The sequence below is a fragment of the Quercus lobata genome, chromosome 8, assembly GCF_001633185.2.
Source record: "Quercus lobata isolate SW786 chromosome 8, ValleyOak3.0 Primary Assembly, whole genome shotgun sequence".
NCBI classification, from domain to species: domain Eukaryota; kingdom Viridiplantae; phylum Streptophyta; class Magnoliopsida; order Fagales; family Fagaceae; genus Quercus; species Quercus lobata.
Genome location: NC_044911.1, coordinates 13,084,607 through 13,156,695, shown reverse-complemented (window position 1 = coordinate 13,156,695; position 72,089 = coordinate 13,084,607). Strand labels below are relative to the sequence as shown.

Below are 72,089 nucleotides of genomic sequence, written 5' to 3'. Positions count from 1 at the left end.
TCGCAGCTGTTCCTCTAGGGTTTGGTTTTGTCTGGTGAGGCGTTCCACTACTGCTATGAGGGTTTGGACCTGTCTCTCCAGGGCAGTAGGTCGTGGCTCGTCTCCCTAAACGTTGCTGGTGGTTGCCATCAAGCGAGTAAGTGCCATGCAACTCTTTGTCCGGGAAGCGTTTGTATGGCTTTCAAGTCACTGTCTTTCCCACAGACGGCGCCAACTGATGATGCTGAAAAATCACCAGTGGGCTACACAGTCCTTGCACGTTCGAAACAATACCTGCACAATAAACAGAGAAGACCTAACAGAAAGCACCGGCGTAGTATCGGTCAAATACCCTCCGAATGTCAAGTTAGAGTTTCTCACAACTTTAGAGTGCCAGAGCGGGTCAATTAAGCATACCTGTTTTCTGAGGGTCTTTGGGTTTTTATAGTAGTATAGAATCAAACTCCAATGCTTGCGTAACAAGTCTTTTCCATATAGGGAAGATCCTCATTAATGGGCGTATTTTCCAAAATCTTCTTCGCATTAGAATTCTATTCATGTTGGGATTCTATGAGTTAGAGTTAATCATGAGATGCAAGTCGTTTCCATTTAAGATTTCTTGGAGACCACATAATGACCAAGTTAGCGCCACGTGGCCCTTTGGTCCATCCACCACGATCCGTTCATACCGAATCTATCCACTTTCGGCCCACTCATCCTGATCTGTTAAGCCCATCCAAATGGACCCGTCATCTATAAACTTCGATCCATCATCTCATTATTCGTCCTCTTTAGAGTGTTTTAGGCCTCGTGCTTGTCTCATGTGTGATTACAATTAGATAATAATGATCCCATACATCTAACAAATACACTATATTTCTTATAATGTGTGGTTCTTAGAGAATTTAAATCACCCCCTACACAGTTTTAGCCAAATTAACCCAAAAACCTCACTTTTGCTATTTTAATAAACATACACTTACATTAACCTCAATATTTATTTCTCTACTTCATTTAAATATTATTTTTTCCTTTCTCTTATCTCTACCCAAGTTTCATCCAAAAATGCATAGTCACCGCCACTGTACAATTCATCCTAAATTGCCACTCACATAAACCACCCCAAAATGCCACCCACACCCCCAATTGCCACCCACACAAATCATCAAATTGACAAAAGGCTTAACTTTCTTGAGGAGTTAGTGCAAACACAAAAGAAAATCAAATTTTTTGCTCCCATAAACCACCCCAAACAGCCATTGCTTGAATCCATTGAAGGATTCTAAAAGGTAATGCCACTCGCCATTGGGTAAATCCTAGGTTGGAATGATGCTGAGTAGATTCAAATACCAAAGTGCCACTTGCATCACCGTACTGATCGTCAGTCACCATTGCTTAAGGAGGATTCTTGGAAAGCATAGTTGTTGATGAACAATTCTCAATAAGTGTATTAAGGTACTATTCATTTATCAGTACTATACAATGAAATGGTGAATCTGATTTGTGGTTGTTTAGAGGGAGTTTTTGTGTGTTTCTGTGTGGCTCTAATAAGCTGGTAGGTGGTGCTCTAAAAATTATATGGCTATTTTTGGTTTTCAACAAAAAATAATGGCGGAATCACGATTTGCAAATCGCGTGATATCGAAATTGCAATGGGAAATTGCCTTTCCTGAAATGCAAAAATCTACTGATTCAAAAACGCAATCCCACAAATTTCACCTAGCCAAACCTATCCTGATTTCTGCGATTTGATAAATGGGCGTTTAGCTCTCTCAATACACCTAACAAACGGGCTCTATATATGTGACTCACATATTATACGAAAAATGAAATCAAGGGTGTAATAGTTCAACTAGTATCTCTTAGTATGCATTTGGATACACGTCTGCGGTAGACATCTGCGTTTCAAGTTTTTTTTTTTTTTTTTTTTTGGAAAAGCGCATTTCAATGGCTGTTTTCAGTTTTCAGTGAGTCCCATGTACTGTTCATGAGACCCACAAACCTCTTTATTCAGCAACTTTTTCATTAAAAATAGATCCCACGATACTATTCACACATTTAAACTATTCACACATTTAAAAATTATTTTGCTACAGTGTTTTCAGTTTTTAGCAAAATAAACGGTATTCAAACGGACTCTTAGTGTTTTTAGTTAAGTGTTCAAATTGAACTTTCCCAAATGTTGGGACTTTAAAAAATACAAAGAGGCGATGCATACAAGGGATTTATAACATACTTGGACAAAGCCATTATTTTAAAAACCGAACTAGACCGGTCAATTCAACCAATTAAACCAAGAATTGAACCTAAAATCGGTCCGATCAAAACCAAAAAAGGCAAAAATCGATCAAACCAAAAAAATATCCATCAAGGATAGAGTTAAACCAAAAATCGATAATTTTTTTTTGGTTCTTCCATCGGTTCGGTTTTTAAAACCATTGACAAAGCCCACAGTTATAATGCAAAATGATGAGAAAACATTAAAAACAAAAAAAACCCACAATATGGAAGAAGCGCGTGGTGGAAGGAGCGTGGCGTGAGGAAAAAGCTATCCCAAAAGGCAACAAGAGAGCGGATGATTCGTGAAGGAAGTAGAGGGAATTCAATCTTGGCGTGTGGTACGAATACCACGTGGAACCACACTGTTGGCTGAACCGTTCAACAATTCCTTAGTCTAATCAACAATCCCACCTATAAAAGCACCACCTCCAAGTCCCAAATCCTTCACAATACTCACAAAAAATTCTCACAAATCTACACAGCGTAGCCTTTCATTCCCTTTGATTCTTTGAAGAAGCTCTCTCTCTTTCTCAAGGTATTTTCAGATCCTCTTCTTCAGTTTAGATTTATTCTGTTTATCTATGACTTCTAGATAGACAATTATCAAACGTGACTTCATATATAATAGGTGTTTTGTGCGATTTTCTTGAATATTATAGTGATGTTTACATTTGTGCTTGTGGGGTTTGTTTCTATTTGATTTATATGAGATGGTTGAGGATTCAAGAAACTTGTTGTGAATTGGGATTTGTCTGTGGTTTGAGAATTTGTCAAAGTAGGTTTTGGTTTTGACCAATCACGTTTGACAATTCGTTAAGAATTTTCTCTCAATTTTATTTGTTGATTTCTTCTTTGGATTGTTTAGATAATTAGATCTTTGCAATGTTATACTTAAATTTTGCTAAGTTTACTTCGGTGCTACACTCTTTGGGTTTAGGTTTAGGTTTTCACTAATCGTGTTTGACAATTTGTTAAAAGATTTTCTCTAAATTTTATTGATTGATTTCCCTTTTGGATTATTTAGACAATTAGATCTTTGCAGAATTTAGACTTATTTTGCTAAGTTTACTTTGGTGTAGTGAATTGTAAATATATCTAAAGAGATACTTAATTGAATGTTTTAAATTGCAACAGCAGTTCACTCTTGTACATAAGAATCACTCCATTAACCTTTATGAAGCGTTGCCTATTATTCTTCTAGTTCTTGTTTTAATCAATTTTGAATGTATGTATGTGTGATTATTCTTGTCTGACCCAGTTAGGATAACATTAGTTTCTAACTTATATTTTGAATAATTAAACAGATGCAGATCTTTGTTAAGACTCTGACAGGCAAGACCATCACCCTCGAGGTCGAAAGCTCAGACACTATTGATAATGTCAAAGCTAAGATCCAAGACAAGGAGGGTATCCCACCAGATCAGCAGAGGTTGATCTTTGCCGGTAAGCAACTCGAAGATGGTCGCACTTTGGCAGACTATAACATCCAAAAGGAGTCCACACTTCACTTGGTGCTCCGCCTCCGTGGTGGTATGCAAATCTTTGTTAAAACCCTTACTGGGAAGACCATAACTTTGGAAGTTGAAAGCTCAGACACTATAGATAATGTTAAAGCTAAGATCCAAGACAAGGAGGGTATCCCACCAGACCAGCAGAGGTTGATCTTTGCCGGCAAGCAGCTTGAAGATGGTCGCACCCTCGCAGACTACAACATCCAAAAGGAGTCCACCCTCCACCTGGTGCTCCGGCTCAGAGGTGGAATGCAAATTTTTGTTAAGACCTTGACCGGCAAAACCATCACTTTGGAGGTTGAGAGCTCTGATACTATTGATAATGTCAAAGCTAAGATCCAAGACAAAGAGGGTATCCCACCGGACCAACAGAGGCTGATTTTTGCTGGCAAGCAGTTGGAAGATGGAAGAACCTTAGCTGATTACAACATTCAAAAGGAGTCAACCCTGCACTTGGTGCTGCGATTGCGTGGAGGAATGCAAATTTTCGTGAAGACTTTGACTGGGAAAACCATAACCTTGGAGGTTGAAAGCTCGGATACTATTGACAATGTGAAGGCAAAGATACAAGACAAGGAAGGTATCCCACCAGACCAGCAAAGGCTTATATTTGCAGGCAAGCAGCTTGAAGATGGAAGGACTCTTGCAGATTACAATATCCAGAAGGAGTCTACCCTTCATCTGGTGCTTCGCCTTCGTGGTGGAATGCAGATTTTTGTTAAGACCTTGACTGGGAAGACCATAACCCTGGAGGTTGAAAGTTCTGATACAATTGATAATGTGAAAGCAAAGATTCAGGACAAGGAGGGAATTCCTCCAGATCAGCAGAGGCTTATTTTTGCAGGTAAACAGCTAGAAGATGGAAGGACTCTGGCTGATTACAATATCCAAAAGGAGTCTACTCTGCACCTTGTCCTTCGCCTCCGTGGTGGTTTCTAAGCATAGGTTGTGGTTCTGTGGTATACGTGTGCTGCTATTTTCGTGGATCTGGTTTCAGTTTACTTGCCATTGTTTAATGGCTTCTAATTAATATGTTCTGAACTTGCTTTTAATTTACTGTTGTTTGGTTATGTAGTATCCTAAACTCGTTGAATGGCCTTATCCTGGTCATTTTATTAAGTCATTCGAATAAAGTTTCCTCTTTCATTTATGCTTATCTTGTCTTTTTTTGTATGACACACGAAAATAATAATAATATTAGTATTTTAAATCAAGTTTATAATATATTATATAACCAGAGTATACTAATACCTACAAGATGACCTAATCTTTGTAGTAGTAAACTGGAATTATAAGCAACGGACACTAGACACACTTAGGGATAAATATCATTATATATATTTTTTGAGTAAACAGTAATATTTATTAGAACACACACGAAAATAGTAATATTAATGTTTTAAACTAGTTTTATAATTCATTACATTCCATTCTCCCTGTATTGTCTATCTGGTATATTTTTCTTTATTATTGTTGTTGCTGGTAGCCTCTGCATCTGGAAGTATAGCGGCACCTTGAAGTTCGTCTGAGTTTTGTCACGTGTGATTAGCCTAATGCTTTGCTTCATCCTATACATTTACGAATAAGAAATACATATGGTGGATTTTTTGGATGGATAGTAATGCATTGTACTCTTATATATACGGCCTATACTGTATAGGCTAGCCGAAGCACTTGGGCCAGGGGATTAGGATTTGTGGGCATGCTAGGGCTTGCATGTCTATGTATATATAGTTAGGACTTAGGAGCTTAATTTATATAATGGGAAAAAAGGGGAAGAACAAGGCTGATGCGACTTTAGAGTTTAGATTAGAGAGGGGGTACAGTAGCATCATACTGGATGATTTATCAAACAAACGTCTGGTTGAGGCTTTTAGAGAGAGCTTATTGGCCTTTTAAGATTTTAAGAAGCATGAACTTTGAAGCGAACCCAATTCTAGAATTTGCATTTTATTTATGGCTTTTATATAAGAATAAGAAGTGTTAAGTCCATAATATTCTCACAACAAATTTTAGATTGTAAGTTGTTATTAGTTTCAATTTGAAATCACCACTAAAATAAATTTTTTACTCATCAATAACAACTAGTAACAACTTGCAACTTGGAATTTTGTTGTGAAAATATTATGAAAGTGTTGTAGACATAGTACTTGTCCTTTTATATTTTCCTTAAATGGATTTTGTTAATAAATGACTTAAAGCTAGTGGTTAAGATGCATTTAATACTTTATTAAATAATTTTTTTTAATACATACATACATATATCAAAAAAGCAAACACAACCACAAAATTTTTTTTTTTTTTTTTTTAAGCCAATGAATTATTAACATTTGTATTTTATTTTATGAAAATTGTGCATTACAATTCATAATTGAGCATTTATTAATCTTTAATATATGTCCTTAGTGCATTAGTTAACAAGGTCCTTTAAGGTCCTTTATTTATTAGTTCAGTATATTGAGTGATTATAGTGTTTATGAACCAAAGGATTCAGCATCATCATCCCTTTAATCCTCCTCCCTATCCTTGAAATAGGTCAAGATTTTATACTTGTTTTTTTTTAAGAAACCAAACTAGATACCATTAATCAAAACGTAGGAAAATCTACATTATATATATATATATGGAGAGATTTTAGACAGAAATATCTCTCAACTCATAAAGAAAAGAGATGTTCATAAAATAAAATAAAAATAAAAATAAAAAAAGAAGAAAAAAGAAGAAGAAAAAGAAAGAGGCAAGGAAGATGAAATACCAAAGAAGGAGAGTAGATTGGGCTAGGCACGACAAGATGATGCTTCTTGTTGCTTGTGGTAGTGCCGGCATGGCATCACTTTCTAGAGAAAAGGAGTTGCAACTTATGAGACACTCTGTCACAATCTCACTTGCTATTCGACTAGTATTTTAGGGTTTTCCTTTTTGTAAATTTGAAGAGATTTTATAGACTAGAATCTGGTTTTTATTTGTGTGTTTATATTTGTTTATGAAAGGCTTAAACCATGGGTTTATTGATTTTTTTTTTTTTTTTTTTTTGTTGCTTAGTCTATTTGAATTAATTTTTGTAGTTATTATTTGGGCTATTTTTTGGTTTTAGAACTTGTAGGGGCAAGTTTTATTTTGTTGGGTTCAAATTCTAAATAAACCTTAATTATACCAACTATTTTAGAAAAAAAAAAATGATAAAGTGAGGGGGCAATGCCAATGAATAGGTCCATCACTGCGTGCCAGTACTTACTTTTAAAGAAATTACATCTTTAAATGCGCTTGAAATTAGTACTTACTTGTAATAAGGCACTGCTTCAAAGCAACGAGAGCACTACCTAAGTTTTTTTCCCCCCACAATATTGGGACTAATTCATATTTTTAATGTGATAGTGATAGACGTAGCTTCTCAATGTATTTTATTTACTGTATTTGAGGGAAAGTGTTTTTGGGTAAAAGAAAATATGTACGACTCCAAACAATAAGTTAATGAAGCTGAACACCGGAAAGAAATCGCCTTATATAAAAATAAAGGTCAAATGTACAAATGGTCCAAAATTCAATATTGCCCTTTCGTTCACTTCTCTTATAATATATGACAGGGGAGTAGAAAATTAGTCAAACTCCGGTTCGTCCAAAAGTGTCGTCCATAGCCAGTTGAGTAAGTTCGACCAAGAATCACCCCAGAAGAAGTAAAAGTGTTCATGGACAATAATTCTACTCTTAATCAGTGAAGTTTCCCATGGACAATCATCAAGACTCGGCTCGAAGGGGCAAAGGGAGTATAGCCGGATGAGTTACCAGATGTTTTATGGGCTTACAGAACGACAGTAAGAACTCCAACAGGGGAAACTCCTTTTAAACTAGCCTATGGAAGTGAGGCAGTTATACCGGCAGAAGTACACATGACGAGCTACAGGGTGAGGAAGTATCAAGCTGAAGAAAACGAAGAACAGCTCCGTCTTAACCTTGACCTTATGGACGAAGTCAGGATGGATGCAGAACAGAGAACAGTGAGGTACAAAAATCTTATGGCAAGACAATATGATGTCATGGTGAAGCCTAGGCGCTTCAACATCGGAGATCTCGTCCTGAAGAGGGTTACCTTGGCAACAAGAAACCCGGCTTACGGGAAACTTGGGCCAAATTGGGAAGGACCTTATAGGGTTATCAACTGCAAGAGGCAACTATTTGGAAGTTTTGGATGGGCGGAGGCTAGAACACCCTTGGAATGTTGAACACCTAAAGAAATACCATCAATAAGTGCCAACTCTTGACAAAAGTGGCCTTGGATGAGATATCTGGACGAGTAGAAGTAATGTTTATTTACTACTATTATGTGTTTTTAAGTATTTTAATAATCCCTTAGAAAGTACATCAGTGTTTTCATTTTTGTGCTATTCATGGACGAGTTGGTTTGTATTTTTAATTCAATAAGGCACTAGCTCACGAGCATGTGCCATGCCTGTGGATGAATGTTTACATAAGTTTGGATTTTCAAATATATATATGATGTGTTTTCAAGTATATTATGGGAATCCTTTGTATGTTCATTCAAATTGATCCACAAAAAAGAAAGATAAGCATGGATGAATGAAATCCTTGGACGCAAGGATATATCGTCCATAAGCTTTCCTCAAAAGGAAAAATTAAACAAGGTACATCCGTCCAAAGCATGAGACGAGATGAAACCTGAGCTAAAAATAAGGTACATCCGTCCAAAGCATAAGACGAGATGAAACCTAAGTTAAGGGTATATCCGTCTAAAGCTCAAAACGAGATGAAATCCGAGAAGTGTCCGTCCAAGACATGGATGAACAAAGACTTCAAAACTAGCTTAACAATCCATTGCATTGGACGAGAAATCATTGGGAAGTCTAATCAAGGACGACAAAATGATCGTCCATAATTTTGAATGATGAATAAAATCTAATAAAAAAGAAAGTCATTCATAGATGAACTATACATAAGCTGAAAGGAATCAATTTGCTCTATCTTGGTGATGTAATAAAAAATTCACCTTCATACTCAAGACGAGACGAACTGAATTCCTGGGTGGACGAACCACATAGTCTCAAATGATGACTGATGAAAATAAAAATTTCATACATAAAGCTGGAAATGTATGTATTCAAACACAATGGAAGGTGAAAATAGAAGTATTCATTTTTTTCATGAAATTTAAAGAAGGGTGGACGACCCACGTCCAAAAACCCCTTAAGTTGTGAAAATGAAACTGTATATAAAACTCGTCCACAATCTTGGACGAGACAATTGTACTTGTATGAACTGGAATTTAAAAAAAAAAAGAAAAAAAGAAACAAAGCCCAAAACAACGGGCACTTCCAGATAAAAGTAAAACAAATTTTCCAAGGAAATTGCAAATCATTTGGGCAAACTAGCCTTGGGGTCGTCCTGAGTGACTTCAGTATTAGCATCGTCCATTATGTTGACGTCCTCGGAACTCGTCTGCAATAAGGAGCTCTCTGTAGCAAGGGGAAGCTTAAAGGAATTGAAGTCCAAGTCAGGATATGCCTCCTTAGCATCAGCACGGAAGTCTTCATAGCCAGCTGCATAATGGCTGTCTAGACGATTCTTATACTCGTCAGACTTCTTAAAGGCTGCAATGGCTTCTTCACTTGCCTTCTCCAAGGATGAGGCATGATGATTCCTTGGATATCAGTGGGTTGACAAGACTCGAGCGATGATCTTTGGGCTATCTCCTGTAATACAAAGAACACTAAATCAGAGGGGACCGGCCAAAAATCCTCCGATAATGAAGTTAGTTACTTTTGAACTCTCGGTAAAGAAGAAGTATTCTCTCAAAGTGAAAATTGTCTCAATCTCTTACCCTTCATCGAAGAAGCCTTATATAGTGTGTGTGGAACGGTTATCTGTTTAGTAACCGTTCCCAATGTCGAGGAGTCCAGAGAATTGGGGGTAACTTCCATAACCGCTGTGGAAGTTACCTGGGTTGGACGGGCCGGTGAACTCGTCCATCCTTAGTAAAGATGGACGAGACTTCCACGATGAACTCATCCATCTTTAGTGAAAGATGGACGAGACCATCTTGGAAGGCTTGCCCTGCGTAAATGGTGTAGATTCCATGAGGTATTCCTCGTCCATATATGGACGAGGTTCGCCAGAATGCTTGGAACTTTCTCTTCGCCTACTGTAGCTTCTTTCGTTGGACGAGACATATGGACGAGTTATGGACTTGGATGATTTGTGATACCATCAGTTGCCCCCTCGTCCATGTGAGTCGTCCAAAGGGTTGGACGTCCTTGGACGTATATAATACTGGTTAATAATTACTGCACCACGTGTCATTTTTTTATTGGCGACTGATTCCGTCGATTTATTTTTCCGAGGTAGATGCCACGTGTCGCTTTCGAATTGGTTGGGTCGTTTCGAATACCCAGGTCAGCATCCTATAAATAGTGGAATGCCTCCCTTAACCCTCCTCATTCCAGAGATTTTCTTCCTTGACATCCATCGTCTAGAGCCTCGTCTAGGAGTTCCTCTGCGTCTAGAGTCTTCTTCCGTCTAGAGCCAGGTACTCTTCTTCTCCTCGTCTTTAGGTTCTAAGTTTCTTTAGAGATGTCTGTTGCTTCCTCGTCCACTGATAGCCTTAATAAGGCTATAGACGAGTACTGTGAGGATACTAGTGAGAGGTCTAGTTCTAGCAGTGCTAGTGATGATAATGGAGGAAGCACGGACGAGAATTACTCTTCTGGGGCCCCTGGGTTCCTTATTGAGGTCGTCCAAGAACAGCTTAGGAGAGCTTCTGGCTTTCAAGCTGGTTCTCCATCCAATCCTACGGACGAGATAGAAACTGTCTTTAGTTGCGCTGTAGGCGTCCATTCTAAGACGGACGAACAAAGGTTAAGTAGTCTTAAATCCTGGTATCAAATCCCAGACGAGTTTAACCCTAGGCTGCCCGTCCGTGGAGAGTGGTGTTGTGAACCCCCGTTTTGGAATAGGCGTCTATGAATCTTACTTCCTAGGTGGCCTTAGGTTTCCTTTAAATGCCTTCGCTAGAGAGTTATTAGTCAAGTTAGGTTTAGGTGTTTGTCAATTCAATCCTAATGCATGGAGATTAGTTATCTCCATGCAAATTTTGTGGAGGGAAGTTTTTGGTGGGGACCGTCCTCTTACAGTGGACGAGTTCCTTTATTGCTATAAACCTTCTGCCATAAGTCAATCTGAGGGTTTTTATCAGTTTACTGCTAGGGAGAATGATTGTAGGTTGATTAAGTCCCTAGCTTCGTCTGATAGGAAGTGGAAGACGGAGTTCATTTTTGTTTCAGGCTTCTGGGCAGGGAACCCTGTGGACGTTGGCAGGGATCCCTTTCCCCCTTACACTGGGGACCTAGGGAACCTTCGTCCAGAAGGTACGTCCCTTCCCCTTGTTTATTTTTATTCTTTCTTCTATTTGGTACATTTACAATTTCTAACCTTTGTTTGTTCATTGTGTTGTAGCTGCCAAACGTCCGTCCTTGAGCAAATTTCACCGTGATCGTGTCCACAGGGCTCGTCTTCATACAGACAGGAGCTTTTGTTCTCTTGTCACGCTTAGACATCTAGCCAAGTGGGGTTTAGGTCCTGAGCCTTTAGACGAAGCTATCGCCCATGAAGTTACTGTGAGAAAAGGTAAGTTTTTAGCTAAACCTCCTTTTCTTTTTCTTTTTTATGCATACATTCCTGACTTGTTCATCTCGTCTTAGGAATGTCAACAATGAAAGAAAATAAAGGGAAGGAAATTGTAGGAGAGGGGAAACGTCCTGAGGGTCAGGCCCAGGATCGTCCTGAGGGTCAGACACGTCCAACGGCTGGGGACAAAAGGAAGTTCTTGCCAAAGAACATCGACTTGGAAGGGCTCCTCAGTCGTCGAGACAAAAGAGTTAAGCAGGGCTCGTCCAAGGTGGTCAAGTCTAAACCTTCTCAGTCTCAGCCTGCCATCCAGATAGTCGATGTTGACTCGCCCACTCCAGTTGAGTCCACTCCATCCAAGACTCCGCCCAGAACTCCTTTGGCCAAGTCTACCACGCTTGGCTCGTCCCAGCCTTCTACGAACATCGTTGAGAACGAAGATCTGGCTTGGGAACGTTTCCAGATAGCCGTCCAGGACGAGGATATAAACACGTGCTATAACATGGGCTTGAAGGAATTTGAGCATTCAGGCATCCATGACCTCTTTAAGGTATGTCAATATCTCTCGTCCTTGTTCAGTTAGCAACTTTTCCTCACTTAATCATTCTATGTTGTTTTGTCTATCCATAGGCCATGTCAAAGTTTATAGCAGTGTCTAGACAGGCAACGGAGCTGGACAAGACGAGAGTCTTGCTAGAGACAAGGATTCAGCAGGTGAATGCTGACTGTAAAAAATGGGCTGGGGCTGCTGAAAAAGCTAAGGACGAGGTCAAAGAGCGTAACAAGCTGATTGAGGAGCTAAGGACTGATGCATTGGAGAAGGATACGCGCATTGATCACTTGCAAAAGATGAACGATGAATTGAATGCTCGTCTCTCCAAGGCAAAAGAGGACGCTGTGGCTGAGTTCAAGTCGTCCAAAGCGTATACAGACACTTTGGATCACAATTATGCAGCTGGTTTTGAAGATTTCAGAATGGACGCTATTGAGAACTTCCCTGAAGTTGACTTTAGCACAATCAAGCTTAACCTTGCTGCTGCCACAAGCTCTCTTCTCCAGACCGGCTCTGATGACGTCAACGTGGAAGACGACGCCAGTACTCTGCCTCCTCAAAACGAGCCTACTGTGAATGCTCCCCCTTCTTAGGACGAGACTTTTAACCTTAGTGGCCTTTGTTTTCTTTTTTGCTTGGTTTTATACTTGGTCCATTGTTTTTGGACCTTCTTTATGTAACAAGAATACATTATACTCGTCCATGGTTTTAGGACGAGTCTTTTAAGTAAACTATTTCTGCTTTTCAAACTAATCAAGGGTTTTTGGACGTAGGATGTCCACCCTTTGAATGAAGTTTTATTTTCTTTGCATTGACAAATGATATCATTTTTTTTGCATGGACGAATGCTGCTAAACTATTTTAACTCCAGCTTTAGCTCGTCCATGTCGAGAATACATATTTTTCATGTAGTCTAACTTGTCTTAGCAGGTAGTATTTTTAATTAGCTTGATTCGTCTTAAGACTTGCAAACTAATTTTACATACCATCTTACTTATTTTGCCCAACTTTTTCTCTCGTCCAGAGTTTGGATTGTTTCAGTTGGCTCCGCCTCGTCCATGAGTTGGACGAGTGTGGATGTGGTTTTGTCCTTGCTTTATTCAAGAAAATTTAGACGTTACATCTCTGCGTCCAGAGATTTTGTTCGTCTTGGATCTTTCAACCCTCTTGAGGATTGACTTGGACGACAATATCATGGAGAAAATTCACACAACATTTTGTACATAACATAAATATTGTTTACAGACAAGGCATATGCACATTGATGCCTTTTTATTTAATAAATACATACTTCATGACTTCGTCCATAACCATAACACAACTATAATAAGTAATAAGAAGGTAGTTTCAAACTTCACACACAAGCAACACCAAACATAGTAGTATCAAACACAAACAGCATCATACATAGTAGTACGTTAGTAGACAGATAAGACCCAGTCTCGTCCATAGGTTCACTCTTACTGGTAATACCTCCTCAGGTGCTCCACATTCCAAGGATGTTCCAACTTTCTCCTGTCCAGGGCCTCCAGGTAGTAGGATCCTTGCCTTTTACAATTGATAACTCTATAGGGTCCTTCCCAGTTTGGGCCCAACTTCCCATGTGCTGGGTTCTTGGTTGACAAAGAGACCTTTCTCAGGACGAGATCTCCTATATTGAAACGCCTAGGCTTCACCATCGCATCATACTGTCTAGCCATGAGGTTCTTATACTTTGCTGCCTTGTGTTCTGCGTTTGCCCTTACCTCGTCTATTAGATCGAGGTTCAGACGAAGTTGGTCCTCATTATCCTTGTCTTGATACATCATCACCCTGTGATTAGCCATATGTACTTCTGCAGGTATGACTGCATCACTTCCATAGGCTAACTTGAAAGGAGTCTCCCCTGTAGGGGTCCTCACTGTGGTCCTATATGCCCATAAAACTCCTAGTAATTCATCTGGCCATGCTCTCTTTGCCCCCTCAAGCCCAGTCTTGATGATTTTCAACAGGGATCGGTTTGCAACTTCAGCTTGGCCGTTGGCTTGGGGGTGTGCAGGCGAGGAGTAATGGTTCTGAATTCCAAAGTGTAAGCAAAAGTCCTTGAAGAGTGCATTGTCAAATTGTCGTCCGTTGTCAGACACCAATACCTTCGGCACTCCAAATCTGCATACAATGTTCTTCCACACGAAGTTTTACACATTCTGTTGTGTGATATTTACCAACGGTTCTGCTTCCACCCATTTGGTGAAGTAATCGATGCCCACCATTAAAAACTTCATCTGCCTTATTCCCAAAGGGAAGGGACCCAAAATGTCCAGTCCCCATTGTGCGAAAGGCCACGGTGCCACCATTAGGGTGAGGTATTCCGATGGTTGCCTGGGGACGTTGCTAAATCGCTAGCACTGGTCGCAGACCTTAACATATGCTTTAGCATCACCTTGCATGTTCGGCCAGTAATACCCTGCACGGACGACCTTGTGGACAAGTGATCTGGCTCCTGAGTGATTGCCACATGCCCCTTCATGAACCTCTCTTAGTACGTAGTTTACTTCGTCCGGAGCTAAGAATCTAAGGTAAGGTTGAGAGAAACCTCTCTTGTATAGCACTTCATTCATAAGGACGTATCTAGCTAATCTCACCCTCACCTTCCTGGCCTCGTCCTTCTCTTCTGGTAGTTGTCCGTCTTTCAAGTATGATATAATGGGAGTCATCCAATTTTCTCTGTTACCCACCTGTTGTACTTCCGGAACATCTATACTTGGCATATATTGAACTTCATCTGACTTCTCTAATGATTCATCTGCTGAGGCTTCTTTTGCTATAGTATCAGCTTCCACGTTCTCCTCCCTTGGGATTTGAACGAAGTCAGCTTTTTCAAATCTTTTCACAAGGTGCATCACCCTACCAAGGTATTTCTTCATTCGTTCTTCCTTCACTTCATACATCCCATTCACTTGCCCCATGATCAGTTGGGAATCCCTCATGACACATATGGACTTGGCTTCCACAGACTTAGCCAATTCTAGCCCTTTGAGGAGGGCTTTATATTCAACTTCATTGTTAGTCGCTTGGTACTGTAGACGGACTTTATGTTTCAGTTTATCTCCTTCTGGGGATTGCAGGACCACACCAATTCCTCCTGCATGCCGTGTAGACGAACCATCCACGTGGACGATCCATCTCTTACTGTCTTCTGTCTCATTATGACTTGGGGTAAACTCCGCAATAAAATCTGCTAGGGCTTGAGCTTTTATGGCATGCCTTGGTTGATACCTGATATCGAATTCACTGAGCTCCACAGCCCACTGGATTAATCGTCCTGCAGCTTCCAGTCTATTCATTGCCTTCTTGAGCGGATGATCTGTCATAACATTAATGACATGTGCTTGGAAATAATGCCGCAGCTTCCTTGAAGCGGTGATCAGTGCGAAGGCTAATTTCTCCATTTGTGGATACCGTCCTTCCGCTCCTTTCAATGCCTTGCTTGTATAGTACACAGGTCTTTGCACTTTATCTTCTTCTCTTATCAATGCTGAGCTCACGGCATGCGGGGTTACCGCTAAGTATAAATATAATTCCTCTCCCTCCACTGATGGACTCAGCAGCGGTGCCATGGTAAGGTATGCCTTCAAATCTTCGAAAGCTCTCTGACACTCGTCGGTCCATTCGAATGCTTTTTTGAGCATCTTAAAAAATGACAAACATTTATCAGTAGCTTTAGAGACAAACATGTTAAGCGCAGCAACTCGTCCAGTGAGGGATTGGATTTCCTTGGTATTTTGCGGTGGCTTCATGTCCAATATTGCTTGAATTTTATCTGGATTCGCTTCAATTCCCCTATGGGATACCATAAAGCCAAGGAATTTTCCTGATGATACTCCAAAGGCACATTTGCTAGGATTCAGCTTCATGTGATACTGCCTCAATGTGTCAAATGTCTCCTGCAGGTCGTCTAGATGCCTTCCTTCGTCCTGACTTTTCACCAGCATATCATCTACATAGACTTCCACATTTCGCCTAATCTGCGGACGAAACATGTGGTTGACCAACCTCTGATATGTCACCCCTGCGTTCTTTAAACCAAATGGCATCACCTTATAGCAAAATAAGCCTTGACTGGTGACAAAATATGTCTTCTCTTGGTCAGCCTCGTCCATTCTTATCTGATTGTATCCTGAAAAGGCATCTATGAATCTAAGCAATTTGTGGCCTGCAGTTGAGTCTACTAACTGGTCAATGCGCGGTAGCGGATAACTATCCTTGGGGCAAGCCTTATTCAGATCAGTGAAGTCCATGCACATTCTCCACTTGCCATTTGCTTTTTTGACCATTACTACATTGGCCAACCAATCCGGGTAATACACTTCCCGAATAAACTTCGCTACCATCAGCTTTTGGACCTCGTCCTTGATTGCACCATCTTTCTCAGGGGCAAACACCCTCTTCTTTTGTCGCACATGCTTGGAGGAAGGACATACATTCAAACGGTGGGTAATGACGCTAGGGTCTATACCTGGCATATCCTCGTGACTCCACGCAAACACATCGATGTTTTTCTTCAAAAATTGGACGAGGTCCTTTTTAATCTTCTCTTCTAAATCTGCTCCAACCCTGGTACACCTCTCAGGGTTATATTCATCCAAGGAAATATCTTCCAATGCTTCAGTAGGCTCTGCTACAACCTTCTTTTCTTCGATATTCATTGCTTGAACTTGTTCATCCATGGCTAGCATGGCCAAGTAACATTCTCTTGCTGCCAGTTGGTCACCTTGTACCTGTCCTACCCCGTGTTCTGTTGGAAACTTGACTGATAAGTGGTAAGTAGAGGTGACGACTTTCCAACTATTCAAAGTTGGTCTCCCAATTATGGCATTGTAGGAGGATGGACAATCTACCACAAGGAAGTTCACATCCTTGGTGATTTGTCGTGGATATGCCCCCACTACCACGGATAAGGAAATAGTACCCACTGGTTGCACCTTCATCCCACCAAAACCTACTAGGGGGGAGTTCACTGGACGGAGCCGGTCTCGTCCTAATCTCATTTGCTGAAAAGCTGGATAATACAAAATGTCTGCTGAGCTTCCATTGTCCACAAGCACTCTTCTGGCTGTGTAGTTTGCAATTAGTAAGGAGATGACGAGAGCATCATCATGAGGGTGATGAATTCTATCAGCATCCTCGTCCGTGAAAGTGATTGCCCGCTCGTCCATGGACCTTGCTCTCGGTGATCGTCCAGAAAGTTGGACGCTCTGTACTACCTTCAAGTATGCTTTCTTGGACTTGGACGACTGGCCAGTTGAACTTCCTCTGATAATGACTCTTATCTCCTCGAGTGGTGGTCGTGATGATTCTTCCATCTTTCCCTTCTGTTTCTCGTCCCTCTGATCTCGTCCAAGGAAACCCCTCAACTTCCCTTGCCTTATAAGATTTTCAATTTGTTGCTTTAAGTCAAAACACTCGTCTATGTCATGACCATGATCCCTATGGAAGCGACAATACTTGTTCCTGTTGCGCTTGTTAGGATCCCCCTTCATTTTCTCTGGCCATTTCAGGGAAGGATCATTCTTGATTTGCATAAGGACTTGCTTAAGCGGGGTGTTTAAAGGGGTATACTGCTGGTTCCGTACTGAAGGGCCTGGCTTCTTACTTTCTCGGTCTCTTCTTTCCTCCGTCCGTCCCTTCTTTGGACGAGTACCTTGCTCGTGATGGCGACTGGGATTTGCGTCCATTCTCTCAGACCTCTTCCTCTTCTTAGCAATGATTGCATCTTCTGCATTCATGAAATTCTGAGCCGAATGGACGAGTTCGGCCATGGACTGGGGCTCTTTTTCATAGAGTTTGTGTATAAACAGATCTGAATTCACCCCATTATGGAAGGCTGCCAGTAGGAGCTTATCATCTGCTTCATCCACACTGAGAGCTTCTCTGTTGAAACGGGTGATGAATGACCGAAGGCTCTCGTTCTCTCCCTGCTCTATCGTCAACAGACTAGACGAGGAACGCTTGTGTCTTTGTCCCCCAATGAAATTGTTAACAAACAACTTGTTCAACTCTTCAAAAGAACTCACCGAGTTTGGGGGTATTTTGCTAAACCAAACTCGCGCTGAACCCTTTAGGGTGGTAGGGAAGGCTCTACACATTATCTCATCAGGCACCCCTTGAAGATGCATGGTGGTCTTGAAAGTAGCTATGTGATCAAACGAGTCACGTGTTCCATCATATGAATCCAGGGAAGGCAACTTGAACTTTGATAGTAGGGGGTGACCGTTGATGGAAGCCGTAAAGGGAGAATCAGTCATGTGAACCAAATCTTCTATCGGATTCTCCCTTCTCATATTCTCCTTCATTTCCTCCATAACTCTCTTCATTTGGTCCATTTCTTCCTTCAAGTGTGGTACCGTTCGTGAAGCGGTGCCTCTAAACTGACTTCCAACTTCGGTATTCTCTCTTCCGCCATGACACTGTGTTTGTCCTCCTTCACGTTCTTCATGTGTTTGCCTCCTCATATTAATCTCCATTCGTAATTCTTGGTTTTGGCGAGTCAACTCCGCCATAGCGTCTGCCATAGATTGTGCATGTTGGGCAGATGACTGCATGACCAGTGCAGACTGGCGATCGTGATGCGGGTTACTGCTCCCCTGATGCCTTGGGCTAGTAGCCCTTGATCTAGTCCGAACCATCAACCCTTTGTCACGGAGAAGTAAACTGTGAAACAATCTCTTCCCACAGACGGCGCCAACTGATGATTCCTTGGATATCAGTGGGTTGACAAGACTCGAGCGATGATCTTTGGGCTATCTCCTGTAATACAAAGAACACTGAATCAGAGGGGACCGGTGGGGACCGGCCAAAAATCCTCCGATGATGAAGTTAGTTACTTTTGAACTCTCGGTTAGGAAGAAGTATTCTCTCAAAGTGAAAATTGTCTCAATCTCTTACCCTTCATCGAAGAAGCCTTATATAGTGTGTGTGGAACGGTTATCTGTTTAGTAACCGTTCCCAATGTCGAGGAGTCCGGAGAATTGGGGGTAACTTCCATAACCGCTGTGGAAGTTACCTGGGTTGGACGGGCCGGTGAACTCGTCCATCCTTAGTAAAGATGGACGAGACTTCCACGATGAACTCGTCCATCTTTAGTGAAAGATGGACGAGACCATCTTGGAAGGCTTGCCCTGCGTAAATGGTGCAGATTCCATGAGGTATTCCTCGTCCATATATGGACAAGGTTCGCCAGAACGCTTGGAACTTTCTCTTCGCCTACTGTAGCTTCTTTCGTTGGACGAGACATATGGACGAGTTATGGACTTGGATGATTTGTGACACCATCAAGGCAAACTCTGAAACTTGTCCTTCGAGATGGATGATGCGGGTATCCTTCTCTAGGTTGTCAGCTTTAAGCTTTTCCACCTCGTTCTTCAGCTTCGTTTCGCTTCCTTGTAGACGATTAAAATCCTCAATCAACTAATGACCTCCCCCTTCTTGAGCAAAACCTCATTGTTTAGCTCTTTGGCCTTGTCCGTAGCTGTCTTAGCCTCTGTAGCAAGTTCCTTAGCTTGGCAGGTTGCTGTATAAAATTTTGACATAGCCTGCGTTTGGACGAAAGGGAGTTAGACATTCTGTTCAAGATAAAATGTTTACACACAAGGACGAGGGAAAGACTTACCTTGAAAAGGTCATGAATGCCAGAACGTTCAAATTCCTTCACTGACATGTTGTAACATTCGTTAACTTCACGCTTAGTGACGATGCCTTTGAACGTCCTCCATGCATAACTCTCGTCCAGAACCAAACTGGAAGGACGATCAGAGGGCTCGGATGAGCTAGGCTTGCGAGAAGCTTTGGGTGGAGGGGGAGGATCACTTTGGACGGGATGGACTGTTTGGACGGGCTCTACATCCACCAAAGGTTCGTCCAAGTTCAGTGTTGGAGGTACAAACTTGGGGACCTTGGGAAAGGAAGTCTTAGCAGACTTTTGCTTCTTAGGGCCTCGACGACTTGGGAGGTCATCCAAGTCCACAGCACTGGATATTGGTTTAGACTTCCTCTTCCCAGCCTGGACGGAAGCCACTTGGACAGACGGAGGCTCAGCAACATCCTCGTCCCCACTAGTCACTGTCTTCTCCTTGTTTTCCCTCATTGTAGCTATTCTTGCAACGAGGAAAACCAATTAAAAAAAAAAAAGAGAGAAAGGAAAATGAAATGAAGTGGACGATACTTACTTCGACGAGTAGTCTCCTCGTGACTAAGGTTCTCTGCAGTAGGCACTGGACTAAGTCCCCAAGCTGCTAGACAACTGAGAGTAACCAAATAGTGGAAAGTCCTCCCAGGGAAGGCACGAACGACGTCTATCTGGTCCAGATAAAATTTGTCCAAGTGTGGACGAACAACAGCTACATCAATAAAGAGAAAGAGTTAGACGATTGAAAGATAGGAAAAAAGTAAGGAGAAAAGAAATAAAATGGAAATAAAACATACCCTCAGGACGAAGACAACCTAGAGGGCTGGTAAAAGGTGGGAAGGGGGGACGACCCACATCAGTTGGGTCCCCAACCCAATTTCCAGAAATAATAAAAAATTCTTTTTTTCCAAAGCCGGTCAGACGAGCTATGGCCCTTAATTAAACTGTAATAAGAGCCCCTGGACGAGAACTGGTAAAAACTAGCAGATTTCTTTATCTCCGAGGGCTTATAACAGTAAAGGAACTCGTCCACTATTATTGGACGGTTCCCTTCCAATGCCTCACGCCATAACACTTGCATGGCAACTATCGTCCTCCAACCATTGGGGTTGAGCTGGTTAGGTCCAATACCCAACCTTTGGAAGAGGTCTCTACAGAAGGAATTTAGAGGAAACCTAAGGCCAGCTAAAAGGTAAGAAGTATATACCTTTAAACCAGAGGAAGGAGAACAACACCATTCTCCAGCCTTGGGTAGACGAGGGTTAAGCTCTTTAGGAATTTGGTATCTATCTATAAGAGTTTTTAACTTGGCAGCGTCTAAGGTGGATGCTACCTCTGGGGCACAACTATAAATGACGTCTTCTTCGTCCTCTTCCTCGTCTTGAGGAGGGCTAGATGGTTGTCTGGACGAGCTAACCCCAGATCTAGAAGCCATCCTACGTTGTAGTTCCTGGAATTCCTGAAAGGGAATGCCAGGAACCCCAGACGAGTAATGCTCGTCTGAGGAATCACTACAGGATGAGTTATCTACACTATCCTCACTACCCTCACTCCTAGAAGAAACGTCCTGGTACTCATCTATCTCCCTCTCTATACTACTAGACGAAGACATATTTAAGATGAAAACCTAAAAAGAAAGAAGAAATACCTGATAGAACTAAGATGAGGGCTAGATGAGGCTCTTGGACGAGATGGCAGAGGGGAAAATGAGAGGAAAGGAAGGGGCATGAATGAGAATGCACTATTTATAGGCCCCAGCAGCAAGGTCACTGAAGCAACGTACGCCATTCAAAAATTGACACGTGGCGATTCCTTTGGGAAATGGGTTCGACACGACTGGCCAACCAATAGCCTCGCGACACGTGGCTCACAAAAAGTAAAATTTTATTAAAATCGCAACAATATCCTAGACGACCCTTTGAACAAAGGGGCAACTGATAGGGGAGCAGAAAATTAGTCAAACTCCGGTTCGTCCAAAAGTGTCGTCTAGAGCCAGTTGAGTAAGTTCGACCAAGAATCACCCCAGAAGAAGTAAAAGTGTTCATGGACAATAATTCTACTCTTGATTAGTGAAGTCTCCCATGGACGACATGCTCGTCCATGAAGGTTGTCCATGAACAATCATCAGATATTCGTGGACGACCAAATCGTCCTACATCAGACGGACGAATACGCAACACTTAGAACTTTCGACTCTCTATAGCGGTTACTAAACCCACAACTATCTCAACGAATCCATCAAATAAGTTAACTTCCGTTAGCGGTTACAATTTTAGTAGCTGTTGAGGAAGTTAACTCCGGACTCGTTGGCTTCCACAAATCTTGGGGAGGTTATTGGACAAATAACCGTCCCCAGGATCCCTATATAAAGGACCGGTCTGAACCCGACAAAGGTAAGAACTTTTCTGAGACTTGACTCCCGAATACTTGGAATTATATTCCTGAGACTAACTTCTACATCGGAGGAGGTTTGGCCGGTCTTCTCCGGTCTCCTCTTTGACTGTGCTTACTTTTTGTAGGCCTTCAACCGCTTCAGTAGCCCACCAAAGCCAGATCATCCACCTTACTGATTTGGAGCAATATTAATATATATATATATATATATATATATATTTTTTTTTTTTTGACATAAACTTCTCTTATAATGATTCTTAAAACTTGACATTTTTGAATTTCCAAAATAGCGCCGTTTTTTAGACAATGTGGCACAATGTGCCAGAATAAGATAAAAAGAAAGTAAAAGTTATAAATCATAGGCGAAAACCATTAGCTAGCTAGGGAAGGTTCTAGAGGCGTCAAAACTTACTAGTGATAATACCAAGGTATTTATATAATCTCAACATCAATTGTATCCTCAATAGTAAACGCCAACTCAAAACAAAATTGTTATGAAATATTGTAAGATTTTATCATTGATATATATCATTGAGTTTTTCAAAACCTTTTCTAGTTCTACAAAAAGCTTTAAGAAAATGTCTAAAACGAGTTTTTGACAAAGAGCTTTTGGGGTTAATGAACCCTCTCAACCCAATGCCAGACAGGCCCTCACACGAACTGACCCAACAACTTGTTGACGTGGGTTAGGTAGCATCATCCAATGATCCCAAGAGGTAACTGGTTGCGACTTGCGAGGTCGAGAATACCTCATCAAAAAACAAACAAAAGATAAAGAGAATAGTAATACCGCCAAAATAATCCAACGCCAAAACTGACCTCCACGGACCACGGCTTTATGACTCATTGGTCTATCCACAATGACAATACCCAGCCCCTTCCAGAGCGCGTGTCTAAAAACTCATGTCTCAATGTGATGAATTTATTTTTCTTGCTTACTTTATTCAGATTTTCAATAGCAATATGCGGATGAAAAGAGTAACACTCCCTTTGCATTGATCGTGCTAACTATATATATATTTTTGATGATGCAAAATTTATCATCTACGTTTCATAAGAATTTATTTCAGTATTCTAATTTTACTTTTATTCATTTTAATACTCTAAGTTTAAAGTTTATTCAATTAAAGTCTCTCTCGATTTTCATTAATTTTTATTATTTGAAAATATTTTTCAATTATTAATTGAATTTTTTAATTTAGAAAATTTGAATAAAAAAATTAAAATTTTAGACAAATTAATGGCGACATTTAATAAAAGTTTATGGAGAAGCCTTTATTGAATAAACTTGAATTTTAAAGGACTAAAATAAATAAAAGCAAAATTAGAAAACCGATTTGAATTCTATTGAATTTGGAGGGTAAGTTTTGCATTTTAGCCTCTCTCTCTCTCTCTCTCTCTTTCTCTCTCTATATATATATATATATATATATATTTGTTTGAGCATAATTTTAAGATACCCTTGAAATGGGAAAGAGAGATGGGAGAACCTTTTAATTATACAATCTAATTATCTTACTAATGATCTCACTAATATAGGTTATTTTGTAAGGCATTTATTATCATAAAATAAAAAAATGAGATACGCTAATGTGGCAGGTGGTCTAGTGGCTAGGTAATGGGCCAGCACGACTTCAGTCTTGTGTTCGAGTCCCCTTGATCCCCATTAGTGAGCGCTTTGGTGTTCTTTTTCCTTTGTATTTCCCTGGGTGCGTAGGGGTTGCCACTCTCCTCTTCTACATTTTTTTTTTTTTAAGGAATAAAAATGGTATATCACCTTTTTTTTAAGGGATGATACCATTGTATTGCATATCATTTTTTTTTTCCAAGGGGTATATTATATTGGCACATCTAACTTAACAATATTAAATATGCAGTTAAATAATGATTATATATAAATAAATTATATTAAAAGGTTGACAATTCAAATTTTAGGCCCGAATTCCACAAAATTAAAACATAATATGAACATTCATCACTTAAAAGTCTTAAAGGTCTAAAAGAATCAACCTTTAAACCTCCAAGAACTTTAACTTTTGAAACTATATTAGATCAAGTTCTAAAATCCTAAATAACTTCTACATTAAAATCTTTAATTACAAGAATATTTGAAAAACATTCATTCAGATCATTATTCCAAGTCTCAGAGTATTACTATAATAAAGTTCCAAAGCATCTAGAAACTCAAGGAACTCTATTAAAGTGAATATTAGTTTGATTCAAGCACTAAAACCCTAAAGAACTTCTACCTATATGCCTTCAAATACCAAAAAAAAAAAAAAATCAAAATATGCTAAAAATGCAAAGAGCAAATAGTCTCAAAGAAGCACACAATCATAGATTTATCACAATTCTGGGTCAAAGATCTTTCAAACCACTTTCTAGTTTAAGTATAAGATACTTTTTGTTTGAGTTAAGCCTGCATTGACGCAATTCTTGAATTGAAGACATTTTAAAGGTGATTGAAGTAAAGGATTATTATTTAGTAATATAATAAAAATACATAGAATTGTACTTGTTTATTTATCAATACAAATTTGGATTTTTTAAACACTTCCAATTGTTTGATTTTCAAATTTGAAATTTTACGTTTACAAATAATTCTACTTAGATTTCTTAAAATTGTATATAATCATTTTAAAATGAGAGAATTGTATTTTACCACATTATTGATATATTAAAAAAAAGGATATCAAAATGCTCATAGCCAACGTTTGTATGTACAATGAGATAATAACGATCTCATAAAACTAGCATATACTTTATATATGGTCCTCATAACTTTGTGTGACTAATATATTATAACAGAGATAATGCATATGAGTCATTCCTAAGATACCATCTCATGCATTTGGACTCGGTTAAACAAAATGAAACAGTGCCAACTCAAAGCTTAGGTTTTTTTGTTTAAACTTTTTTTAAAAGGTTTTAAGGATCCCATTAAATAATCAAAAGGTCCCAAAATTGTACCCAAAAAAAAAAAAAAAATCTAAAAATTGAAAAATTAGAATTGGCACATATTTTTAAAAAATTATATGTGGGTTTTGCATATTTTCCCCACTTCCAAGAATGCTCCAAAATATTGAGTCAATAGTAACTTTTTTTTAATTTTTTTTTTTATTTTATAGAAAAGAGTCAATAGTAACCTAACACAATTAAAACCCTAATATGTGTGAGAGACCGTGCCCCCGGCCTTTTTTTTTTTTTAATTTTTTTTTTTATGGTGTTGGGCCAAACTCACATGAATGGGTGGAGTTGTATTATTGCCTCTCAAAATGGAGGTTTGAATGGTTATATTTTCCCCTTTAAATTAAGGTTTTTACAATGGAGTTGTCGCTTACTTAATTATTGTAATAAATAAGAAAACCAAAATTGAAAAATTCCTCATTTTATTAATTTGAAATTGAATTTACATTAATTATAGGAAAATTACTTAGCTTTGGTCCTAAATACAATCTAAGATAAAGTACATGGCTTTGTTTTCTAATTACAATCTAGAAATTGAAAATTATAAGGATAAACATTGATCTATCAACCTTTGATTTAAACTTGGAGACTATGTTACAAGGTGGGAAGGTGTTAGGAACCCACCTTACTTGGTCAAACCGGTCTTCTAGACTATGATGACCATCATTCATATCACATCATCCAATATGTTATTAATCAATTTGTATGTTGAATTTCATGTGTGTGCATGTGATAAACCCTAATTCAATTTATTAAGCATTTCATTTGAATTGAAAAATAAATTCTAATGAATGTGTATGGATGGTGATATTCTAAATTCAAGGATTTGAAAGAATTATTAAACAAATATCTTTTTCATATTTTTTATATGGATTTAAGATCAAAACTAGTATTATGTATTAACATGTGATGAACAACCAAGTACATGTGAATAACATATAAGAACAGTCAAACATATTCAAGGGAATTTGAATAATTACTATTATATTTTAATCTTAAATTCTTATCATGGCAACATAAAAAAACAAGTTAGGGAAATGAATTATACCTTTATGTAAGATCCATACGGTAGAGGAGAAGACTCTTGGTGGAGGTCTTAAGGGTGGAGGAAAAGAAGAGTTAAGAGAGGAAGAGTGAGTCTCACTCAATACCTTGAGTTGCAAGAAGACCAAGATATGACAAGACTACTCTACTTTACTAGAACTCAAGAGAAGAGAAGAGAGGGGGGTTTTGTGTGCTTTAAAATATAGAAGGCTTTTGTATGCTTTAGAATAGAGGATGGGAGGTTTATATAGTAGTGTTGGAAAAAATATGAATGAAAGGTCATTTAATGAGGATTAATAAAGAATCATAAACGACCTTATTTTAACCTTTGGGAAAATCGGGTGCATTAAATTTAGAGATTGATGGGAGTGAGGAACAAGCAAAATTCGGTTTTTCTGTAACTACTGTAATAGCCTGTAGAGCCAAATTTTAAAAAATCACATCTTCCTCAATTCTGATTAGAATTGTCTTGTTCTTGTGCTCAAATTGAAGCCCCGAATGTCTAGTTTTTGGGAAAATTAACCTTATTCATAGATTCAAAATATTCTGAGAGATATCAACGAAATGGTGAGCAGAGGTCATTTGATAGAAAATAATTTCAGCATAATTAACATTAATAGGTCCCAAATTAGTTTCCAATTAACATTAATAGGCTCCAATTACTCCCATTTCAGATTTAATTAGTTCCAAATTTACCATAATTAAATGATAATTGCACAAATTACTCATTGAATAATTAATGTTTAACTATCTAATTAATTAAATGTATGCAACCTTACCATAAAATATAGTCATAACCAATCAAATTATGAGACGTCATTAATCTTTTATTGATTATAATTATAACTAATTAGAATCAATTGTTCATAATTACATGTAGTCGGACTCAATTTATGATAATGCATCTCGGCCATTAAAACTTGATTTGATGATAACTTTCAATTTGATGCTTCGATTAGGGCTTATAACCAGTCAATTTGATTGTTATAATATTAAGATCATTTTGGTGAAATGAGATTAATGATCTAATGACCAAAATCAAGATACATATTTCCAAGGTGAAATTATCATTTTACCCACCATTTGATGTTAAATGAGGGTCGTAAAATATGGTGTCAACAATATGTTTCATAAAAAAAAAAAAAATTTAAGTCTGTTATGAATGTAGCAAATAATTATTGACAACTAATTTTTTTAACAAATTAAAAAAAAATATGAATAAAATATAAATTAGCAATTTTGAATCTCAAAATTTACTAAAAATAGAGGAAAAGGAAAAAAAAAATCACAAATATGGAAGAAGCGCGTGGTTAAAGGAGCGTGGCGTGAGGAAAACCTGTCCCCAAAAAGCAACAAACAGTTCATCAATCTTTATCTACTACCTCAGGTCACCAGAAATCAGAGGGCGGAGGATTCGAGAAGGAAGTCAATCTTGGCATGTAAATAGGACTACCACGTGGCACAGTGCTGATGGTTGAACCGTTCAACAATTCCTTAATGTAATAGGCAATCCCATCTATAAAAGCAGCCCCACCCCCCATCCCTTTAACACAACCCAACACAAACTTAATAGAAATTCTCACAAATCCACACAGCGTAGCCTCTCGTTCAAACCTTTCGAACAAGCTCAGATCTTTCGAAAGCCTCTCTCTCTCTCAATCTCAAGGTATTTTCAGATCCTCTCTCTCTCTCTCGATCTTTTATCTATTGAAATTACTAGCTAAAACTTTTAGGGTTGGATCTATTAGAATTGATTTGTTATTTGTGATATGTGATTTATTGATAGCTGTTTGATCTGTTGGAATTTTTGTTTGGTCTCTCTCCTAAATTTTAAAAGAAGAATTTCTTTTGACTTCTAGATAGAGAAAAAAGTATGAATTTTTATTAGCTTGAGAAAAATTGTCAAACATTAGCCTTGTGGGTCAATATGAAATTGATTTTTGCCTTTATTGATTTTGATTTATATGAACGGTGTTTTTTTTTTTTTTTTTTTTTGTGGGGAATTGAGAAGTTGTGCAATTTTTATGTAGTTGTGAATTGGGTTTTGTCTGTGGTTTGTGTTAGATGACGAAGATATTGTAAAAGATTTGGTCTTGGCTAATCATAACAAATACTATCCTCTGAATATTATACGTAGTTGCTGTTTACATCAACCTTGATGAGTTATCAAATTGATTATTCCTCAAGTTCTTGTTTCAATTTTGAATGGAATGTATGTGGGGTTGTTCCTGTCTGAACCCAGTTAATATAACATTTGTTTGTAATTTTGAATGAAACAGATGCAGATCTTTGTTAAGACACTCACTGGCAAGACCATCACCCTTGAGGTGGAAAGCTCAGACACCATTGACAATGTCAAAGCTAAGATCCAAGACAAGGAGGGTATCCCACCAGACCAGCAGAGGTTGATCTTTGCCGGAAAGCAGCTCGAAGATGGTCGCACCCTTGCAGACTACAACATCCAAAAGGAATCCACCCTCCACCTGGTGCTCCGGCTCCGAGGTGGAATGCAAATTTTTGTGAAGACCTTGACTGGCAAAACAATTACTTTGGAAGTTGAGAGCTCTGACACCATTGATAACGTCAAAGCCAAAATTCAAGACAAGGAGGGTATCCCACCAGACCAGCAGAGGTTGATCTTTGCCGGTAAACAACTCGAAGATGGTCGCACACTTGCCGACTACAACATACAAAAGGAATCCACCCTTCACCTGGTGCTCCGGCTTCGAGGTGGAATGCAAATTTTTGTGAAGACCTTGACCGGTAAAACCATTACTTTGGAAGTTGAGAGCTCTGACACCATCGATAATGTCAAAGCCAAAATTCAAGACAAGGAGGGCATCCCACCAGACCAGCAGAGGTTGATCTTTGCCGGCAAGCAGCTTGAAGATGGTCGGACCCTAGCCGACTACAATATCCAAAAGGAATCCACCCTCCACCTGGTGCTCCGGCTTAGAGGTGGAATGCAAATTTTTGTTAAGACCTTGACTGGCAAAACAATTACTTTGGAGGTTGAGAGTTCAGATACTATCGATAATGTTAAAGCTAAGATCCAAGACAAGGAGGGTATCCCACCGGACCAACAGAGGCTGATTTTTGCTGGCAAGCAGTTGGAAGATGGAAGGACCTTAGCTGATTACAATATTCAAAAGGAGTCAACCCTGCACTTGGTGCTGCGTTTGCGTGGTGGAATGCAGATATTTGTGAAGACTTTGACCGGAAAAACCATAACCTTGGAGGTTGAAAGCTCAGACACTATTGACAATGTCAAGGCTAAGATACAGGACAAGGAAGGTATCCCACCAGACCAACAAAGGCTTATCTTTGCAGGAAAGCAACTTGAAGATGGAAGGACTCTTGCAGATTACAATATCCAGAAGGAGTCTACCCTTCATCTGGTGCTGCGCCTTCGTGGTGGAATGCAGATTTTTGTTAAGACCTTGACAGGGAAGACCATTACTTTGGAGGTTGAGAGTTCTGATACAATTGATAATGTGAAAGCAAAGATTCAGGACAAGGAGGGAATTCCCCCAGACCAGCAGAGGCTTATTTTTGCAGGCAAACAGCTTGAAGAGGGAAGGACTCTGGCTGATTACAATATCCAAAAGGAGTCTACTCTGCACCTTGTCCTTCGCCTCCGTGGTGGTTTCTAAGCTTGGATGGTTGTGATTTTGTGTTCGAGTCCATTGCCTTGAGTATTTCAATGTTGGTGCTTTTTGGTTTTTGTCTATCTGTTATCAGTTTACTTGCCATTGTATAATGGCTCCTAATATGTTCTAAACTTGCTTTAATTTAGTGTTGTTTGGTTATGGTCGTGGTATCTTAAAACTCGTTGAATGGCCTTATATTGGTCATTTTATTAAGTAATTTGAATAAAGTTTCTTCTTTCGTGTATGATTATCCTGTCTATCTGGTATATTATTCTTTACATTTTGGTTTTGCTGGTTTAGACTTTAGAGCAGTTAGTTGATGGTAGCCCTTGCATTTGGAAATATAGAGGCCCCTAGAATTTCATCTTAGTTTGTCGTGTGTGATTAGCCCGTTGCTTGTGTAGAGCACTGAACTCTCTTTTCTCTGTTATGCTGCTTCATATTTACGAATAAGAAATACTAGTTTGTCTGCATAGATGTTTGGAAGAGATCATTTGGTTGATTATTTGGATGGGAATGGACTGTTATAAAATGTAGGTTGCCATGGAATTTTGATCCGCGCATTCCATTCTATGCTTGTAGTAAGATGGTGTTTGGTTATGGTGTGGAGTTTGCAAGGCTAGTCCAAGCACTCATCTGTTATTGAATGATAAGAGTTATGAACCATCCAAAGGGAACAGTATGCTCTCTCGAATGCTTCTGCCCCCCCTTGAAATTCTGATACGCGTTGTGCCGATGGTCTATAGTTGGTTACTCTCTTAGTAGCCACATGAAAGATGGGATAATGGAAGTGTTTTCGAGCCCTTTTGCGTGTTCTATAAAGTCCTACATAATCCATTGGTGTTTTCAAAGGTTTATTAGCAATTCCTGATCTCCTTTTTTAAGTGTATATGCAGCATCCCATGATGTGGATATGGCCAATTGAAATTTCGAAAAAGTTGTCTTGATAAAAATAATTTCGAAAAAGTTGTCAGTGCTTTCTAGTTGCTAGCATTTTTCACTCCTATATATCATATAACTCTACTGGAGTAAACTTGAAAATGCGCTGCTTTAATTTAGAAAGCAAAACCACACCCAGATGGTATTTCACAGTGCTGGGTTTCCAAGCCACACATCTCAGGCAACTCCCTAACCCTCTGCAATATCTCTCTCATCCCTTGGCCTTGCAATTGTCCCTGTTGCATTTGCTCCTTGAACACTTCAACTACCCCTTCACATTGGCATTTGTCATCCAATTGCCTCAGCTGCTCGCAGCATAGCAGAGCTGCTTGCTGCTGCTCTTCCTTTTCATCACATCCTCTTCGCAAGCTTAGGTACCCTTCGCTTGCACGCTTTAAGTATTGCACACACTGGTTGAGGTCCTGCCTTTGGACTTGCTCACAGCATGTCGACCTCACCGGAGCTCGCATGTCTGCATCCCTGTATCCATCGACCTCAATGTTGGCAACGCTGTAGGCACAGGTGTTGGCAACGACTATAAGGAATGTTAAAATAGCTGCTAATAAAGTGAGCTTAGCCATGAGTATACTGCTTAATTGGGTTGTTTTTGGTGACTGGAATTGGTGTTGGTGATGAGGTTTTTGTAGAGGATTTTGGGCTCTGCATGTAAGGTACGTGGTGGAAGGATGGGGTAGCTATGTCTGGTTTAATGGTTGTTTGCTTTTGGTTTGGTTATTGCATGAATGGATTTGTGTGGCATGCTAGGTGGGTTTGCACGGTCTGATCACTGTGCTCATGTTGCCAAGTAGCTAGCTAGTCATGTGTTACGCAAAATTGCAAATGCTTCTGTCAACAAACAATATTATTTGAGAAAACTGAAAAGGGAGTGGGAACTAGTTTTTAGAAAAATAATGCAATTTTGAATTTGTCTGAAACAGTGTCTTTAGATAATTACCCAACTCAAGAGTTTGTTCTCGAATTATAGGCACTTCACTTCTAAGATACATCTAATTCTTCTTTTCTTTTTCTTTTTTTAACCAATAAAAACTCACAACCTACAAACATCAATTTTTAATTTTCTTCTAAAATAATTTCTTCCGAATTGTAATTTCACTATTTTAATTTACAGACATTGAAGAAATTTATGATTTTTCATTTGAATTGGGGCTTTCTAAAAATTATGACTTGTCAGATCAATTCATGACCTTTCAAAGAAAAAAGTCAACTTTTAAGAATGAGTTATCTTTTTTCACAAAATGACTTCCACAAATTAGTACATCTCACTTATTCCAATTTCCAATCAACTAAAAATAACATTCAATCTTGATCATATATATATGCACATATTTTAGTGCTACATGTTTATATATTCTAATTCTCTCTCTCTCTCTCTCTCTCTCTCTCTCTCTCTCTCTCTCTCTCTCTCTCTCTCTCTCTCTCTCTCTCTATATATATATATATATATATATATGTGATATATATATGGGGATAAGAGAATTGGATAAGGGTATTGGGCCATGGACCACACTCAAAGATGCCAAAGCGCCTGAGAACAACCAAGTATTAATAAGGGCAAATAGGTTATGGGGTCGAGAACGAGGACAAATAACAACAAATAGGTGATGTTGTTCGAGGAACCAAACTTCCTCGGAAAATAGAATGGAAGTTTGAAGCCCAACCACCCAACAAATACCGGGCAAAGGGCAACCATGCTTGGAAGGATAAGCTTCAAAGAGATGTGTCAACAGAGAATTGAGAAATTTTTAAGAAGAAGACTGCTACCACCACATTAAATGCATTGCACCTAACCAATTGGCCGCATTAATGTGGAGGTGATACCTGAACAGTAATTTTCAGCCTTACAGCTACCCACAAAGACTTCAAGAAGGTTTTGATGGGACAAGCATCTAGAAGATTAGTTGTTTGATCAACAAGTGGAAGACTAAGATGGGAGAAGGAGTATAAAACTGAAAGGATTCCTTTACATTGAGGAGACATCTGAGAAAAGAAAGAAAAGAGAAAAAGAACTAAATGTAACTAAAAACTCTGGGTATTTGTACAAGTCTGAACTTCATATATATAAGAACATACCATCTTCGGATTTGACGGAGGAGCATTTTTCTCTTCAAATTATACCTCTCAATTACTATAACACTAAACCAATTCACTGTGATTTTTACCAGATTCATTAAGTCTTCATCTATTAAACCCATTCTCTTACAAATCTATTGTTATGGGTTTGTTGGGCCATTGTTCACATCCATTGGGCTTTGGGTCAATTTGGGTCCTTCAATATATATTATATTTATTTATTTTATTTGTGTTTGCGTTACTTTATATATCCAAAGAATGCTTTCTAAACTTTGTATGTGAGACAATAAGGGTCTGTTTGTATTCAGCTTCTGCGTTTGGAGCTGCGTTGCGTTCCTCTTTTTTTTTTTTTTTTTTTTTTTGGTTTTCACGCGTTTTGCGGTTACTGTTCAATGAACAGTAACCACAAATGTTGACTTTCTGCCGTGAACAGTGCATATATGCACTGTTCACGGACCCACAAATTTCATTTTTTATCAATTTTTTCATTAAAAATGGGTCCCACAGCACTATTTACACATTTAAAAATTATTTTGCTACAGTGTTTTCAGTTTTCAGTTTTCAGTTTCAGCAAAATAAGTTCTATCCAAACACACACTAAATATAATTTCTTAAAGTGTGTGGGCTTAATGAATGCTTGACAAGTAATAAACATATTTAACAAGTATTGAAATTGAATGTGGGTGATTCTCAAAAAAAGAAAAAGAAATTGAATGTGGGCAGGCACTAATTTTTTGTAAAATTTCAAATTTCAATGTCCTTCCTACTAGATGACTAGAAATTTTAGATTTTTTTGATAAAGTGTGAATTATTCCAAATGCCATAATTTGGAACCTTAAATAGTTGATTTACTACAAATTTCTTATATTTCTATGCCAAAATGCCAATGCTCTCTAGGAAATGTCCATAAGTTGTTCGGACTAAGAGTTTAGCATTCCTTTATTAAATGGTTTAGGGCCCATATAAATCAAAATCTACTCAATCCAAACAATTTGATAGGAAGAGAAAAACGTAACTCATAGGCTGATTCAATGGGCTTTTAGTTGTAACTTTAATGAGCCATTCAGTCTCGGGTTCTTTTTATAGGATTTGGCTTACCTTTAATATTTTTTTTAAAAGAACAGGTCTTTTTGTTTTAAATATACAATAACAAGTGGTAATGAGTTTTAATCTTTATATTTTATTTAGTTAGTGAATAATGTGGCAGTTTTTATTAAAATAAAAGGAGATTCCTTTTAAAAAAATATTGGAAGTAAACCAAACTTTTTTCTATATACTTCATTGAGCAAAAGAAATAGGAAGTGCTGTTTAACTTGCATGAACTGTAACAGTGGCAAGTGGTCTTAGAAAATTTTATTTTTGATAAATTGATAATGGGAGAGGGGAAGGTGGGGTTTGTAACACAAACATAGAATATCACATAAGGTAATCACTTGAACCCCACAATTGGACTTGATTCTTTTTTAGTCAATAGGGAGGTCTTATTTATTTGAGTAAACTGTTAATTTATACATATAGAACGTTTGTAGAGTACTCTCGTAGGGTACCCAGATACATGAAGTCCCATATGTAACAGTAGTACACAATAAGGAAAAGTTTATCTCTTATATTTGAAAACACAAATTCAAAGGCTACTAACCATAGAGGGGCCACTACACTTCTTTTGAGCTTGACAACATAGAGGGCAGCTTGTCAATGATAGTCGGATTTCTTCCTAAACTCCTTAACCAGCGAGGTCACAGCTTCACACCACTGTGATCATAGATCAAAACACAAAAAGAAAATTCTGAAATCAAGAGTATTCAAATAATGAAACATTAATTTTTGTAGTTTTTGTGTTATACTCATATAAAAATGATTAAAGATCAATAACCATGTCATCAATCAATTATTTAAATTCAAGTTTATTGTAATTTAAAATAATGCATAAAAGATGACTTTATGGATCGAATAGTAAATACATCTGATTGGCATGAAAATTGGCATACATGTTAAAAACATATAGACCATGTAATTCAACGGTTGGATTTTTAAAATATGAATTCAATAACAAATTATTGGATGGTGTAATATTGATTAGAGTTATACTAGGTGTAACTTGAACTCAACCCTATATGTGTGTGTGTGTATATTTTTATTATTAATTGAATGTGAATTTTAACAAATCAACCATTTGATTATATTATTTTCATGCATTCTCCATACTTGTAAAATTTCAAGATGATTAAATATCAATAGTCATGTCATTAATTAATTGTTTAAATTCAAAATTTTAATTTAAAATAATATATAAAAAATGAGTTTATGGATTGAATGATAAATAACAACGGATTGGCATGAATATTAATACGCACGTTAAGAACCTATAGAATATATAATCCAACCGTTAAAATTTTAAAATATGTGTGTATATGATTATATTCAAGAAACTTAACGCCTCTGCAAGTGGTAAAGACTTAAAAAAGACTTTATAACTCTCTAAAGTCTTAAAAAGAATTTTGGAGACTTTACTCTTAAAGTCTCCCCAACGCTAGAAAGAACTTTTCAATATAGAAAAGTTGTTTCTTTAGTATCTAATTTCTTCCCTTGCACAGTGCACACTAACAATAAATAAACTTATAGCTTTTATTTTTTTTTTTTTAAAGGAAAGTGCCATTCAAGGGCCCCAAAATCTTAAAAAAACAATGTTTGTGTGAAGAATTCAGTGGAATAGAAGACATTGAAATCTAATACCTAATATTTGTGTGTGTCAATTATTTTATGCGTGGAGTGTTATAGGTATCTTTGCTGTTTGCCACCAGATGTTTTGGTTTAAATTGATTTATAATGATTAAAAAGAATTTACCATTTTAATTAATTTAAACATTTTGATTAAATTTTGTCCATTATTTTTATTCGAGAAATTATCATTTATCTCCATGTGGTTTGTCTTGGTATCCATATTGCTTTTATGTGGTGAGCATTACAACTTTTTATATATATATATATATATATATATATATATTTTTTTTTGGGAATCATGGTGAGCATTACACATGATTCCATAGTAATATTTTTTTATGAAACTTAATTATGGATACCAAGGTATCATAATTTATCTCCACGTGGTACCATTGGTGTTATGTTCACTATGGAATTGAAACTTTTAAGAATTCGTTAAGCCCATTTTTTTTTTTCAAATTACAATGGGAGAGAGGAGATTTAAACTCTAGATGTCTAGATTGTATATACTAAGAATATGAAGTGCCAACTTACATGACTCTTGACATGTTAAGCTGCCTATAATTTTCTATCCATAGTAATATCCCTATGGAATTGAAAACAATACGTGGGTGAGAAATCATGTTATGCATTCATTGTATTGGAAAAAAATCACTTGGCTACACCTATTTAATTACATTTAGCTACGAAGTAAAACATATATTGAGGGTGGTCATCAACGAGAACAAGTCTATATTAATTAAGGAAATAGAAGTATTTATTATACATATCTTAATGTACACATTTTTACACAATTAAAAAAACAATTGAAATCATTACCTCATACTTCAAAATCGTGATGAGTTGTGTAAAAGTGTGTGCATTAAGGTGTGTGTGCGCAACAATATTTATCCTTAAAGGAAATAACGCCTGAAGGAAGACTTTATAGAAAATGATACCTTTCACTTGCAAAAATTGCAGCTTCTTAGGTTTTGCAGGAACCTATTCCCCTTTAGCACCGTAGTCACATAAACCCAATCCTTCATATCATCAAGAAACCTGAAATAAACATGCCTCCAGGTCCGATTGAAGAAAAGAACTCCACAAACTACCCAAAAACCAATTGCAAATCCAACTCCCATACCCATATAGAAGCTAGAATTTCCATAGTCATCATCATTTTTGCCAACTGGTGTTCCATTCAGAGATACGCAGGTTTTTGGAAAAGGATCACCACAAAGTTGAGGATTGCCAATGTAACTGAGAGCATCAAAACTTTGAAGTTGGGTGCTCAATGGAATTGCTCCAGAGAAATGGTTGTATGACAGATTCAAGTAACTAAGAAAAGACAAATTAGACATACTCGAAGGAATTTCACCAAATAGATGGTTTCTTGAGAGATCAAGTGATTCTAAGGATTTCATGGACCCAATATCCTTTGATATCTTTCCTATCAAATGATTCTGAGACAAGTTTAGAGATTGCAATTTGGCAAGGAGGAATATTTCTGTTGGGATTGATCTAGACAAGTTATTACTTGAAAGATCAATTGCCCTTAAATATTCAAGATTCTTCGTGTATTCTGATTCCCTACCTTTTGTCATCAGCATGAGATTCTCCAAGTATAATCCATAGTCATAGTCTAAACTACCATACTCATCATTGTGCCAATTATCTGATGCAACCATGGCACTGATATTATTCAAGCACTTTGGTATGGACCTTTATAGGCTATTGTTGGAAAAGTCCAATACAATAAGAGAAGAAATTTGGCATATTTGTGGTGGAATATTGCCACTGAATTTTATTGGATCTTAATTGAAGAACCCTTGTCCATTCTCCCATCCAGTTTGGTATATTTCCAGCAAGCTGGTTTACTCCCAAATCAATTAGCTTCAAGTCTTTGCAATTTTTCAATGAATGAGGTATGTCTCCAAATAAGCTAATTGTTGGCCAAGTGCAATGATTGAAGCCTCAATAACGAACCCAGTGAGTTTGGAATTTTCCCAGACAGGATATTGCTCCCCAAGTTTAGGTGAAGCAAAGATTGCCAATGCCTCCAGCAATCAGGAAGGTCTCCAGACAAATTGTTACGTGACAAGTCCATGACTTCCAATTTATTTTCTATATTCACCACACTGCAAATGGAAGGAGAAATAGGCCCTGAAAAAGAGTTGTTGGCAACATTATACATGGTAATATGTGGTGATATAAGTGGCAGCTGACCCCTGAAGTGATTAGAACTCAAATCAATGAAACTAGAGTTGAGCAAAACATTGGATAGGTCCCCACTGATAGCATTGTTAGAGAGTTTAATACACTTCACACAAGCTGCAAAGTTCCAAAACCAATCCGGAGCTGCATCTACAAGTCCTGCCTTCGAAATGTCTATATACTTGAGAGATTTCTGTGTTTGTAACCATGCAGGAAGTTTGGGGCCCAACTTGCAAGAACCGATGCTGATCATTTGAAGCTGGAAAGGAGGAATCCAGTGGGAATTCACATCAATGATGAAAGCATTTGCAGCCATGTCTAAGAGCTTTAATCTTGAAAGCCTAGAGAAATTCACTTCAGATACAACGCCTGACAAATAATTGCTTGCAACAGACGAGGCCATCAAATTTGGAAGTTGCCAAATACTTTCTGGCAGAGTTCCATTCAATTGATTTTTTTCAAGATCTAAAAATGTTAAAGATGATAAGTTTCCTAGAGTTGCAGGAATAGGACCAGAAAATGAGTTATTAGACAGATCAACAAATTCTAGATATATGAGGTTCCCTAATGATTCTGGTAGTAACCCAGTAAACTTGCTTACTGACAAGTCTAAGTGGAGCACGTTACTGAGGTTAAACAACCAATTAGGTAATTCACAACTAAATTTGTTATAGGAAAGGTCAAGGGCTGTCAGAGATGTAAGATTGGCATACCCATAAGATGGACTAATGTTATCAAGTTGACAAGCAGACATGTATTATTGTGAAAGGGAAGGGATCATAGTTATGTATTGAAGCCAATGAGTTTCTCGGTGAAGATTAATTGCACTTAATTTAAGGTATTTTAAGGAAGAAAAATGAGAAACCCATCTAAGATTATCCACATAAAGATCATTATTGCCTGCCAGATCAAGATGATGAAGGCTACATATTTCCAGCATAATTATGTTGAGGTCCTGTGAGATTGACAGTAACCGAAATATTTCTATCTTCAAAATAGTTCCGAATACCATCAAAATTATTCCCGCTCAGGTCCAAATAATTCAGAAATTCTAATTTGAGCAGTGAAAGCTCAATATTACCTTTCAGCCGGACCATTTCACCTGTCCCATTGCATTTTCTTTGTGTCACAATAGTTTTTTTTTTTTTTTCCTCTATTGGGAATTTTAATAGATTGTATAGTTACTATACCCTGAATCAAGTGAACTGGAATAGAGTTCATATTCATGTCTAAGAATGAAAGAAAGAGAGAAAAATATTCAATACGAACATACACGTTAACTATCAAACGCTAACTTATTTTAGTTTAGAGCTAAAGTTTTTGATAGTTGTCCACACATCCGTTTCAAAATGAGGACATACCAATTTGAAGTCATGTAGATCACACACTAGATATGTTGGAAGGCCATATCAAAGGCTTGGGGGTGGGAATTAATGGATCCTATGAATTCCAGTTTGCTGACAAACTCAAAGGTACAGGGAAAAATGGGCTGTCTCGTAAGCTAAAGCATGAAATTGCTAAAAATACAGGAACCTTCTATTCTCATTCTAATGAATAAAACAATATCTGATGTTATAATAAGATGATAAATACTTCTGTTCTCATTCTCGTTCTAATGAATAAAAAATCAGAAGGAAGGAGGGGGGGGGGGGGGGGGGGGACAAGAGCATAAACAAATTCAATGAAGTAGGAAATGAGCAAACAACAAATTCTGTACATAAATTTTTTCTTTTTTATTCTACTGTGTCCATTATACATGGAGTTGTCTTTTTACAATAAAAATTATCTTACCAAAAAAAGCTTAAGCAGGAACTAATACAAATTCAAATAAATATGAACACAAACTATATAGTCCATTGTATTAAACATATACTTGCTTATAGTCCATTTATAATCAATAATTGGATGTATCATGTGCTTTCCAATACATACAGAACATAAACTAGAATAATACTTTCAACTGTTTAGAACATGCAACATTCAAAACTAATTGATTTTGCAACTTGAGTAGACTTATGATCAAACTCATAGTAATCCCAATTATTTCAACTGCAAATCATCTTCCTTTGGCAACCACTCCCAAATTTGAAGCAACAAGCTGCTTAAGTAGTCTTATGACAATACTTATTATGCCCGGTTCTTTTCCTAGTAAGACATAGCACGAACCTATTAGATCCAAAACAATGGAATATCATAAACTCTACAAAACCGAAGTCTCAACAAACAACTATCTATTTTTTGGCCAAGAAAAGTAAGGTAAAGAAAATGTACAAGACGTAGCACGGATCTTATGTTCTAAATATCTTTTTTCATAAGGTTAAGCCTGCAGGTTACCATAATTTCTTCTCTTATCCAAAACAATGGATATTAAAAAATCTATTAATATGATTGGTTGACACAAGAAGACCAAATATCATCTTTGGATTAATCAATCAAATTGTTGTCTTAAAGTCTGAATTCAAAACTTGCACTTATTTTTAGCACTTCAAAATCTAGAAGCACTTTCAAAGACGCTTTTCTGAACATAACCAAAATGAGTTACCTACCCTATTAGCAGTAGCAGAGTAACATCTTGATGACTTTGACATAAGTATAGTCTGTTGTAATGGCAGCTCCGCATTCTTAGTCAAACAGATAGCCAAATAAAGATTTGAAACAGTTAGTTTTACATAAAGAAGTAAATTCCTAATCATAAATGAAAGCTAACAATAAAATTTTAGTACATGCCATAGCAGAGGAGCTTACTTGCTGCCTTATAATTTAACATGTCCCTGCAAGTGTTGAAGTTGAAACTTGAAACTAGGCACTGTAAAAAAGAAAAAAGAAAAAAATGAAATGTATTTTGTTACTATTGAATGGAAAGGAAAATTTGGCAAGCAGAGTATGTTATTTTAGTGTTGATCATCCCATTCATGGATATTCACTAGAACATCACTAATGCAAAAGATCCACAAAACAACATTTCTATGGAATTGCCTCAGAGTTTTAAACTCTCATGAACACTTCAAACAACCTAAAAAGAAAAATGAAACAACAAAACCAAACCTTTAGATTAACAGGACCTTCCCAGATTTTAGCACGTTTAGCATTATATGATTCGGCCTGCCTCGATTGATCTTAAGCATTTTGGTCTCTAAGAGTTGAACCTAAAACACATAAATTTGCTTCAACATTAAATTTAATATTATAACAATAGAATATATGTGTGTATAAATAACAATAATAATACCTATAAAAAAAACAATAATGATGATAATAAAAAAGGCGAAATAAAAAAAATAGCCATAAGAATGACCCCCCCCCCCCCCCCCCCAAAAAAAAAAAAAGATACACACACTTGCACAGCATGTAGAAATCTCAATCACCTCTGTCTTTTAACACGTAAAGGATATGAACCTTGATTGTTCCAAGACCTATCTCAAAAGTTGCAGTATCTTGCACTTTCTATCCAAATATAGAAGTTTGATTAAAAAAAATGACAAAAGAAAAGACGGAAAATGCTAAAACAGTAACCATGGGAGCAATGTGATCAATAAAAAGTGTTGGCCAAATTTTGCCCCTATACATTTAATTGTGTCACTTTTGTCCTTCAACTTTTAAAATAGAGGTCCTTGAACTATTAATTATGTCAATTTCATCCCTCAACTTTCAAAATCAAATCAAATGTATCCTCAAAAGTTGTCTTCATTTGAAAGATGAGGAACAAAATTGATACAATCAAATGTGTCGGGAAGAAATTAAAACAACCAGATTATTAGAGGATCAAAAGAGAAGTTTGGCCAAAAAAGTGTTACTTTAGTGAGAACATTAAAGTTTGACTGCAAGGGAATTCAATTTTGAGTGCAAGCTATTTTCGTAGTTTTTTTAGCAAGGTAGAAAATAAGAAAATGGTCAAGGCCCAATGGGAATAGTAGATAATCGTAAACTTTTTTCTTCAAATGAATGTTTTTTTTTTTTAAAGTAAACAAACTATACTAACAACAAAACACTAGCAGCTAAAAGCTGAAACACCTAAATAGAGCAATCAGCAAACATTTTTTTTTTTGAACCATACTTAAAAATAATTACAACATAAAACTATTCACTAAAATTTTTTCACTCTCTTCACAAACTCAACCTGAGCATTGTTTCTTCCGATCAAAAGCAGGATAGCATCCTCAGACTTGACATTGCCGCTAAATACAACAGCATTTCTTTGAAGCCAAATTTAACAAACTACTGCAGATTAACCAAGTCTGCATATGGTTCTTTTAAAACTTTTACCCTTCAACCTATCCATACCCTACAGAACCACTTATGCAAGCTATATAATTGAGATTTTATTAGACTTTAACTTTCTCTCGTAGACTCTTTGATAAAGGAAACTCAAACAACAATTGATGATTCCTACTCCCAAATTTAATAATCAACTGATAATGACATGTCACCTTGATCATTTTAACAACCTATCTCAAGTGGAAAATTTCTCTAAGAAAAAAGAGAAAGGGATGAATGAATGAATTTATCAATGAAACAAACCATACAATAAGCAAACACTAGCAGAAGACACAAAACACGAAGCTGCACCTAAACTTAAAAAGAATCAAACTTGCAGAGCAAGCATAAAACTAAGAAAGAATTTTTTTCTCTTGAAAAAATCAAACGAGGCCTTTATGCCTCCTCAGACTTGACATTGCCAATGAATACACAAGCATTTCTTTTAAGCAAAAATAGTAACCCACTACAGACCTAGCAAGTTTGCTTATATTGCTTTTAAAACATTTTCCTTCCACTTTTCTTTACCCCACATAACTACTTTCAAAACATTTACCTTGGACTTAATTAGACATCATGACTTGCTCCCATAACCTCTTTGGAAAATGATACTCAAGGCAAAGAACAAGTGCTATCAAGACAGGTCTTGCAGAAGACACAACATGTCACCTTGATAACCCCATTTTAACAAATTGTCTCAAGTGGAAAGTCTATTTCTCAAAGCAAGTCAGCAACTAATGGAATGCTAGGAATACAATATGAATGTTGGATTAATTTCCACAACTTCATTTCAGAACATTTGGTCTTGATTTACTCCCAAGCTGATTTCCTAAAGAATTGCAAAGTTTAGTAGATTAAATAAAGTTTAGCAGCTTCTTCTTAATGTGATTAATCTCACTACATTCTACTCACAACTTGTTTCAAGGCATAGATCTTTTAATACATTAATCACAAGGGAAAATGGGATGCACCTTGAAATCAAACATAGAAGAAAACTAACCTTTTGCAAAACAACTATTGCTAAAAGGGAAAAGGAATGTAAAATAAAAAAAGACAAAATGAAACCAGGAAAGTTTCCACTATAACTGTATATAGTGAAACTATACAGCCAAAAAAAGAGAAGAAGAATACAGTGAGATACTTTATTTATACCTTCACTCCACATTCATATATCAAAACTTGAAGATCGTAAATAAGAGAATAAATCATATCAAGTCTACACCTACAAGTTGACTTACAGCTCACCAAATTTCTATATATAATCTCAAAATCATCTTGAATCTTCAATCAAATTGAATTCACATTTTTTTTGTTTTTTAGTTGAAAAGTGACAATACTCACATTCATCATAGATAGCAAGTGTATAATTAAAAACCAGCATAAATTCCACAACATTGAAATATTAAGAATCGCATTCACCAAAGAATAAAAAAAGGGGCATGAAAAACAAAAGCAAAACTTAAATATATATAAGGATATGGTACCAAACCCAACAATAAAAATAAGAAAGAGAGAATGAGGCCTTACTGTCTACACAGAGGTCTTGAACTATTCAAGAGCACAAAGGTTATTGATATGTTTTGAAACATAAGAGGCATCAACCTTGCATGTTACTGGGCATTTGGTGCTAAAAAAAGCATGAACTCTGCAACCAAAGTAAACAAATCAGATCAATAAAATACAAAAATTATTATAATAACTTTTTTTTGATAAGTAAGAATTATTATAATAACTGAAAACTAGAATGCAAGTGGAAAGGAATCTTGGGCCTACCAATTATTTTAGTAGTGACAACACCAACTAGCTGCATTAAAAAAAATATATATATATAAATAAATAAATCAAATACTTATTTTATAAATAATAATTACAAAGCTCAGCAGCTTGATTTCCCTATGAATGAGCCTTTTCATTTAAAGAGAGAGCAAGAGAGAGAGAGAGATAAGAAAGTGAAAAAGGCACACAAAGATGTAAGTAAAGAAGGAGGATACCTTGGCAAAGAATGGTGTCTTGTGTCATTGGGGACCATGAAAGAAGGGTGATATTCTCCTAATCACCATTATGTGTTGTTTCCATTGTTTGAAAAATGAAGAAGAGAGTGAATGAGAAGCTTCATCCAAATTCTGATGCATGGAAAGAGTTGGAGGAGAGCTTCGTTTTTTTCCACTGGGCTTTGCTGTCTGAATCAGATTCGGAGTATGTTTCTTTTTTGCCATTGGAGTTGGATTCTAGTATGTCCCTAATTTCCTCCAGAGTTAAAAAAATTCCATGATTTGGAAATGAAAAAAGCCGCAACATATGCATTCTACATGGACTCCCAACCATTTTATGAAATCGAAGTCATTTCCACGAATTACAACATTGTACAACATGACTTTGAAATCTTCTTGAAAAAAATCTAGCAAAACTACCTACAAATTTTTTTGACCAGTTAATTTCTTCCACCACGTCTGTAGGCATTATTCTTCAGCCTTCTGAGCATGATATGTTGCTCTAATATGACCATCCTCACAATCCACTTTGGTTTTCCAAACTTAAACATAAGATATCCCATCAATGTTCCAAATATCACTCCACATCCATAACCTATCAATACAGTTTGCCAACCAAACCCATTTTCAGGCTCTAAATTGTCTTCTTTTTGTAAGGTCGATGGTGTTGGTTGCTTTGTCTCATTGTTGCATGTTCTTGACAATGGAAATCCACATAATCCCGAATTTTCCATGTATGAATCATTATCAAATGTATTGAACTGCTTTCCTAAAGGTATACGTCCTGTAAGTTGGTTATGTGATAGATCTAAAACTTCAAGCCACATTAGCTCTACCAATTGCATGGGAATCTTCCCGCTGAGCTTGTTGAAAGAGAGATCTAACCATTCAAGATTGGTCAAATTTCCAAACGATGAAGGAATATAACCTGTAAGGTTATTGTGAGAAAAGTTGAGCCCCTTGAGTGATTTAAGCCTTCCAAGTGTCTTCGGCATCTTCCCTATGAATCCATTGTTTGAAAAATCAATAGTTGTGTACAAGACAGTTTGGATTCTCACCAACTCCATATACGACCCTTTTATCACCACATTCAAAGATTCCTGATAATACATGTCTCTCGTATATTTCAGTCCAACTTTACTTTCATCCACATTTGTCATGGCTTTCAAATATTTGAAATATTTTATTGGCAAAGAACCATTAAACTGATTGTTGGAGATGTCTATGATTCGCAACTTTGGGAAAGGAAATTTGGTTTTAGGATTGCAAAATATACGACCTTTAAATCTATTTGATCTTATGACAAGAACCCGCAATTTGGGAAGACTTTCCAACCAATAAGGGAAGACTCCATTTATCTTATTGTTTCCAAGATCTAGAACTTCCAAGTTCCTACAATTTGCCAAAGATCGTGGCAATTTCCCTTCTAATTGATTGCCATTAAGGTTAATATTCCTAAAAGAATTTCCCTTGGCAAATGTTGTTGGGATGGTACCACGAAGGTTATTCATTCGCAAATCCAACACTGAGAGGAAACTAGAATGTGCCAAACACTTCGGAATCATGCCACTTAAATTGTTATGAGACAAATCTAGAACTTCAAGGGAACTTGCATTACAAATTAAAAGGGGGATTTCTCCAGTTAAACTGTTATTGGAGACAAAGAAATATCGAAGGTTATGAAAATTTATTGTGAGAAATGGTCCTTGAAGCAAGTTGGCCCGAAGATCAACAAATTGTAAGTTCTTCCAAGGAATCTTATCTATACTTGTCAAAAAGTTGTGAGAAAGATCAAGGGAACCTAATGTATCCCTCCCCACATCCCCCAACCATCTAGGAACTTGACCATAAATTCTGTTATTGGAAAGGTCTAAGGATTCTAAATTTGTTGCTGTTCTTAAGAAAATTGGGAATTCACTAATGTTGGAAGAAGACAAGTTCAACTCCAGAAGATTGGGCAAGGTAAAAGTTACATTGTTGATGCTGAGTAAGTTATGTGATAAATCAAGATATTGGAGATTTTTGAGCTTTGAAAACATTTCAAACTCCAACATAGTACTCAATTTATTTGATGAGAGATATAGAATAGTAAGGTTTACAAGTCTAGATATTGACCTAGGTATAGAGCCATGTAGCTTATTATAACCCAAATCAAGATAACTTAACGAATTGGACTTGAATTCACCAATCTCACCAATAAATTCATTATCATTAAGGCTTAACACCTCCAAAGATGGCAAACTGAACAACCAAGATGGCAGTGTTCCATTTAGGGAATTTGAACTTAAATAGAGGTTAATTAGATTCAAACCACTTACATGACTAGGAAGGGGACCAACAAGTTGATTGTTGTCAAGGAATAAAGTTGAGAGATTGGGCAAGTTCAATAGTGACAATGGCAGCAAACCTGTCAAAATATTCACCAATAATTAGAAATTGTTAGTTCATGCGTATGCCAGAAACACCTAAAATTTAAAAGTGGTAATAAAATCTCACCTTTGAAACTATTAGATGACAAATCCAAATAAATAATTTGAGTGAAGTTCCCAAGTGATGCTGGAATTGACCCAATAAGATTGTTGCTTGATAGAATCAGATGAGTAATTTGAGTGAGACTTTCCAAAGATGTTGGAATTGAACCAGTAAAATTGCAATAATAGAGATTCAAATACTTCAAGGATTTTAGACTGCCGATAAAAGCAGGTAATTCTCCTGAAAAACTTGTGTAAGAGTGATCTAAGAACTTCAGGGAACTACTGCTGTTGCAATTAGAGTTTGGAAGAGAACCCTCAAGATTGAAATTAGACCCTAGATCAAGGGTTTGTATACTCGGAAGGCAGAGGATGTTATTTTCGAGCTTTCCCTGCAAGTAGCAGTTATGGAGACTAAGAGTTGTCAAAGAGGAGGATAGATTCATCAAAGAATTAGGCCTAATTGAGGACATATTTGTGTCATCCAGAAGAAGTTCCCTTAACAGAGTTAGGTTATCAACGACTCTTTTCCAGACTGGTGTTTCAATTAATAGCCCATTGTAAGAAAGATCGAGTGAAACAAGCGAAGACAACTGGGAGATTTCATATGGGATTTTGCCCAAAAAACCGGAATGAGAGAGGTTAAGATGAGTCAAAGTCTTAAAGTTGCCAAACTCAGAAGGAATTAGGGAGTAATTGAAGTCATTACCAGCAAGATTCAAGGACCTGAGATGGCGAAGAAGGAAGAGGGAAGTGTTGGAATGAATGGAGCCAGAAAGCCAACTGCAACTAAGGTCAAGACCAATAACATGGCGTGTCGCATTGTCACACTCGACACCATCCCAACTACAGCAGTCCTTATCCTCCTTCCAAGAGGCTGTCTTTGGATACGAATTATCACACATTTCAATATTTGATCTATAATAATTAGAAAATAAAGGAGGTGTATCAAAAGGAGGAGAAGCGGATCCGTCAAGAGACAGAGAGTTACTAAAATGGAGTAGAGCAGAGCATGGTGAGTTTGAAGAGAAGGAAGAAGAAAAAGAGGATGGAAAGAGCAAGGAGAGTAGACAGAAGAAGAAGAAGAGTTGATACTTCAAAGTTAAACCCATTTTGATGAGATGAGATGAGATGATACCCTTCAGCCTTCAAGGAAGCAAAAAGAGTGAATATAGGTGAGTGCGGCGTGTGGGATAGAATGAATATTATGAACATTTATATAGTGCTACCAAGTCAACCCAAGTCTTCTACTTTTCTTTCAGTTTTTTTTTTTTTGAGTTATATGCGAAACTACATGGCTTTATTTATTTATTTTTTTTATTCTTCTTTCAGTTTTTTTATTAGTATTTTTATTTATTTAAGGAAAGATATAACTTTATTGTATATTCACAAATAATATAATATTGCGGATAATAATAACAATAACTTTTGCAAAATAGACAAGGCATCATACCTCTAGTAAAAACAGGATCTATCTAGCTGTGATTTCAACCATTGAGATTGATCAATCGGGTTTTTTATAGAGATGATGCCTCGGCTGCAAATTCCGCCTAGTCATAGATATTCTTCTGAATTGTGCAACCTTTCTCTTTTTTTCGAAATTAAAGTGTGTGTTCTTTTTAATTGTTTAATTAGTTAAATGATACATTACTCAGATCATCTTTTAAATATTTTTCAAATGCTTAGGATGTTCCACCACCAATTAACTCTATTCTTGTAGCCGATTTTGGCTAGTTTTTTGCTTTTTCTTTAAATGCAAGTATCTTCTTCTAAAAAAAATTCCAAAAGTATTATAAATTTTAAAAAAAAAAATTATTGATAGATCTTTACCAATGATACTTAAAAAATAAGACTCCCTTTAGCGTGGAGGTATAAAGGCATGTAATAATGCTACCAACATAAGAAGTAGACATTTTATACATAAATATTACTTAAATAATATTTATTCTTATATTCAAAAAGTAAGATTTTTTTCTTAAATACATAAATACTAAAAAGAGAAGGAAAAATTTTGTGAAAACTTTAGAGCATTTGTTTAAAAAATAAAGTGGACTTAAACATGTAATTGTATTTAGACTTCAGTCTATAAAGTTTGGTTTCACAAGCAACAAATTTTTTTTCTCATCTCTAAAGTCTTTACCTTTTGTAAGTGGGATTCCTTTCAACTATTTGATTAGTTAAACGATATTTGTCTCCTTTGTTGATAGGAAAAGTCATTGCAATATAAGATCAAAAGGTTGTGAATATTTGAATGAGAAAGAAAAAAGATGAGTTGAAATGGGAATGTTAGTTGGTAAGAGATGACAAGTACTTGATGTGAGTAATTATATATGAAAAAAGGGAAACAAAGTTGAGTCAACACATGCAAATAGAGCTTCTTCTTTTTTTCTTTTTTGAGAAGAAGAAAATAGAGAATCTAAAAACTTATAAGTGATTCCTGGAAATGTTACACATTGCAGTAAATTTGTCATACATTTTTTTTAATAAAAGGAAACTTGTCTACATTTTTTTTAATAAAAGGAAATTGAAAAATAAAGGAGAAAAAAAATTAGCAAAAACCAATTTCAAACATGTAGCCTACTAAACCAAAATATTACAACTTGAAAAAAGAATCATAACTTTAATAATATTGCTAAGAGCCTTGTAACTCAAGTGGGTTGAAAGGTCTTTAGGCACAATAGTATGAAAATGAAATTCATGCAAATTTAATAATTATCATTCATGCACAGATTGAAAGGTCTTCTTCCACAAAGTTTCCAAGGTGCAGGTCTTCCACAGGACCACAAGTCTCCCAGATCAATAATCAAACAAAAAGGAATGTAAATCAAGCAATGTAAAAAGAAGCAAAACAAACATAATAGTATAATACATAGATGAAATGTGACGAACGAGAGAGTCTAAAACTTAAAAATTAAAGATCTCAGGAAAATTTACATTTTATTGCTCGTAACACTAATTTTCCTTTGAAACTTTGAACTGAAGAATGTCACCATGTTTCTAATTGGAGCAGGAGTCTTAGGCTCTTTGCAATCAATTCCTTTTTCGTTGGCTTAAATTTTCTTTCCCCTTGAGAGCACGCAAATTGACTTAGTACCTTTGCCTTTTTGACTAGGGGTGACATGTTGTATAAACACGCAATCCTCATTTCACAAAAATCATATAAAAATCACCAAAAATTAGAGTTTTAAATTATAATTAAATTTTTATAAGAAGTCTAGGCATAATTGCAAAAAAATTCCATGCAACTAAGTCACACTCAGGAATATTGGACCCTTTTTCCTTGGTATAAATAGGGAGGGTCCCAATAGGATGAGGGGGCTAATAATTTTCTCTCCAAAACATTTATTGTAGGAACATAAAAGCTTTCCATTGTAGACTTTCACACTTAAAGAACATGACTTGTCAACTAATCAAACTAGAGTTTTTAATACCTACAGCAATTTCACAACATCAAGAACAAACCCCAATGTATATAGTGTCAAATTCTATAGTCTCCAGTTACATCAAATGAGTGTTTAATTTTTCTTGCAAAGTATTGAATAGTAAAACTTCTGGGCCATAGTCTCAACTACAACTCTCAATCATGTTGGACTTGGATGACACCTTTCCACAACGTATCATTATGAGATGAAGAAAAAATTTGGAGTGTACACAACGTTTAGGGTGGATGGGAAGAAATTTCATCCTATTCCAATTGGTTAGGTCAGTAAGGGACCTATTCCAATTTAATGATCCTGGAATTATGTATACAAGTAATAATCAAGGAAACTTCCACCTAAAATAAGTCGGACTTTTGGAAAGAAAGAAAATTGATGTGTAGACAAATCAAGCTAAGGCCAACTAAACTTAATTTCTTATCTTGATTTGTTTCATGTACAAGACTTACCATCAATGCTTGGTGTATAAAAGTTGAAAGCTTGAAAAAATGAAGTCCATCCTCTGAAAGCTTGAGAAAAAATTCATTTAAACCAACACAATATAGAAATTATAAAGGAATCAAAGAAAAATTGTCAAAAATATTATTTAATCTGTGCTTAAATTCTTATAAGGATGTCTACCTTCGTTTCTTTTGGCTAATATGTCTTTACTAAATCAAAATCAAACCAAAAAATACATACAAAAATCACCAAATTAGAGTTTTAAATTATAATTAAAATTTTAAAAGAAATCTAGGCACAATTGCACAAAAATTCCATGTAACTAAGTCATACTCAGGAATATTGGACCCTTTTTCCTTGATATAAATAAGGGGGGTCCCAATGGGATGAGGGGGCTAACAATTTTCTCTCCAAAACATTTATCGTAGGAACATAAAAGTTTTCCATTGTAGACTTTTCACGCTTAAAGAATATGACTTACCAACTAATCAAACTAGAGTTTTTAATATCTACAACAAGTTCACAACATCAAGAACAAACCCTAATGTATACAGTGTCAAATTCCATAATCTCCAATTCCATCAAATGAGTGTTTAATTTTTCTCGCAAAGTATTGAATAGTAAAGCTTCTGGGTCATAGTCTCAACTATAACTTTCAATCATGTTGGACTTAGATGACACCTTTCCACAACGTATCATTATGAGATGCAGAAAAAATTTGGAGTGTATACAACGTTTAGGGTGGATGGGAAGAAATTTCATCCTATTCCAATTGGTTAGGTCAGTAAGGGACCTATTCCAATTTAATGATCTTGGAATTATGTATACAAGTAATAATCAAGGAAACTTCCGCCTAAAATAAGTCAGACTTTTGGCAAGAGAGAAAATTGATGTCTAGACAAATCAAACTAAGGCCGGCCAAAATGGACCATATTCTTAATTTCTTATCTTGATTTGTTCCATGTACAAGACTTACCATCAATGCTTGGTGTATAAAAGTTGAACATCTTATCTGAAGTCCATCCTCTGAAAGCATGAAAAAATGAAGTCTATCCTCTAAAAGCTTGAGAAAAAATTCATTTAAACCAACATAATATAGAAATTATAAAAGAATCAAAGAAAAATTGTCAAAAATATTGAAAATTTAATCTGTGCTTGAATTCTTATGAGGATGAACACAATAGCAATAGCCTTTTTTTATAAAATAAATAAAAATAAAAATAAATCTATGCTTATTTTGTACGTATGATAAAGTCCTATCACAAAGTTTTTTGAGACTCATGCTAATTAGTGATTAGAAGTTATAAATGAATAATCATCAATATATATATATATATATATATTATATAAAAGTAGAAATGTCATGCTAGAGTGCATGAAGTCTTGCCAAATGACGCTCTAATTTTACTTATTTAACATTTTTTTCTTTCATTAAGTTTCTTTTACTGTTACCCAAAAGTTTACATTAACTTATTTTACTGTTATCTCATTACTCTCTCATTAATTGCCTAAGTTTACACCACACTTTTCTCTCTTCTTCAAGTCTTTTAGCATACCCACCATTTTAATTAATATTTTTAAAAAAGCAAAAAAATAATAATTAAGAACTAATAATAATAACTAACCAGATAAGTCCTTAAAGAGAGATAGAGAGACAAAAATGTTGTGGATTGTTAAATAAAACGCATTGTTTCACTACATATTACCAAAATAAAAGACTTGAGACTGACAAAACAATTGAAAGAGAGAGAAAGAGAAATCTAAGGGGGTCACCACCTCTGTCATATTGGCCTCCCACCACCATCAAGACACCGAAACTCCTATGATTTTTTTTTTTTTTTTAAATTAGGGTATTAAATATGATTTAGGTTTGGTTAATTTGGTTGGATAGTTTTTGTTTGGGTATATAAGTAGAGAGAATATTTAGTACACAGTGTAAAACCATATTCTATCATGATTTTTAAATCATCTATAAGACACATGCATACACACTTGCCCATACCATGTATTAATGTCGCGCTATCAATGAGTGGAAGACAGTGAGAGAGTTGGACATACTTTCATTTCGTAGTATAAAATATGTGAACACAATACAAATTAATTGATTTTCATTGTCCCGTTACTCCTATGCATTTATTTTTGGTTTCATGATTTTTTTTTAAAATTAATCTTACCTTGAGAAGGCTATAAATATGCAATGAAACTACTAAACTAATTTTTAATATCTCAAAATGTATATATTTTTTTTTACTCTAATTTAGTTTATTTTTTCTTTATAATATATGTACAACACTATCCAAAACCGTCCTATATAAAATATTACAAAATTATCTGTGCATCGCATAGGCAACTTATTATTTATGTACAATAGCTATACTCATGTCATTTTAAAAAGGGACATTCTGCCTCACTTACTAAGGTATGAGAAAAATACTACAAATATACTATCTATATATGAAATATATGGGTTGATATTAACTTAATCATCAGGGGCCCCGTCATCAAGCATAATAAACCCGGTGGTCTCTTTAATCAACTCTGTTTTTTCTTGCAAATCTTAAAATATAATCAAAAGTTCTGAATTGAATGAGTGACCCAACTGACAATTTTTGGTATCATTGGAAACAAAGAATGAAAATTGAAATTTAGCAAGTGAGCTTTCTGTTGAGGTCTAAAAGGATCACTGTGAAAGAAGCCCAAAAGAGTGAGCAAGTCCAAAAGAAAATAAGCCAAGTCCAAGGAAGCAGGTGCAAGGGGACCACGAAAGAAAAAGAAATGGCAGGCCCAAGAGGCTTGAAGCCCAAAAGAAGAAACATCAAAAAGGAAAAGAAACCCACGCCAGGATCCTCAGCAACCACCAAGAGGCGCAGATCCTTCCAAGCGCATAAGCACAGTCAAAGGAAGAGTAAGAAAGCTCGAAAGAAAATGACAAGAAAAGAAAATAAGAAATAGAGTAGAAGTCACAAGCGCCAAAAGACCCAGCAAAAAAGAAGAAATAACCAGCGACCTCTCATGGCACAAGTGGGAAGCGTCTTGGGGAACTAGAATGGAGAAATACGAAAAGGGGAACGGCAACAGGCGACTTTCAAGTCGGCAGAATGGGATTCCGCTCAGATGAGAAAAAGGGCAAAAAGGGAGAACTGCCAAACGGTGAGATCGAGAAGGGCATACCTCAGCACATCCCAAAGTAGGTAACGAGCCATGGACTTTCAAAGGAATCAAAGCTGAAAGAGAGAAAGAATGAAAAAAAAAAAACAGGAAATAGAACCTGTCGAGTGATGGGCACGGAATAGGCTCTGTTAACCATAAGACGAAACAGGGGAACCAATGGTTCCCCTGGGATGCCAAAATTTCACTATAAAAGGAGAGGTAGGTTACGAAGAAAAGGCAGAGATTTTTAGAGAGAAAAAACTATCAGTGAAGTTTTTGGTAAAAGAAGGGAAAACTGAGGGAAAGTTAATAATATTGCTTCCTGGTATCCTGTAAAAAAGCCACTATTGCACATACTCGAATTCAAAGAGAATCAAACTTTGCAAGTTTTGAAGGCTGAAATAGCCATTCAAGACTGTAATTTTTGAGCTTGATTGAACCTTGTATCACGTCTTAGTGAGCATTCTATAACCATAACAAAGAACATATTAATGAAATATGTCCCACTGATTCAAAGATCCTTATAACATTATTTTGTGTTCCTTTGTTGATCCTGTTCTCTGCATTTACCTTGTTGTTTTGATATGTCTTTCAATACAAATATCCTTACTTGTCATTTTACGTGTATTGTAGGAAGCATCCCCTGTGCATCACTTGATTCTTAAATAGCCTGTTATCTGCGGTGAATCAAGGCCCGGTCCACCAAACCACTTATTAGGCTCGGGATCCTTGGGCCTGAGTGTCACAAAAAAGGCACTCTCACATTTTCTAAGGAGACAACGATCTAAGAGAGAAAAAAATAATAATAATAATAATTCTAGATCCAGTTTTTCTCAATATTGTCTAGTTTTAACATCAAAAGCTTCAGATGATCCAGTAGAGGATCTAGTATTGGGATTGAGTGGTTTTTTATGAAATAAACATAGGTGTATGGGTGACTTTTTTAGGAAATAGGAATAAAAGATTATGTCCCATAAATCTCCCAAGTGATAGTAATCTAAAAACTAATTCCTATCTAAAGATAAATGAAATTCTAAACTAATCCACCTTTTGCCATTTTCAGTGTTTCAATTTTATTTAATGCGAGTTTGGCCCAACTTTTTCCAGTCTGCATTTATTATAGAGTTGCTGCTTTTTTGAAGCCCAACTCTTAGGGCATGTTTGGTAGACTGTAATAGGCGCTGTAATGTAATAGTTATTCCTATAGTTTAGCTATGTTTTTATTATAAGGAATAATCATTCCTTATGAATAGTTATTCTTCAAAATGAGGAATAACTATTCCTTTTTAAAAGGTTGTATTAGTTATTCCTTAGTAAGTACAATAATTTCAAAACTTAATATATTTCCAAGTAAACAAACTTTCCATATACATCTAACAATAGTTATTCTTTCAGTTTTTTTATTAGTATTTTTATTTATTTAAGGAAAGATATAATTTTATTGTATATTCACAAATAATATAATATTGCGGATAATAATAACAATAACTTTTGCAAAATAGACAAGGCATCATATCTCTATGAAAAACAGGACCTATCAAGCTGTGATTTCAACCATTGAGATTGATCACTCGGGTTTTTTATAGAGATGATACCTCGGCTGCAAATTCCGCCTAGTCATAGATATTCTTCTGAATTGTGCAACCTTTCTCTTTTTTTCGAAATTAAAGTGTGTGTTCTTTTTAATTGTTTAATTAGTTAAATGATACGTTGCTCAAATCATCTTTTAAATATTTTCCAAAAGCTTAGGATGCTCCACACCAATTAACTCTATTCTTGTAGCCGATTTTGGCTAGTTTTTTGCTTTTTCTTTAAATGCAAGTATCTTCTTCTAAAAAAAAATTCCAAAAGTATTATAAATTAAAAAAAAAAAAATTTATTGATAGAACTTTACCAATGATACTGAAAAAATAAGACTCCCTTTAGCGTGGAGGTGTAAGGCACATAATAATGCTACCAACATAATAAGTATACATTTTTATACATAAATATTACTTAAATAATATTTTTTTTTTATTCAAAAAGTAAGATTTCTTTCTTAAATACACAAATACTAAAAAGAGAAGGAAAGAATTTGTGAAAACTTTAGAGCATTTATTTAAAAAGTAAAGTGGACTTAAATATGTAATTGTATTTAGGCTTCAGTCTATAAAGTTTGGTTTTACAAGTGCACAAATTTTTTTTCTCGTCTCTCTCGTCTCTAAAGTCTTTACCTTTTGTAAGTGGGAATCCTTTTAACTATTTGATTAGTTAAACAATATTTCTCTCTTTTGTTGGTAGGAAAAGTCATTGCAATATTTTTTGAGAAAGAAGTCATTGCAATATAAGAGCAAAAGGTTGTGAATATTTGAATGAGAAAGAAAAAAGATGAGTTGAAATGGGAATGTTAGTTGGTAAGTGTGATGCCCCAATTTGATTGATTGATTGTGTGATGTGTGTGGGTGTGTGATGAGTCCTACATCGGGTATTTACTGAGTTGAATTGGGCTTTATTAACAACTACAATGAGCCTCAATTGTGACTAGTCCTTTTGAGATATAGCGCAGATGTGGTTAGCGCTTTTCCTTGGGTCGTTACGTATAGTATCAGAGCCGGCCTGGTAACCCCGTGTGGGCTCAGAGATACTACCCCACAAAGTGGGCCTTAACGAGGACGTTAGGGATTTAAGTAGGGGAGATTGTGATGCCCCAATTTGATTGATTGATTGTGTGATGTGTGTGGGTGTGTGATGAGTCCCACATCGGGTATTTATTGGGTTGAACTGGGCTTTATTAATAACTACAAGGAGCCTCAATTGTGACTAGTCCTTTTGAGGTATAGCGCAGATGTGGCTAGCGCTTTTCCTTGGGTCGTTACAGTAAGAGATGAGGAGTACTTGATGGGAGTAATTATATCTGAAAAAAAAGGGAACAAAGTTGAGTCAACACATGCAAATAGAGCTTTTTCTTTTTCTTTTTCTGAGAAGAAGAAAATAGAGAATCTAAAAACTTATGAGTGATTCCTGGAAATGTTGCACATTGCAGTAAATTTGTCACACATTTTTTTTAATAGAAAGAAACTTGTCTACATTTTTTTTTAATAAAAGGAAATTGAAAATAAAGGAGAAAAAAATTAGCAAAAACCAATTTCAAACATCTAGCCTACTAAACCAAAATATTACAACTTGAAAAAAGAATCATAACTTTAATAATATTGCTAAGAGTCTTATAACTCAAGTGGATTGAAAGGTCTTTAGGCACAATAGTATGAAAATGAAATTCATGCAAATTTAATAATTATCATTCATGCACAGATTGAAAGGTCTTCTTCCATGAAGTTTCCAGGGGTGCAGTCTTTCCACACGACCACAAGTCTTCAGCTATCTAGAAAATTAAAGTGGGAATGACAAAATAATGAGCTTTCATACTCTTACTTTTTGGACAACACAATAATTTTCCAAGTCTTCGTCTTTCGTCTTTACTCAATCACCCTTCACTCTCTATACAAATAAGACCAGACAACTAGCTAGAGTAATTTTACTCCATTTCTTGCCCAATAATTCTAGTGCCACGAAATGTTTCATAACTTACAACTATTTTTAAATAATTATTTATGTGTTCCGTTTTAATGGGTGCATAATAAAAAATATAGTATTAAACTATTAATCAAGAATGTATATGAAATAATGCTTGGACAAAACCATTACTCAAATCTATTCAGTCTAGTACATAACACTAATTTTCATTTGAAACTTTGAACTGAAGAATGTCACCATGTTTCTAATTGGAGCAGGAGTCTTTGGCTCCTTGCAGTCAATTGCTTTTTCGTTGGGTTAAATGTTCTTTCCCCTTGACAACAAGCAAATTGACTTAGTAACTTTGCCTTTTTGACTGGGGTGACATGTTGTACAACACGAAATCCTCATTCCACAAAAATTTCCACAAACTTTAGAAATCCCTAGACTTTTAGGTGAAAGAATGAAAATGTGATTAACGCTTTCTTTATAACTCCAAAATCCAAATCCCATTGAGCACATTCCATCTTGTAATTTTTTTTAAAAAAAACTTTTTTGGCCTCACTATTTTGTTATCATTTCATATATATCAAGTACAAATTTAGTATCGAAATCTTTTGCTAGTACCTTTACTCCCTAGGAATTCTTCCTTATAATAACACAACCCCTTTAGCAATCTCCTTGGCAAACCTATTGCCCACACCAACGAGAAGGTATTTAGTATCAAAAGATACTATGGGTCTGTTTGGATAGAGCTTATTTTGCTGAAATTGAAAACTGAAAACTGAAAATACTGTAGCAAAATAATTTTTAAAGGTGTAAATAGTACTATGGGACCCATTTTTAATGAAAAAGTTGATAAAAAGTGGAGTTTGTGGGACTCGTAAATAGTGCATAAGTGCACTGTTCACAAAAGACCAGGTCAACAGTTGCGGCTAAAAAGAAAAGAAAAAAAGAAAAAAAAAACGCGTTAAAATGCAGACACAGCACGTTTAAGTGATATCCAAACCAACACTATATCAACGGTATCAAAATCCAATAAGCGAGAGATGCGCTTGCAAAAAATAATAACCCCACTAACAACTAAAAGACATGTGTTAGTGGATAGTTATTTTAGTACACGTCTTTTATTTATTGAATTTTAATACAGATGATATGATATCATTTGATACAAAATACTTTTTCCACACCAACACTTCTCTTTCAAAGACACCACTAACTAATTCCTAGAAAACTATGAAATCTATTATCTAAATTTATGCATTTTCTTCGGTTTAGTTGTCAAAATTTGGGGTTAAAAATAAAACCTCAACTTAGGTAGATAGTTCTTCCTAGTCAATGCTCCATTTGGTTGTTGTGTAAACATAAGAAAGAATAGTAATTTACGACAAACAAAATACACTTCCATTTTATGATAAAAGCTTCAGGATTTCATTTTTCTTTACTTTCTTATACTTTCTTAGAGACTGGACAATACAAGTGGTGAAAGGAGATTGATGAGTCCAGGAAAATCAATTGGTTGTTCACTTTTAATGGGAAAAAATATCACCAACAAGTCATTAAAGAAAGATAAGTAACCATTCAAGCACATTCAACATATTCAATGATGACCATTGCTCAAAGGCCTTAAACTCTCATCAAGACAATGGTCGTCACCCATCATCTTCCCACATTTCTCACATATCCACCATTTTGCAATGACCCACCGTTTTTGGTCTCTTGAATTTTCTCTCTCTCTCTCTCTCTCTCTGAATTGACCTGTCATCTCTCGTCACCATTTGTGTGAGTATTTTATGTTAATGTATTGTTGAGATTGAGGGTTTGGTTGAAATTTTTCTGATTTGTGGTAAAAGATTTGATGAAATCAAAATTTGATTGTCTGATTTGTTTACATGTATTGGCGTTTGGTCGCAAAGAAAATGAAAGAAAAAAATTTTGCAAAGTAATGTTTTTGAATTCTTTTTTTCTTTAAAATTAATAATCTCTATGAAAAACCTGATTGATCAAGCTGTGATTCCCAGCATTGAGATTGACAATCAAGTTTTTCATAGAGATGATGCCTTGGCTATCTTGCAAATTTCACTCAGTTGTAGATATTCTTCTAAATTGTGTCTTCTTCTTTCTTTTTCTTTTTCTTTTTTTTTTTTTTAAAAAAAATCAAAGTGTGAGTACTATGTAATTGTTTGATTTGTTAAACGATACATTGCTTGAATCATAGGTTAAAGATTGTCCAAAAATATTATAGATTTCATAAATTTTTTAAAAAAACTAATAAAAACATTATTGATAGATCTTCACCAATGACACAAAGAAACAAGACTCCCTTTAGCGTGGAGGCCTAAAGCCACATAATAATGTGATTGGCACAATAAGTAGACCTTTTTATACATAAACATTACTTAGATAATATTTATTTTCCATATATTATTTTTAATTCAAAAAGTAAGATTTCTTACTTAGATACACAAATACTAAAAAGAGAAGGAAAAATTGTGTGCAAACTTTACAGCAATTGTTTAAAAAGTAAAGTGAGCTTAAACATGTAATTGTGTTTAGACTTCAATCTATAAAGCTTGGTTTCGCAAACTCGCACCATTTTTTTCTAGTCTCTAAAGTCTTTACCTTTTGCAAGTGGGAGTCCTTTTATTTGATTAGTTAAATGATATAGGTTGTGAATATCTGAACGAGGAGATGAGAAGGAAAGAAAAGATGAGTTGAAATGGGAATACTAGTTGGCAAGAGATGAGGAGTACCTAATGGGAGTAATTATATATGAAAATAAGGAAACAAAGTCGAGTTAGCACATGCAAATGGAGCTCTTTTTTTTTCTCTTTTTTTTTTTTTTTTTGGTTGAGAAAAAGCAAATAGAGAATCTAGGATAATTATCGGGTACTCCCAGAGTACCATAAATGCGTATTCCTCCATTTCTCATAATTGTGGGTCCTACTAATTAAATTTATGGTTGGCCCTATAATTCATGTGAGAGGGGAGAGTACACATTTATGGTATTCCCGAAGTATTCAATAATTTTCTGAGAAATCTAAAAACTTATGAGTGATTCCTGGAAATGTTGCGCATTGCAATATATTTGTCTACATTTTTGTTTTTTATATAAGGAAACTGAAAATTAAAAGGAGAAAAAATTAGCCAAAACCAATTTCAAACGTTTGGCCTACGACACTGAAATGATATAGCTTGAAAAAAGAGTCATACCTTTAATAGTATTACTAAGAGCCTTATAACTCAAATAGTTGACACCTTCAATAATAGTATTACTAAGAGCCTTATAACTCAAATAGTTGACACCTTCAAATATTTAGAACAAAGACATATATGATTCAAATCTACGCACTCCAATTACTAACTATCAAAATAAAAAAATAAAAATTCATCAACAATATATGTAGTTATTAGATTCTTTTAATACGGACTGTATTTTAAACGTCGAGTTCTTTAGGCATAGTAGTATGAAAATGAAATTCATGCAAATTTAATAATTATCATTCTTACACAAATTGAAAGGTCTTCTTCCACGAAGTTTCCAGGGGTGCAGTCTTTCCACATGACCACAAGTCTTTAGCTTTCTAGAAAATTAAAGTGGGAATGACAAAATAACGAATTTTCATATATATTCTTACTTTTGGACAACACAACAATTTACCAAGTCTTTCGTCTTCGTCTTCGTCTTTATTCAATGACCCTTCATTCTCTATATGCCTACAAAAAAGACTAGACAACTAGCTAGAGAAATTTTACTCCATTTCCTACGCAATAATTCCAGTGCCACCAAATGTTTCATAACTTACAACTCTATTTAAATAATTATTAATGTGTTCCGTCTTATTGGGTACATAATATAAAATATAGTATTAACCAAGGATGTATATGAAATAAAATAATGCTTAGACAAAACCATTACCCAAATCTATTCAGTCTTGTACGTAACACGTACTAATTATCTTTTGAAACTTTGAAGAATGTCACCATATTTTCTAAAAAATTATTAGGTACTCTTAGAGTACCATAAATGCGTACTCATCTCTCTCACATAAATGGTGAGTCCTATCATGAATTTAATTAGTGAGACCCACCATTTATGTGAGAAGAGGGAGTACACATTTATGGTACTCCGAGAGTACACAATAATTTCCCATGTTTTCTAATTGTTGGTAAAATTATATTACTATATATTTTAAGCTGTAGTGGTGTAGTGGTGATAATATATGTTGTTGTTGATGATCTTTCCTTTAATAGAAGAAGGAAATCTTTGCTTATCAGTTGAGTAGCATTCTCTAACAAGGAGATTCTTATTTGTTAATTATAAACCGAATTAATAGACTAGAATTCAACTATTTCTTATCAAATCAATAAATATATATACTAAAATTTTTGCCAATAAAATTACAAACAGTGGCATTATTAATTTAAAAAGACTAATAAAAAAATAGTTGAAAGATTCTGCATTTGTACAGAGATAGATCAAATCGAATTGGAAGTGAACAGACAAAGGAATTGAGAGAGAGATTGATAGAAGTAGGAGGAGTAGAAGTCTTTGCAGTCAACTCCCTTTTTCGTTGGGTTAAATTTTCCTTCTCCCTAACAACACGCAAATTGATTTGGTACCTTGCATTTTTGACTGGGAGTGACACGTTGACAATACACAATCCTTATTCCACAAAAATTTCCACAAAGTTTAGAAATCCCAAGGATTTTAAATTTTCTAAGGAAAAAAAAAGTGATAAACCCTTTCATTTTAACTCCAAAATCTTTTCCTCAAAAAAAAAAAAAAAAAAAAAAAAAAACTCCAAAATTCAAGTCCCATTGAGCACATTCCTTAATTATATATATTTTTTTTGTTTTTTTTTATTATTTTTATTTAACCTCCCTCACGGGTCACAGCTTTAGTTTATTGACTTAGTTTCCATAATCTATATTGTGCCATCAATCACAAAAAGAAAATTTAAATATTTATATATAAGGTGGTTGAATCTCATCAATCACATTTATTACCACATTAGTTGGTAAACTTTATACAGTAAAATATGTAATACCTTTAACATTTTTCAAATAATAATATAAATAAAAACTACTAAATGTATTTTGCCTTGTACTCTAATGTTGTGTCTATTTTTCTTTCTCTTCCATTTATTGAATTTTTTTCACAATTCAAACTCTACGTTTTTGTTATAAATCCACATTTCAGATACTTAAAAGCATAGAAAAAATATAGTTGAAATCTACATATGTTTTTTTTAAAGTAATCAAGCAGTGAGGATGAGAGATGTATATTGTAGGGGTGATAAGCCCAGGAATGCATATTTATCTATATATATATATATATATATATATATATATATTGGGCCAGGGGCCCAATCTAAGAACATTAAGTAGTCCGAGGACGGGTAAACACCTTCCTAAGAATTTGTGTTGGTAAGTAAAGAGGAGAAGTCTGATCATAACCATCCGAGAAGGCTATCCAAGGAGGAATACTTCCTCGGCTGAGCAAATTCGAGGTCAGAAGGTGTGGTCTAACACCAGGAACCACGTTCCAAACGATTCAACTAATGAGGATAAGTATCCAAAAGGAACAAGACAGAGAAAGGCCATGAAATATCTCAAGGGAAAACTGCTACCATAGCATTAAATGCTCTACAACTAACTTTCTAGCTGCATTAATGTAGAGAAAACCCTTGAACAGTGCTGCCTTGACTGCCCCAACTTACAGAGGGCTTGAGAAGGTGTCCGATGTAACAAGCACTCAAGTAGTGGCTTAGATGATCAACAAGTGGAGGGCTAAGATCGTCTAAAGAGAACTATATAATGTAAGAGACTCTCCACGGAGAAGGGATGGAGAAATTAAGAGAGAAACACTCTAGCAATCAAGAATTGGAACTTGTAATCAAACTTAAGAGAAATATATAAGAACTGATCTCCTCGGACTGTGCCGAGGACGATTTTCTTTAAATTAAACCAGTCTATCTTCATTTTCTTGTCATCAAAATCTACTTTACTTATTGTCTGATTCATTAAAGCTCAATTTTCCAACCCACTCTCTACAAATTCATTGTATTGGGCTTTTTGGACCTAATCTCATTTATCCTTTGGCCTAGGGACTCAAATCTGGTCCTTACATATACAATATTGCAGGTTTATTGTTATACTCTTAACACCTTTGAATTTATTTAGTTTACTACTATTTATTTATTTTGTTATTAATATTTTTTTTTGCCTTCAAAAAAAATTAATATTTTTTTCATCTTTTCTTTCGATTCCCCCCCACCCCACCAAAAAAAAAAAAAAACTGAAATCTTGGCTCCACTTATCAAGTACAAATTCAGCAGTGATGCACACTAATCTTCAAAAGGGCCCTTTGGATTCAGCTTTTGGTTTGAGATGGTTTCCGTTAAATTTCCTATCATTTGCCACCTCCCAAAAATGGAAAAAGGAGTAAAAAGAAATGAATTAAGGAAGAAGCCTAGGAAGAATGAATTCATTACAGTAATTTGCGTTGAAAGAGAACAAGATATATTGCATAGGCAATCCAATAGTAACAAAGAGATTCCCATTTGAGAATTGTGAAAGAAATACGAAGAGTTAGATTCCTCTCATTCCCTCCTATTTTTATCCAAATAAAAGAAACGTGACAAATAATAAATTTGAAGGTAAAAAATAAGCCACGTGAAATGCCATAAATCATTTATCTCTTTCTCAAACCGAACCCCTTAGCAACCTCCTTGGCAAACCCATTGCCCACACCAACAAGAAGGTATTTGGTATCAAATGTTACCATATTAGCGGTATCAAAATTCAATAAGTAAGAGACATGTTTGCAAAAATTAACTATCCCACTAACAACTGAAAGACATGTGTTAGTGAGTGGTTATTTTTACACATATGTCTCTTGTTTATTGTTTTTTGATATAGATAACATGGTATCATTTGATACAAAAGACTTTTTCCACACCAACACCCTTGGACTGTAATGGGCTATTGAAATGGTGCCAGAGCTTTCACAGACACCACTAAATGATTCCTAGAAAACTATGAAATCTATTATCTAAATTTATGCATTTTCTTTGACTTAGTTGTCAAAATTTGGGGTTAAAAAAAAGACCTCAACTTAGGTAGATATTTCTTCATATTCAGTGCTCCATCTAGTTGCTGTGTAAACGTAAGAAAGAACAATAATTTACCAAAGGCAAAATTCACTTCCATTATATGATAAAAGCTTTGGGATTTCATTTTTCTTTACTTTCTTACACTTTCTTAGAGACTAGACAATACAAAGTGGTGAAAGGAAACTGATGAGTCCAAGAAAATCAATTAGTCGTCCACTTAATGGATAACATTAAGTCACCAGCAAGCCATTGAAGAAAGATATGTAACAAATCAAGCACATTCAATATATTCAATGATGACCATTACTCAAATGCCTTAAACTCTCATCAGGGCAATGGCCATTACACTCGGGATAATAATCACTTCCAATTATGTACAATAGCTATACTCAAGTCATTTAAAAAAATCGGCCTCACTTGCTAAGGTATGTGAAAAATACTACAAAAATATTATCTATATATGAAATATATGGGCTGATACTAACTTAAGGGTCCGTTTGGATACAGTTGAAAACTGAAAACTGAAAAACATTGTAGCAAAATAATTTTTAAATGTGTGAATAGTACCGTAAGACCCATTTTTAATGAAAAAGTTGCTGAAAAGTGAAATTTGTGGGTCCGTGAACAGTACACAATGTGCACTGATTGGCTGAAAAAAGTGAGAAAAGTCAAACTTTGAGGCTACTATTCATTGAACAGTGCATGAACAGTAGCCGCAAGTCTCACACAAGAAGAAAAAAAAAAAAAAAAGGAAAAACGCAAACACAGACGTGGGTTTTCAGCCCAATCTAAACATAACCTAAATGTCAAAGGCTCCCTCACCCAGCTCAATAAACCCGGTGGTCTCTTTAATCAACTCTATTTTTTCTTGTAGATCTTAAAAAATCATCAAAAGCTCTGAATTGAACGAGTGACCTAACTGACAATTTTTGGTATCATTAGAAACAAAGAATGAAAATTGAAAATTACCAAGTGAGCTTTCCAAGGAAACAAAGATCTGAGAGAAAAAAAAATCAATTCTAGATCCAGTTTTTCTCATTATTGTCTAGTTTTAACATCAAAAGATTCAAATGTTCCAATAGAGGATCTAGTATTGGGATTGAGTGGTTTGTTACGAAACAAACATAGGTGTATGGGTGACTTTTTTAGGAAATAGGAATAAAAGATTTCCCGTAAATCTCTCAAGTGATAGTAATCTAAAAACTAATTCCTATCTAAAGATAAATGAAATTCTAAACTAATCCACATTTGCAAGAGACGAACAATATATTTACCCACCTTTTGCCATTTCTAAACTAATTCACTGTCAGTTTCTTTAAAACCTTCTCCTCTCTCCTCATGTGTGCATATGTTAAAAATACTTAGTATTTTAAAATAAAAATAAAATACTTAGTATTTTCAGTGTTTTAGCTTTTTTTTAATGTGAGTTTGGCCCAACTTTTTTCTAATCTGCATTTATTATAGAGTTGCTGCTTTTTTGAAGCCCAACTCGATCTTATTCTATTTATTTATACTTTTTTTTTTTAAAGTACAATACAACTTTTTAAACCCTGAATCCTTGATGTTATCTAACATTTTTGAAGCCCAACTCTTACATGTTGAATGCTTATTTCATAACATTTCAAGCATGTAATAAACGATATCAATGTCCAGTCTTTTTCTCTCTTTCTTTGGTGCAAACAGCAAACATCATATCTACTCAATCCAGGACCATTTAAGCTTCAATGTACAATCCCTTATTGAACAAAACTAATAACTAAATAATAACAAAGCAAATATAATGGATTAATTAAGCAATGATTCATCATTTGAACAAGCCCTTTACGACACATTAGACATCTCTTTCAATCACCCACCTTGACAATATAGTCGACACCTGTATCTATCCAGGCATAACCAGCAAGAATATCCCAAAGTTTTGACAAGCTTAATTTCCTGCTTCTCGTAAACCACCAATTTCCTATCAGTCCGAAACACATTTCGACCTGACATTAATAATAAGCCAACCAGAAAAGGTCATCAAGAAATCAACAAATAGATCTTTGAATATAATATAAACATGCTCTTATAACTAAATATAGCAATCCTAGAAGAGACTGTGTTCGTTCATGCAAGATTTCCACAAAATTGATTCAAAAACTTTATTGAGACCCTTAAGGAATTACGTATTAAATTCATGTAAGGCAAACTTATAGATTTTACAAAGCGATTGAACTCATATTTATTTTATACCATCTACCTCAAGGCCGGTGATTAATTATCTGAATGACTAGGAAATTTTATTGACTAAATGGTCAGATGATAAATGTAGCCTAGACAAGATCAATGAGATAATTAGTGGAATGACTAGGAAATTTCTTAATAATACCATATTGAACTTTATTAGCTTCTCTGATATTTTTTATTGAACATTTGTATATATAGAGATTCCTATGTTCTTTTCAACTTTTGCTCATATGTCTAATACAATATATTATTGCCTATCCTATAATGAATTTAAAATGCACTTTGTTCAAATGTGTAATTAGATGAGTAGTGAGGGTACCGCAGCAAACTACCGCACACTAGATTTATGACTAAATAAGATAATGGGTATCCAAAAAAAATTCAAAAGAGTATCAAAAAATTCCAAATATAACGTTTCAAAAGAAAATTCTATTTAAAAAAAAAAAAAAAAAACTTACCTTGAATTTGAAGCAGTCCTTTGGAACACAAGTTCACTCAGGTGGACCTGGTAGAAAGAATTGGCTGGAGTTCTAGGTGTAAAGTTGTAATTTACAACTATATTATGTTAGTTTTAATTCCGTGCCAAATTTGATAGTAATTTCTTCAATCATATTTTCTTGTATTTATGTGGGTTTTTAATTGTAAGGGATGAGTGAGAGAGTGTGAAGACTCAAGCTTAAAATAATGAACAAGTGGATTTCGCGAGAAGCTTACCCGCGAAAGAACCATGTGTAGAGCACATGACTAGAAGATGAATAGTCATGCTAGCCTGGAGGTTTTCACCAGTGTCTCACGAGAAAGGCCATCTCGTGAAGTACTCGCGAATCTTTCTGTTTTCGCGAGTGTTTTGCTTTACCAATTCTTTACCCACATTATATATACCCTTATTACCCACAAATTGTAAGAAGTGCTTTTCAGAGAGAACCTGGTTTTTGTTTTATAATAGGCTTTTTGTTGAATAATTTGGTCATTTGTTGTTGTTTGGTCTTGTCTTGTTTTTGTTTGGTTTATGTTTGTTGTTATTAGACTTAGTATTTATTGTTATTATTTAACCTTTTTTTAAAAAATAATTTTATAGAAGGGATTAAAGATTATGTTTGGAGGGCAGAATTAATTTTGGAATAATGCTACATCTACAACATTTTTACAATAAATCTTATGCAAAAAAGTTGTTATTGATAGGTAAAAAAATAATATCAGTTGGGGCCCAAATTAGAACCTATAAAAGCTTACCACATTAGATTTGTTGTGAAATTATTATGAAAATGTTGTGAATGTAGCATTACTCTTATTTTTGTTGAACCCAAAATTTTGTAATTCTCAAGTCAAGATGTTCATCATTTTTATTAGGGTGCTTATAATAGGTTAGTTTAGCATATAATATTTTTTTGGCAAGTGTATATATACATTTTTTTACAAGTCAGGGTGAGTCCTGTGACCACCCTAACTTGCATGTGGAGCCACTAATGCTAAGGATCCTATCATTTGTGGCTGAATAGAATAAGCGTGACTATGGATAGTAGGTATTGAACTCAAGAAAAACAATAATCTGTGTTGTTGGGTTATGTGGAGTCTAGTTATATTTAATCTAGATTATGACATGATTCAATATAAAAGTGCTATGGTTTTTAATATATGAGAGATTTTCTGAGACTTAGTTGGAAAATTTTTGGCCTGTTTTTAGCCTATTATGAATTCTCAGTGCTGGATGGAAATATCGTTGTTTGAAATTAGGGTTTGGTGTTTTGTTTTGGGAGAGAAAAACTATACTGCTGCATCCTGTATTTATCCTTGTGAATGGTGAAATCATCGCAATTTCGTGGATGTAGGCAAATTGCCAAACCACATAAATATTGTTTTGTGTGATTGTTTTTCTTTAGCACATATTTTTTTTCCTTTTTTGCATTAGAAATCTGAGAATTTCGTGTATATTCCCTAGGAGCCTTTTGTCTTGAGAATGCCTCTAGTGAATTCCAAAATATTATGAATGATATTTTCAATTCTTTCAGCCATTTCACCATTGTTTATATTAATGATGTTCTTGTTTACTCCAATTCTATTGATGAACACTGGAAGCATTTGTATTCATTTTTGGATACTATCAAAAGAAATGGTCTTGTTGTCTCTACAAAGAAAATCAAATTGTTTCAAACAAAAGTTTGATTCCTTGGCTACGATATCGCTGAAAGACAAGTTCGTCTTATTGATAGAGCCATTCAGTTTGCTGATAAATTTCTTGATTTTATTATTGATAAAACCCAACTCTAGAGATTTCTTGGGTCCCTAAATCATGTTGCTGATTTCTACAAGGACATGAGGACAAATGTAAACCTCTTTTTGATCGATTAGAAAGTAATCCTCCACCTTGGTCTGATGTTCATACCTCCCTTGATGCGAACCTCAATCAACACGCTTTGAGACCCAACAAATAATATTGGAATAATTGCCCAAGAAAGCTAAAATTCAGATTTTGATAGAACCCTAACCTAACGTTTATAAGTGAAACGCAAACCAAAAGTATAAGTAACAGACCATGACCCAATGATTATAATTGAATCACGAACCGAAGGTATAAAGTTTGAACTCCACAAGGAAGAATCCCTGATAAATTCACAGTTCTTGAAGAACCAAAAGAAGAGCAAAGCCTCACCTTTTCTGATTTTTATTCAATAATTCATCTCTATTACAATGAGTGCATGCTATTTATAAGACATGACTGAAAATAGAAAATCTAAAAACGTTCTAAATAATAAAAGCCTAAAATTAAGGTAGATCTGGTCTGAAATTAGAAGCTCCAGAATAGGAAAAATATCTATTAACTGATATGGTACTGGAAAATCAATCAGCCATTAATCCACGCCATAAATCAAGCACAATTAAGCCAAATTAGCCCTCAATAGCTTGAATTAAATTTATTACGCCTTCACCTTCCTTTGGGCCCAGCTTGGAATGTCCTGCGTTTGAATCAGCCCAAATCTCTTGAATCAGCCCATTAAGTGCTTCTTTGATCTTCTTGGATCTTGCTTTAGTAATAGGCCCAACTGGAACATGCAATGGATCCTTGAATGCTTGTTGATTCTCATCATCCCTTGTTAAACAAATCAAATCTCATGTCAAGACTTTACCTTGTCTTGGGATTCCTATTGTTAATGCTTTCAAAATTGTTGAAACTGATGCCTTTGACATTGGTTACGGTGGTATTCTCAAACAAAGAATTTCCCCATATTCATCTGAATAGATTGTTCACTTCTACTCTGGAATCTGGAATACTACATAGTTAAACTATAGTTTATTAAACCAAAAGTTTTTGTTACAAATTGATTGCAAAAGTGCCAAGTATGTTATTGAAAAAGATGTTGAAAATATTGCTTCAAAACTTATTTTTGCCAAATGGCAAGCTATTTTAAGTGTTTTTGATTTTGATATTGAATATATTAAAGGATCTCAAAATACCAGCCCTAATTTTCTTACTCGGTGAATTTCTACAGTGTCACAATGGCAAGTAGGCGGTCGAAAGACAAGAGCCCTGCCATTGATAACCCAATTGTTAAAAGGAACTTGTTTCTCCTTTGGAGATTGTTAACCGTTTCACTCCCTTAGGTACCATTCCTAAGCATAATTACTCTTCTGTTTTGGCCTCATCCTATGACCTTTATGCTTTAACCCTAGTTAACCAACCTATTAAATTTGTTTTTCCCAAAACTTCTTATACTTCTCAATATGTTAAAAAAACAATGTTTCCAAAACCTATTTTCCATTGAGTCAAATAGGGCTTCAATCACTGATCCCTTTAGGCTTGCTGCCAGCTACTTTCTCCTAAAGTTTCATTGGATTCCCGAACATTGTCAGAAGGATGTGCAATACTATTCTGATATTTTGTGTCATGAGAAGTCCATTACTATCAAAGCCATACCTGATAAGGCCAACACTACTAAAATTATTTATCACAGTGTTTTCCTGAATCATATTATTTCTAAAGAAATGTGGGGTCCCAACCTTGCCTCCACAAGAATGCTACCAACCTCCCCTGTCCCATATTCTTATCATGATTATCTTACTACTTGGTTCAGATTCATGCTACATCAAAATGAGAACATGTCTCATTCCGGGTTTGTTAATTTTGATAAGAATTTCAATTCCAATTTGCCACTTTGGTTTAGTTGATGGTGGACTCAATTCAGCTCTGATACCACAAAGGGGGAAGGGACACAGTGCTGAAGGCGGAAGCACAATAATATATTATATCGAAACTAAAGTACGCAAAGTAAAACCAACCAAGAAGGCGGTAGTAGCAAAACTGAAAGCAGTTAGATTGAAAATAATGTAAAAACATCCAAGAAGGCAGTAACAATAAATATCTTAAACACAAAGTTGAAAGTAGTTATTATTGAAAATAGACAATAGAGAACACAACAACACTATCACCGGCCAAAAAAGAATTGGTTCTGATACCACAAAGGGGGAAGGGACACAACGCTAAAGGCGGAAGCACAATAACACTATTCTTTGATTGGGACTTCAAAGGAGTATCAAAGTTTTTTTTATAGTGCTTAAAATATCATCATAAGTTAGATTATCAAAATCAATAGAATCATTTTTACCAATTAATTCTTGTTTTACCTTATGAGCAAAGATAGGAGGCAGACCATCAATAAACTTTTCTTTCCAATAAGGCTTGTAGCAATCTTTCCAGAGCATCACTCTAGAAATGAAAACATCTTGGTACCATCTGTAATTAGACATAGTAGGACATCTCAAATTGTTTAGATAATCAGAAATTCGAGACAAAATATTAGATGGAGTACCTACAAAATGTTTGAGAAAGTATAGATTAAGGTATTGACACCATCACGAATACCTCGACCAATACTTTCATCAAAAATAGGGAAACCTTCACATTCTTTTTATCAATTGTTTTAATAGATTCCCTGGAATCTTCTGTGAGATATGAATCCCACCATCCACGAAGAGTGCCAGAAAAACCAGTAACAAGAAGGTCAACAATTTCAGGGTGGTCAAGATTATCGTTATTCATATAAGCAATTCTAACCATAGACATATGACCCATTTTATTAATGATTTCCTATTCAGACAAACTATCAATATTCCATTCATAAATTTTATAAGCAGAAAAAGAAAATTGTGTTTGAAAAGATCTCTCTTCAAACTACATATCAGGAGAAGTAGGTTTTGAATACCAATTTTTTTATAAAAGACATGGGATTGGCTTTTCCAACAAATCTTTTAATTTCTGGTAAATCATCATCAAAAACCTTTTTAACAGAAACAGAAGATAATGATTTAGATTCTAACTTAGAAACAGATTCTTTCTCATTTCTTGAAATAGTACAAGCAGCACTTATAAAAGTACCCTCAGTTTTAACTTTTAAATTAGAAAGCATTTTCTCAACAATCTCAAGAGTTTTAGCCTGAAAGGTTTTAAATTTCACTTTTTCTCTTTGATTGGGCAAATCAATCAAAGGTTTCTCAGGTTTTGAAACAGCAGTTTTTTCAACAATTTTTTCTTCAATACGGTCAAGCTGTTGACCAATAATATGCAAAGATTCATTAGTAAAATTGTTTTGTTCAATAATACTATGAACAGTTGTTTGTTCATCAGCAATTTTGAAAGGGGAGGCCTTCACTTCAGTTGCTTTATAGTTTACAAGAACAACTGTTTCAAGGGGCAGATGGCTAGACCTAACAATAGTTTTATCTTCTTTAACAAAATTTGATTTCTTTATCACATTCAAATGATTATTTGAAACTTCATCCTTTGAAACGTAATAGTTTTCAAGAAAATCAAAAAACAAAATATGTTTTTTCAATTGGTTCATCTTTTCTTTCCATATCCTTTTAACACGATCTTTTTCAGACTAAGCAAAAGTA

General features: G+C 35.5%; 5 protein-coding genes and 1 long non-coding RNA gene across 6 annotated transcripts; 2 read left to right on the top strand and 4 right to left on the bottom strand.

Annotated features, from left to right (window-relative positions):
- The first annotated feature begins 2,675 nt into the window (after positions 1 to 2,675).
- Positions 2,676 to 4,920, top strand: LOC115955655 (polyubiquitin). The gene is made up of 2 exons (XM_031073876.1): positions 2,676 to 2,794; positions 3,564 to 4,920. The coding sequence occupies exon 2, from the start codon at positions 3,564 to 3,566 to the stop codon at positions 4,707 to 4,709; it is 1,146 nt and encodes a 381-aa protein (XP_030929736.1). The 5' UTR covers positions 2,676 to 2,794; the 3' UTR covers positions 4,710 to 4,920.
- A 22,643-nt stretch (positions 4,921 to 27,563) lies between these two features.
- Positions 27,564 to 29,921, top strand: LOC115955654 (polyubiquitin). Its single transcript, XM_031073875.1, has 2 exons — positions 27,564 to 27,692; positions 28,306 to 29,921. The coding sequence occupies exon 2, from the start codon at positions 28,306 to 28,308 to the stop codon at positions 29,677 to 29,679; it is 1,374 nt and encodes a 457-aa protein (XP_030929735.1). The 5' UTR covers positions 27,564 to 27,692; the 3' UTR covers positions 29,680 to 29,921.
- Positions 29,922 to 30,318: 397 nt separating this feature from the next.
- LOC115955656 (2S albumin) lies at positions 30,319 to 31,416 on the bottom strand. The gene has a single exon (XM_031073878.1). It carries the CDS (start codon positions 31,194 to 31,196, stop codon positions 30,732 to 30,734), a length of 465 nt encoding a protein of 154 aa, XP_030929738.1. The 5' UTR covers positions 31,197 to 31,416; the 3' UTR covers positions 30,319 to 30,731.
- Positions 31,417 to 37,348: 5,932 nt separating this feature from the next.
- Positions 37,349 to 38,374, bottom strand: LOC115956413 (receptor-like protein EIX2). Its single transcript, XM_031074802.1, has one exon. The coding sequence runs from the start codon at positions 38,372 to 38,374 to the stop codon at positions 37,349 to 37,351; it is 1,026 nt and encodes a 341-aa protein (XP_030930662.1).
- A 1,047-nt stretch (positions 38,375 to 39,421) lies between these two features.
- On the bottom strand, positions 39,422 to 40,428 carry LOC115955847. Its single transcript, XR_004084205.1, has 3 exons — positions 40,366 to 40,428; positions 40,167 to 40,241; positions 39,422 to 39,765 (listed from the first exon to the last, which is right to left on the bottom strand). It is a non-coding gene; the product is annotated as an uncharacterized LOC115955847 (long non-coding RNA).
- A 3,877-nt stretch (positions 40,429 to 44,305) lies between these two features.
- LOC115956412 (receptor-like protein 7) lies at positions 44,306 to 47,241 on the bottom strand. Its single transcript, XM_031074801.1, has 2 exons — positions 46,362 to 47,241; positions 44,306 to 46,272 (listed from the first exon to the last, which is right to left on the bottom strand). The coding sequence occupies exons 1-2, from the start codon at positions 47,239 to 47,241 to the stop codon at positions 44,306 to 44,308; spliced, it is 2,847 nt and encodes a 948-aa protein (XP_030930661.1).
- Positions 47,242 to 72,089: the final 24,848 nt, after the last annotated feature.

Coding starts and splice junctions, on each gene's coding strand:
- LOC115955655 (XM_031073876.1), top strand. CDS start 3,564: ATGCAGATCTTTGTTAAGACTCTGACAGGCAAGACCATCACCCTCGAG.
- LOC115955654 (XM_031073875.1), top strand. CDS start 28,306: ATGCAGATCTTTGTTAAGACACTCACTGGCAAGACCATCACCCTTGAG.
- LOC115955656 (XM_031073878.1), bottom strand. CDS start 31,196: ATGGCTAAGCTCACTTTATTAGCAGCTATTTTAACATTCCTTATAGTC.
- LOC115956413 (XM_031074802.1), bottom strand. CDS start 38,374: ATGTCTGCTTGTCAACTTGATAACATTAGTCCATCTTATGGGTATGCC.
- LOC115956412 (XM_031074801.1), bottom strand. CDS start 47,241: ATGTGTGATAATTCGTATCCAAAGACAGCCTCTTGGAAGGAGGATAAG. Junction 46,273..46,361: donor GTCATCTAATAGTTTCAAAG/GTGAGATTTTAT, acceptor ATATTTTGACAG/GTTTGCTGCCATTGTCACTA.